General features: G+C 38.8%; 3 protein-coding genes and 1 long non-coding RNA gene across 7 annotated transcripts; 2 read left to right on the forward strand and 2 right to left on the reverse strand.

The window, feature by feature from the left end:
• Positions 1–5,011: 5,011 nt before the first annotated feature.
• LOC105039221 (long chain acyl-CoA synthetase 4) lies at positions 5,012–28,259 on the reverse strand. 4 transcript variants are annotated; one of them, XM_019853776.3, is made up of 19 exons: positions 27,261–28,259; positions 26,635–26,698; positions 26,450–26,539; positions 25,613–25,669; positions 25,300–25,348; positions 24,954–25,030; positions 24,014–24,053; positions 23,832–23,926; positions 18,212–18,379; positions 17,892–18,002; positions 17,729–17,816; positions 16,052–16,118; positions 15,628–15,703; positions 15,406–15,523; positions 11,819–12,064; positions 11,259–11,398; positions 7,902–8,084; positions 7,647–7,766; positions 5,012–6,321 (listed from the first exon to the last, which is right to left on the reverse strand). In XM_019853776.3, the coding sequence occupies exons 1-19, from the start codon at positions 27,401–27,403 to the stop codon at positions 6,289–6,291; spliced, it is 1,965 nt and encodes a 654-aa protein (XP_019709335.1). In that variant the 5' UTR covers positions 27,404–28,259; the 3' UTR covers positions 5,012–6,288. The 4 variants fall into 4 exon arrangements, with proteins under 4 accessions (XP_019709335.1, XP_073109151.1, XP_010913603.1 ...); XM_073253050.1 differs by lacking the exon at positions 5,012–6,321 and adding an exon at positions 6,419–6,554; XM_010915301.4 differs by lacking the exon at positions 5,012–6,321 and adding an exon at positions 6,681–7,010 and having other exon boundaries at positions 27,261–27,896.
• Positions 28,260–41,429: 13,170 nt separating this feature from the next.
• Positions 41,430–46,668, reverse strand: LOC140855862 (uncharacterized). Its single transcript, XR_012139265.1, has 3 exons — positions 46,364–46,668; positions 45,729–45,846; positions 41,430–43,005 (listed from the first exon to the last, which is right to left on the reverse strand). It is a non-coding gene; the product is annotated as an uncharacterized lncRNA (long non-coding RNA).
• A 2,712-nt stretch (positions 46,669–49,380) lies between these two features.
• Positions 49,381–54,667, forward strand: LOC105039199 (uncharacterized). Its single transcript, XM_010915278.4, has 3 exons — positions 49,381–50,141; positions 50,242–50,782; positions 54,192–54,667. Exons 1-3 carry the CDS (start codon positions 49,519–49,521, stop codon positions 54,351–54,353), a joined length of 1,326 nt encoding a protein of 441 aa, XP_010913580.1. The 5' UTR covers positions 49,381–49,518; the 3' UTR covers positions 54,354–54,667.
• A 1,394-nt stretch (positions 54,668–56,061) lies between these two features.
• On the forward strand, positions 56,062–63,772 carry LOC105039192 (uncharacterized). Its single transcript, XM_010915266.4, has 5 exons — positions 56,062–56,384; positions 56,522–56,680; positions 61,381–61,641; positions 62,101–62,658; positions 63,392–63,772. The coding sequence occupies exons 1-5, from the start codon at positions 56,304–56,306 to the stop codon at positions 63,482–63,484; spliced, it is 1,152 nt and encodes a 383-aa protein (XP_010913568.1). The 5' UTR covers positions 56,062–56,303; the 3' UTR covers positions 63,485–63,772.
• The last annotated feature ends 8,317 nt before the right edge of the window (positions 63,773–72,089 follow it).

Genomic DNA, 72,089 nt, shown 5'->3' on the forward strand with positions numbered 1-72,089 from the left:
AATAATTTTTATTAAATTATATATATATAATTTATACAGGCCAGCCTACAGGCTTTCAGGCCAGGCTTTGGAATTTTAGGCCTGACCTATTTATTTAAATAGGCCTTTTTAAAAGCCTATACCTGACTTATTTAGATAAATAGATCAGGCCAGGCCAGGCCGACAGCAGGCCAGGCCATAGGCCCCTGACAGGCCGCCTGGCCTATTTCCATCCCTATCAGCAATAAAGTAGTTCAATCCATAACACTATTTGCCTTCCAAAAAATATGTCGAACAGTTATCATGGTGAAGAAACGAATGAACCTCCAGATGTCGTGGAGAAGCGGATGAACATCGAGATGCTTCGCCTCATTCTGGATTTAGTCAGTGATTGTGGTGGAGTCATTCTCAATGAAGATCCTATCTGCCCATAGCTCCTACATTGTGCCGATGATGCCTGCCCAGGCGGATGAAGCTCTGCTCCGAGGACAGACGGCTAAAAAATGTGAGCTCCTCGCCGCCAACAGCTTAGTATTTAGGATCCGAGTGATATAGCCCAAACAATCTCTGTCATCTCTAATACTGTCATCGAAATTGATCTTGACAAACCCCAAAGGAAGGAGCTCTCAAGAAATCAACAGAACTCTTCGAATTGCTACAAGTGCAACAAAGGAGTCTTAGGAACTCGGGACGACAAGGCTCGGACCAGCAATGTCGAAGCAACAGTACTCCATAGCTAAGCAACAAGCTTTTTCAAGTAGTCAAAGCACAGGTACAATCTCGATGACATATGCCATCCTACTACCCTAGGGTGAACCCTCGATCGTGCTCTAATAGATCGCATCGAGGAAGGGAGGAAGCTAGGAGCCACTGATCACTCCCCACAGCTGACCATCGGCCATCTTCCAAATCAAACTCGCTCTCGGACAGCGAAAGAGTGCATGCTCTATCGACTCATACTCCAGCCCGGACTGCAGGCAGGTAGTTGGAAGCGCCATACCTCTATCCCTGAGAAGTGTTCGAGTTGGGAGCCGATTCCAAACAACCTTCGAAAAGAAGAGTCTCACCATAAGATGGACAGCCACTCTCCAGATCCAAGCCGCCTTAATCTTCCTATATGGCACTAGCCTACTCATCTCAACGAGGTCCCTGGTAGGAACCTTAAGGCAGTAAGACCGGCCCCACACCCTCAAGTCCTAGCTCTGATGGATAAAAATCGGGATAACAAGAATCCTGTTAGCAAGCTACCCACTAAAGAGACAAATGATATCCTGAGCCCTCCAACCTTAGCCGTCGGTAGTGATCAAATTATAGACTCGCAGATGGTCATCCACCTCTATGTAGACGTAGGTCAACCAATGAGAGAGAGGCAAACTGAAGATCCAAGCATCTTGGCTCACTTCAACAAAAATCCCATCACTAATCAGCTGCCTGATCTAGGCCACCATTGCTAGGGTGTGAGTACAGATCTTCCTCCAAATGAAAGAGCAGCCATGATCAATTCGGATTTCTCTGATCACCCTACTCCATAAGTAATCAGACTAGATGAGAAATCTAGCTGCATGTCTAAAAATCATTGTCTCCCTCCTGACCAGCAAGGATTGGATCCCAAAGCCTCTACCTCGAAAAAGCAAGTGAAGTCCATGGTCCCCTGTCTAGCATCCTACAAGAAATTTTAAAACTGTTGCTCCAGACCCCTGAGAAAAGAGCACGGCATTATAGTATTTGCCAAGAGATAGACTAAAAAAAAACTCAAGACCGATCTCATGAGAGTGTCCTACCCATCATAAAGAGAGCATTAGTTTGCTAGTCATCAAGGTGCTCCCGTACCAACTGCTCCATGGGTCTGTAGTCAGCCCTCCCCCAAATAGATCAGGGTCCCCATCTACTCAGGGATCCACAATCTGTTCCGAATTGCCTACTTCAACTGGATCCTCATCCTGGAGCTGAAGATGACAGTGGACTTTTGCAAAGTCATGAGCTGGCTAAAAGCTCAGTAATAGGTTTCAATAATAGTCGCAAAGCACCTTATGTTTTAGACTGAGACTCGACAATAAGCAAGCAATCATCTACAAAAAGAGCGAGAACGACTGTCTCCCAGAGGCAGACTAATAGGGCTCAAGCTCCTCCTTTTGAACCATTGCTCGAAGAGTATGAAAAAAAGTATCAGTATATAAAATAAAAAGATGGGTGAGAGAGGGCACTCTTGATGAAGACTGCTCATCGAATAAAAAAGTTCGTTGGGCACCATTGATCAGGATGGCAAAGCTCGAAGTTTCTACATAATTCATGACCCAATCGATTCATCTATCCTGAAAAACGAACTCGTGGAGTATCCGACAAAAAAACTGCAAGCTCATCCGATCATAGGCCCACTCCATGTACAGCTTGATTGTCATCAGGCTCTGATGAATCGGTGCATGCTGCAGATCATGCATAAAATTATGGATGAGTAAGATATTGTCGGTGATTCAATGGCCACTGACAAAGGCATCCTACTCCGAACTAATCAAACTAGGAACAACTGGCTTCAAACATCCAACCAAGATCCTCACACATACTTTATAGAGAGTGGTATAAAAACTGATCGATCTGAAGTGATCTAGGGTAATGCATCATGTCTCTTCGGGATGAGGATGATCAGCATCTTTTTTCACTCCTTCGAAATACTTTTGAACTCAAAAATCAACTGCACCACATCAACCATCTCTCCATCGATAATAAGCTAGTACTGATAGAAAAAGAGAGGGGGAAAGCCATCAAGCCCCGAGACCTTATGTTCTCTGAGAGATTAGAGGGCCCTCCGCACCTCCTCGACAGACACAGGACAAATTAGGACCTCATTCTCCGTATCTGAGATGCAGCACATAGGCTAGAACCCCTGGAGGGGGGCATCCCCTCCCAAGAGGGTGGTCCAACATAATCTAAAAAGCTGCAGAATCTGCCTCATGATCTCATTATTGTCCTCCACCATTTTACCATTGCTCTTCCTTAGCTGTCTAATGTGATTGTTAGACCTCTAGATCATCATCAATTAATGAAAAAATGTAGTGTTCCGATCGTCCTCTCTGATCCACTACACCCTGGATTTCTGTCTTTATAACATCTCTTGCTGTCTCAAAAGAGTGGTGCATGGAGAGCTTATGTCAAAGCTCCATTAGATCAGGTTTTTGGAGGCCCCCCTCCTAATTCTCTCTTCTCTGAAGCTCCGCAATATCCGCCTCCACCCCTTCGATCTGCCTAAAGATATCACCAACCTTCAGATGGTTCCATCAGATGAGCCTATGCCTCGCCATCTCGATCATCCTGATCATCCAGTATCTCACGTTACCATGAACCGGCATCCTTCAAACTTTCCTAATTAGATCTTATGATCTCGAATAGAAGGTCTGAAACTTCTCAAATTTGAACAGAGCCCTCGGCAAGCATAGACCATCGATGACGATGAGCAGTGGATAATGGTCCAAAGCAATCCTCAAAAGATGCTGCATGTGATGTCCCAAAAAGTGCTATAACTAGGTGGCAATGGCCAATGCCTGATCAATTGTCTCCCAAAACCTGGTTGCTTCAAGCCATTTATTGCACTCAGTAAATTTGGATCCAACAGAGCTAAAGTTGATAAGACCTAAATTACTGATAAACTCCCCGGAGTCAATATTATCTATATATTGTCTACTACTCATCTTCTCGTAGAACTTCACTATACAATTGAAATACCCTACAGCAGGAAAAGGCAAGCCCTGTGCCACCATCCTAAAGATCGAAGGGGTTTTTTAGATTTCGATGGGGACTGTCGGAAGGGGGGAAATTTTTTATCGAAAGGAAGAGGATTTTTTGATCGAAAAGAAGAGGTGTCAGGTATACGAGACCTGATCGAATCTTATCTCAAGCTCTATTTTACCTGATCCGATCCAACCCGAGACGGATACGAGGTAGGTATGGCTTTAGGTTTTTTTTTTTCTGATGGAAAGGGTACAGGTTGACCCAATCAATACCCGATCCATTGCCATCCCTAGACATTGAGCCTATAGTCCAGTGCAGGGTCCACCGTCGCTGTTTGGGCTTAGCCCAAATTTAGATTTAGTGCCAAGGCTTCGAGGTCTCTTGAGATGAGCTGAGCTCGAGCTGACTTCAAGCACAAGCAAGTTTGAAGACACTTGGTTCTCCACCCGACCCACCTCCATATTAGCCCAATCCGGCCTTGAGTCAAGTAGCACCACAAACAGTGGCCTAGACTAAGTTGGTGACTCAGCATTCACTAAAAACCTTGAGTGATGGGCTACCTTAAGATGTTGTTTGGTATATCACATATAAATACTGAGATAATGTGTTATCATTATGTTTGATATATTACTAGAACATCACTGAAAATAAAATTTTACTATATTTGATATATCACTAAGTAGTGATAGTGAATGTATAAGATACCATAAATAATACATTAATATGTAATAATTACTCTATAACTTAGATTAAACATTCTTCGTTCATAACCACTCACAAAAATATGTAATAGTAGTAGTAATAATAATATTTATTATTATTATTACCACTAATATCTATTTTAATTAGACTATAAAAATGATATTACGATAATATTATATATAATCGAACTTAGCTAGATTTAATCAATTTTGATAATCAATATTAGAATTGCTCATTAGGAATAATTTAACCTATCAAAATAAAATAAAAAATATATAAAAAATTTATTATGATCCATCCATGCCAATTAACCATACTTACCTATAAAAATAAAATAGATATTCAATAAATAAATAAAAAATATTCATACTATTTAACTAAATCTATTAATAAAAATAAAATAGACACCTAATAGATAAATAAAAAGGGATCTTATTGAAGATAAAAGATCAGAGAAAAGAATACCATCTTGATTTTCTAGGAGATGCTATTGAACATGAAAGGGCGAAGAAAAGAAAGAGATAAGGAGAATTTTTTTCTCTCTAATTTAGTGACTAGAAACATATTTATCTTAAAATAATTTTAACACATCATTAATATTCGATGATGTTCTATCATCTGAGATATGTATCGTGATAATATCATTGTATAATACAGTGATGCTATTATCAAATTTATCATTAAATTTTTTGTCATTAGATGAAATTTTATAATACTAAATAAGATGAAATACTATCAAACAGTATCTAAAGGATTGTTACCGGCCTTCATCACCTGGAGGGATCCAAGTGGACTTGACTGCCTCAGAGGTGAGTCCTCGCCAAGATAGGAGCCGCCAAGTTTGATCGTCACTCGGTCTCCTTCCCATTCACAGTAGCCGGCTTAGCCCTCGGAGGTCGGAGTTTTGAAGTGACCATCGGGCGCCATATCCATGGACGATAGGCTAAACTCCACCGCATTCTCTAGCTGGAGAGGGTTAGCATTTCTGGTCGAGTTTGTGTCAGCAGGGGAGAGGGGGCAGCGATCGTCGGAGTGCCCGATTCGCTTTCAGAGAAAACACACCACTGCCAAATTTTCGTAAACAAACGGTTTGCCAGAAGACCCGGCTCTTCCCCCTTATAGACGCGCGCTCGCAAAGCCGGTTTTTTGCAAGTGGTCGGTGTTGGCAATGGAAATGGTTTCCGGCTTCCCCGTTGATGCTCCACAGTCGCCGTGCAGTCCAAAACTCGATCGGAAGGCTTGGGGGCCGCATCCACACCATTGCTTTTTTCATCATGTTGGTCCCTAGAATGAAGTTCGGCTCCAAAGGTTCAACAGCCAAGAGTTTGCCGGCGACAATCCATGGGCCACCATGGAGAATAGCATTACACTCCTCCGATTTGAATCGGAAAAAGAGATGATCCTCCGCCAGAAAAAAAAAAAAGGGCTTCAACATCGCTCTGTCATTTCCCCTTTTCCTTGAAATCCCTACCAACCCAATCAATCGGGACTCTCCGGCCAAGACTCCGGGCAAACACTGAGCACCTTCTCCCACTTCCCCCCAAGACTCTTCCATCTCATCTTCCGGGATTTCGAGGATCTTCGTGAAATGTTGCTGAAGTTTTTCAACCTCAGCCTCAGATATCTTGTGGGATGTCCACATAGCCTGCCCAGATGGACCCTAGGCCACCTTTGCCCAGGTCCGACCCTCCTCGCCGGTGGCCGAAGAAGTTTGACCACCCTCGCTTCCTGACTTCCCCCTATCCTCCATCAAGCACCAGCCGCACACCAGTCCCACGACCTGTTCGAGAGAAAGCCCAAGAGAAGCGCACAGACCCAGACAACCGTACCTCGAGCGCACAAGTCTTTTAGAAAAATGGATCTTAACACTTGAGTGCTCTTTTTTCAAGTCCTACGCACCAGCCTTTTCACAGCATGCTGCATGCACATATACAAATAGTACATAACAAGTTACAAAACGTTCAAAACGCAGAAAGAAATTGACATTACACAAGCTTGAAGCTTTGAAATCCATCGAATCCTTTGATTTAGAATAAACACAGGTTACATTCATCAAAAAAGGAAGCCAGCAAATACTCTCCCAATGTACCATTTCCCCCCACCTCCTAGAGGACATTTTGAAAGCTTGCAATCTTCTTAGAGGACCCAACCTAGACATGAAAGCATTAATTATGCACACAACCAATTTTCTTTTCAGTTGCATTAGGTGTTGTTCAGGAGGTTAAGGGGTAGAATTTAATTATCTTATAAGATATAGAACTACCATGAGAATGCACTTTAAGTGGAATAAAACCAAATCATGTCCTTTGCGGTAGACCCAAGGTCGGTCATTTTACAAGATCCATATTTTGCCCCATGTATTACACTTATTACAAATGCTCTCAAATGAAAATATTTATTCAGAATATGGTAGTCCAAATTATCTGAATGTATGTACATTGGATGTTAAAGCAGCAGTGCTAAATGATTGTCCAATTACAAGAAACAGAAAAAAGGGGCAAAAGATATCCTAACTGTCGACTCCATAAATTGCAACTCCGCCAGTTCCATGGAGTTAAAAAAGAAAAAAGTTACTTTGAACTTTTGTATAGGTTGTCAATGATGCTCTGGAAAAAACAAACAAACATGATCAGTGTTCGACCCTTCTCCTAGAAAAGTTGGATGCTAAACATAATAGTTACAGAAAAAGTTCGATGCTAAATATGATAATTAAGAGCCTGTCATGTATTGAAAAAAGTGAAATACCACATGGAGATTGATGTTGGAGACAATTTGCATGGAAACTATGTCATTTCTTGCTCTTATTTCCACTTTCTTTTGAAAGCAATAAATCTCTGCCGCCAAAAGTTTTAAAGGTTTTACAAACAATTCAAAACCAAAAATGGCTTCAACATACATATTTGTTCAGTCTAATTCAATCCTCTAGGATTTCTGAAAACAAAAACAGAAAACAAAAGCAATATCAAATGGATCCTAAATGTCTTAGGATAAAAAAATCTCTTTTTATCTTGCAAAACATGTTTCATCAACATGCTATTTACTAGGTGCACAATATGTATAGTTTTGATTACATTACATTTTAGTGATTTATGGTTATCAAGATAAAGCAGAAAGCATGCTCTGGTACATGGTGGGATTTGCGCATATTCAGCACCAACAGCAACCCAAGCAATCCTATCCAATCAGATTTGATATATAAAACCTAATATTTTGCACGATGCAATATATATGCAACGTGGTACCTGGTAATACTTAAGCATCTGTGGCCTCTTCTTTTTGTATGTTGGGGTAAGGAGATCACGCTCCATATCAAATGGTTCAGGATCAAGGTGAATTGCCTTTACGAACTCAAAACCTTTCAGCTGCCAGGACATGATCAAGGACATAACAAGTAATTAAAAAGGAGATAAGGAAATCAAACTAATATTTGAGGATTTTTTTTCACATAAAAAAGCAAAAGTAAGTAAAAGGCAAAAACAACTTAGAAAATAAATCACCTTCTTTTCTTTTGCAGCCTTTGTAAGCTCCCCCAAAATGTATTCTTTTGCCTTGGGGTTCTCACATATTGCAGCGAAATCCCCCCTTACACCTTTTTCTTCAGCCCAATGCTCGAGGGCTTGCTTATTGGGATTGACAATGGCAACAAGGAAAGACTCAAAGCTATTTCCATATATCCATATCTGGAAAGATAATAATTATGAGCAAACATTCTATAAAACATATATCAACAAGTCAAATTAAGCACTTCGTAATAACAAATTTCTTGTGTTACTACAATGTGCTCCCAGCCCTTCTTGGAGAAGTCAGTAAAAAATGTTCCAGGACCATTCTCTCAATAATTATGAGCAAACATTCTATAAAACAGATATCAACAAGTCAAATTAAGCACTTTAACAAATTTCGTGTGTTACTACAATGTGCTCCTAGCCCTTCTTCGAGAAGTCAGTAAAAGATTTTCCAGGACCATTCTCTCATTCCTGTGCCAACTGATTGCATATCAATCTGAAGTGTAACATAAGGAGCATCATTCCTTTGATCTCCTCTTTATTGCTCTAGTTCATATCCTTTAGTAACTACTAATAAAGTTTGAGCCGATTATGAATTAGCTGTTCATTTGTCTGGAACCTTAGGTCATCGAACATTTTCCACATTGCTGAATGAAGAAAACTAAACTTGACTGGTTGATTCATATTTCCATCTTTCTTTAACATATCCACTGCATAAACCATAATCCATAGGCAACAAGCTTAACCGAACTATTTGCTATCCACTTTATGATTCTTCATTCTTAAAAAGGGCCACATCCACCATATGTTTGCCGGCACCACCAGATTCCTTTCACAAGTTCCCATTATAAGTCTTGCCCTCTTCTTCTTAAACTTTTAATACAAAATAGTGCTCCCAACCATTCAATCCTTCTTTGATCTCCACTACATATGCGCTTGGCATCTCAACTGACTGTTGATTACTTTGTACTTAGTGCAAAATCCAAACAAGATCCTTTGCTGTATTTGGTCCCTCCCTAAATTTATAACAGATGCATCTTAGAAACCCCAACTTCTATCCTCATCATATATGGCATATTCTTTATTAAGCAACATTCGATACCATATAACAATGCAAATATCAATATTATTCACAGAGTTTTCACTAAAATCTCAAAAGCACTGATCACATAGCATTCAAGAAACATTTCTCCATATCTTCTTCCATATTCTAATTCCATTAAACATATCTTCATCTTTCTGTTTATTATTTTATATTATAGGTCCTAGAAAACCTATTCTAGGTTAAATGAAGCTAAAATTACAGCCAGACATAATGTGATAATTAGAACAAGAAAAACCAATAGGTTATTTTCAACATTGTCCTAAAATAAAAAAATGGCACCAAGTCGGTCCGTATAACTGAGAAGCTCTATCCTATCTATGGTCTAAATTTTTAAAGAATGTAAGCTACCTACAAATCATTCCTCATATCCATTTGTGCTTCCATAAACTTGCTTATTTTCACACTTACAAACATGTCTAAGCTTGTCTGTGTACTGAAGTCTATTTTGGCCTGTGTTCCTTAAAACTGTCCCAGCTTCACCAGTTCTTGATTGATTAATCTTCTATTTCTTAGCTTCAGTAAAGACAAACTCTATCCAAAACACATTCTTAGCACACTATAAACCTGTTTGAGCATTATGTTTTGCTATACTCATTCTATATTATTGCAACCTTTCTAATGCTCAAATATGCAATCTATGCTCAAGATTTCTAATGCCTGTGGCTCTTTGCTGTCTTATAAAAATTCTATTAAGTTTCACAGAGATGCAAGGATCAACTGATATTCAGGAAAGACATTCACTTCATCTGCTTCTCTCATCCAATGCGGATTATAGTCTAGGGTATTTCTTGGCTGTCCACATGTTTGTGCAAGCATATGTGAGCGTATGGGGCATTCATGCTTCACTTATATTGCTTTCATGCCTTTGATTAACTGCGAGTGGCATTCCTCCCAATGCTAATCTGCATCAATGTTTGATCAGAATTTGCATCAATATTAATCACATAAATTTTGGTCTCCTTAAGTGTCAGAAATGTTATGATGCTTCTCAAAACAATGTCAAGCCATGAAGATTATCTGTCCATTTCAGTGCTCTTAGAGTCTAGCACTAGGTATCAAAAGTCTTTATATTATGTAATATTGTTCCTATCTTGTATATACATTCATACAAACTAACAGACACATTTGCCATTATCCATATCATGAATTTCACCATCATCAGCACTAACTTACCTCCATACAAATGGCTTTTTGCTTGATTGCTCCCTGTAAACTATCAATAGTCTTCTAGCAAAAGTTTTATTCCCAAGACCAAGCATATCAGCACTTAGGGTATTCTATGAATCACGAAATGCTTTCTCTATTGCTTGTGCAAGGAGAAAAAAAGACCAAGATCCTCCTAAAAGTCATTCCATCAATTCTCTAAGAAAATGAAACATGATGCCCTACCTTCTTTGTAGGCTCAGAAGTATCTTCATTACACCTTGATTGCTCAATGCAAGACCATATCATCCATTGGGCTTATTTACCATATCTTGTAACAGGTTTTATCTCCTCTTCAAACCATGTCATAATGGTAAACAAAAGAAGATAATCTCAAATGTTAATTTATGGAAAAACACTGTTTGATACATGGAAATCATCATTTGTTTTCTTAATCTCTCTCACAACCTGACAGTCCTGACCTGCAATGACTTAGAATGGGCAGGTTTCTTATCACGATGATCAAGAAATGCAAAAACATCTGCATCAACCTGCACTGCGAGTATTTCACAATAATTCTGAAAACAGATTGTATGTAGTCCATTTCTCATGTGCCAAAATTTCAACGAAAGACTTTTGTTTTGCTTTCCGGTAAGAAGATGAGTTGAATAGAATGATGCATTTCCTTCATATAAAGATTAAAAAGAGGAGTAACAGAGAAAAACTAAAGAGAGGCAGAACCAGGCAAACTAAACAATATCCAGATTATACTAGACAATGCTTGCTTATGTGAAGGCATTAGGGTTTACATGGATCTTTCCATTTTTATAAGGAGCAAAATATATGAAAAAGGAGACATGATGATATATTTGCATGGAAAGAAATGATGCTGATATGCTGCATCCACATATTCGCTCAAGATCTGAAATTGAGGTAAGATGTGGTCCATAGACAGGAAAAGGAGAGACGATGAGGGAGGGGCAGTTCTGCGGGCATCTGATTTTCGAAAATCTGGGGGAGGTGGCATATCTTTCTTCAGATGAATCATGAAAAAGCAAGATTTTTTCTTCCAGAAGTTGTTTATGGGTTGCAAAACATACCGAATCTATATCGGGAACCAGACCATAGACATTCTCCAGATTTTCAACCGCAACATATTCTCCTTGTGAAAGCTTAAATATGTTTTTCTTCCGATCAATGATTTTCATACTTCCATCAGGCTGCCATTCACCAATGTCCCCTACAAACAAGGACCCAAGGACCATAAAAAAGCATGCCCAATAAGAAGAGCATACATGGAGACATAATTGGTACTTGTTCAACAATGAGTTGAACTCAATTATTTGTTCAAACATATTTTCTTAAAATTAATATTGGTTAAAACAAGAGGCATCCAGTTCGGTAATAAATGCTCATGTGATTAACTTATGTTTGTTATGTATCTTAGCTCAGTCACTGAAAGGGTCAGGCTCAACCGAGTTGACTTGGTATGGCCCCAATCTCCAGCAGAGCAAATATTCACCTTAACATGGAGATAACTCATTCTTGCTTACCAGGAGAGCATTTTCACCTTAACATGGAGATAGTTTTGCCATAATTAACGCATTCTTGCTTTACCATAAACTCATATATAACAGGTTACATGCTGGGAAGAACAAACCTGTGTGAAACCAACCATCAATCATAACCTCCTTTGTAAGATCTTCACGTTTGTAGTATCCTGAGAATAAAGTATTTCCCCTCACACAGATTTCTCCACGAGGAACTTCTGCAAGAGCATCATAGTTCATTTCAGGAACAGACTCCAGGTGCACATCAACATTTGGCACTGGAGGGCCTACTGTTCCAAGCATTGATAGATTATTCGGCAAAGTGACAAATGTTCCAGCACAAGTCTCCGTAAGACCTAACATGACAAAAAAAGAAAAAAACCATCAAAATTATCTGAAACATTTTATGATTTGATCTTCTAATTTAAGACTTTAAACATGCAGTATTTGATTTTTTGGGATTTCTTAGAAATATCATAACTGACACCATATTCATAATAAACGAATGATATTGGTTTACTTACAAGACGTGTCAGCAAGATGCTGAAATAGGACATACAAACAAACATAACCAATTTCAAGCTTCAATATGCCCAGTTTCCTGTGTCAAAGAAAGCTACCTAGCTCTCATGTCCTCCAAGCTCACCACTTATCTATGGAAATCAGCAAAAGAATCAAACACAATTCCAGAAACACAAAATTGCAACTTTCCCTTCTCGCCTATGCTCTCCATAGAGGTAGTCACATTGACAACTAGTTCTAATAGTTTATGAGGTGATAACACATGCAGTTAAGACATAATTAACATACCAATATCAAAATTCTACATGCTTATAAACTGGCAAAATGCACCTCTTGATTTTGACAAGTTAACAGTAACCGTTATATATGCACTCAATGAAAAGATCAAACCTTCTATGAAATCAGTTAAAATAATGAAACTACACAGGCCAGAGTTTGGCACCTGACAAATCCTACATGTAAGGATCTAGATGGATTAAGATGAGTTGACTTTCCCACCTCTCTGAATTTACAAAGTTGAATATGAAAAAATGTTAAATTCTTGCACATGCCCTGTAGTATTCAGCTTGCAAGTCAAAGCACAAAAGCATCAACAAGAAATAAATAATATTAAAGTAGATGACTGATAGATCCTTTTAGTGTTCTACACTGAAAATCATTTGCTCTCTTTTGTTTAATAACCACTAGATACCAAAAGCATAAGCTGATAGGAGGATGGGCCCATATGTATTTAAGGTCACCTAAAACCACTTGCCTATTTGATGGGGAACCATCCCACCCTCAAACACTCCCACAAATGTGGAGAACCTGGAGGAGAAAACCCAAAGAAAGGTGATATGTGGAGAGCAAGAGGGGAGAACAGAGCAAAATGAACTGGTTTTGATATCATGGTAGCAATCCAGCCCAAAATATATCAAGTTTAACACCCCTCTCACACATGGATTGGACAAACATGTGGAGGGATAATAGAGTGAGGAACAGGCAAAAATACTAATAAATAGTGGATAATCAAACAAATAACTAAAGACCCTCACTCCCTTGCCCATCAATGAGAATTGTGGAATGCAATAGCTACCTTACCTGTGTAAAGAGCTTAGAGAACAAGAAAATCACTAGCAAAATTAACAAACTACATAATAGATAAAAAAAAATTAAGGTCTACAAACCAAAACCAGCACCAATGATGGTAGGCCGATGGTACAGTATGGTATGATATTGTGCTATACCGTTCTGGCGTGTACAGACAAAGAGGAAACAACAAGGGAAGGGGAGAGGGAGGAGAGAGAGGAAACGAGAAAGAGAGGAAGGGAAAGAGAAGGAGCCAGGAGAGAGCGGTAGGGAGAGAGAGACAGAGGCAAACAGAGGGGGGAGAGAGCGAAGGAAAGAGAGGAAGAGAGAGAAGTGGAGGGAGGGAGAAGAGAGGGCTTTCAAAGCCCTCTCCTCCACATTTTCGGAATAGGGCAGAATGCCCTATTTCAAAAAGAAACAAGGGCTTCAGTTCCTTTTTTTGAATTTTTGTTTAAGCTGCCTACTTCACTCTAAAATATTCAAAAAAAAAAAAGGTGAAGTCAGCAATGATTAAAGACTTCACTAGAAAAATTTCAAAAATAAAATAAAGGGGCCGAAGTCCCTATTTCGGCACCGCAGAGGAGAGAGGGCTTTCTCCTTTCACCACTATCTCTCTCCCCCCTCTCTCGGCCTCCCTCTCCCTCTTCCCTCTTTCTTTCTCTCTTTCCTTCTCCCCCTCATGTCCCTCCAATTTCTCAATCTGAGAGGCGGAACCATCCTAGTCCGTCCTAAGTATAGCTCAGTATATCACTTCATCGCTCAGTACATCCTGAAGTGGGCGGTTTGGGATAGTACCACTAACCTTGAGTGAAATAATACTAAATGACAGAATAGGCACATTTAGCCATTACAAACTTTGTATATTTTCCCTTTTAAGTATGCATAGCATTTGGGTCCTTGGCAGCTCTAGGGCTCTACATAAATACTTGATCAAAATCAGGGATGACAAATGAAGGCGATGCAATCGCTTGTGCACCCTCTAACCTTCAAATCCACACCTATTAAGAGTCTTTGCGGTAACCCTTACTCATAGCCCTTCTCTTTGGATAGGTGCATCAAATTTGTCACATTCTACCATAATGAGTCATGTTTACATAAAGGTTCTTTGCTTCATAACCATCAAGGCCCAACTCTCCTTGATGAATCCCTATCCCCTTCTCATATGGTTAAAACATTCTTCCATCAATTCACATCCTAGCAACCTATGTAACTATTCCATTTTGTATGAAGAAAAAAAAATCTTTTACCACCATGAAAAGTTCAGCTAAATCAGCTCCAAAATCAGACCAACACTATCAAGAAATAGTGCAAAAGCCTTAACTGATGGCTTCATGACTGCAATACACTGTGCAAGGCAAATAGCAACTATTTTTACTAAAAGAAACAAAAATAGAAGTAATAAATTAAGGTTGGTGACAAGAATAAGCGAGCTGGCCACCAAAAACTTCTTTCATGTTTCACAAGCTTGTCTTGAAGTAAAATTTCGTCAACAATTAATGGGAAGCCGAAGATTATAATTCAACTTTGTAAATTCACAAGTGTCAACAATTAATGGGAAGCCAAAGATTTATAATTCAACTTTGTAAATTCACAAGTTTTTGCCTTGTCATTCAATTGGACAAATACAGAATTTTAGAATATAATAATGAGGTAGACTAACACCAAAATGAAGGTGATTATTTTGATGGAACCACTAAATTGTGCTTGTTTCCCACTTTCTTAATAATAAACTGATCAGGCCCTATAAACAGAAAATGTTTCAGTATGCTTCTACCATCTCATAGCAAGAGAACGATCTGTCCAAGAAAATATGACATCTATTGCAAGATCTAGTTAATCAGCTTTTATGTTTTGCGTCTCATACTATTGTCATCATGTGCGTGCCTACTGATTCTTACAGCTTTTACAGGTTTCTTATGCATGTTTCAATTTGTGGATACTGTACTTTTTCAAAAGATACCTCATATGAAAAGATAAGGAGCAGACATCTATCTTGCCACTTATAATGTCATTTCATTACTATTTAGTGATCAAAATGTTAAAAAAACCATCTTTTTAATTTCCATTATGAATACCGGAAAAGTTTAATTCAGCAAAAGTTGTATACCATAGCCTTGTAGAACATGGGAACACGTCACCACCCGTAAAAATTCTTCCACATGGGTTGATAGAGGAGCTGCTCCAGATAAAATTATCCGTACTCTCCCACCAAGTCCACCTTTTACCTACACGAATTATATATCCAAAATTACATTGAAGGACAAAGAAAAATCACTGTGCAGAACATACAGATTTTGAGATAATATGCTTCTGGTTTTTCTTAAATTACCTTATTAAAAACTACTTTGTCAAAAATTGAAGCTGCATCCTCATGCTTGCTTCCTTTTGACATGTTACGAAATTTGCTACAAAATCCCAAATCATGTATTAATATTGAAGCCAGCAACGAGACAATCATCAAACTTTAGCTGACAAACTTAAAGTGCACAACATTGACTAACAGCTTTATGAGGTGTTACATGTAATAACATCTCAACAAACAAATGCTTCATGAAACATAGCCCTAATGTCCAAAAAGGAAATGGAAAAAATGAAAGACAAGATATGTAATGTAACAAAGTTTGGAGAAACACACCAGGAAGTAGGTACAAGTGTGAAATAACATCATCAAGTGGATACTACACATATGCATATATCTGTAATAATAGTGCAACAACAAATGATTGGAGAACTAGAAATCATACAAGACTTACTATTTGTAAGCAATATTAAACAATGTACTCTTCAGGAGACCTCCTGACGAAATCTTTGCTTGTAGCCCTATGCAGTACAATAAAAGATAAAATAAGTCATACATGGAGAATGACAAATATCTATAGCTAGAAAAGTAAGTAGAAGAGCAGTAACTACACTTGGTTGAACCGCATGTCGGTATAGAAAAAAAATTACTAAAATAAACATGTAGTGTTGCCCTCATATTGCTACAATATGTCAGTTCTGACGTAGGTGGGCATGTCAAATGAGGAAAGCTAAACAAATCTGGTCTACTACATAAGTGAAGACCATTAAGTTAACGTATGGCCCTAAGCTTTAATAAAGCTTCTTACTTTTCTCTTGTTTAGCACACTAACCATGGTAAATCTGATGGTTTGCACAAAAACACCTATCATCGTCAGCTGTCTTAGGGCTGATAAATAGTAGCATCACAAGCCAAAGGGTTTATCCTTTCAAATCTCTCTTGCTTCCTATCCTTGGCTATTGGACCCAGTTTCTGCATGTTGGTACAGAAGAAAACTTACTAAAATAAACATGCAGTGTTGCCCTCATATTGCTACAATACGTCAGTTCTGACGTAGGTGGGCATGTCAAATGAGGAAAGCTAAACAAATCTGGTCTACCACATAAGTGAAGAGCATTAAGTTAATATATGACCCTTAGCTTTAATAAAGCTTCTTACTTTTCTTTTGTTTAGCGCACTAACCATAGTAAATCTGGTGGTTTGCACAAAACACCTATCATCGTCAGCTGTCTTAGGGCTGATAAATAGTAGCATCACACGCCAAAGGGTTTATCATTTCAAATCTCTCTTGCTTCCTATCCTTGGCTATTGGGCCTACATTCATTGGCTGAAACTGCTGAATACATCATCTACATAAGTGAAGACCATTAAGTTAATATATGGCCCTAAGCTTTAATAAAGCTTCTTACTTTTCTTTTGTTTAGTGCACTAACCATAGTAAATCTGGTGGTTTGCACAAAAACACCTATCATCATCAGCTGTCTCAGGGCTGATAAATAGTAGCATCACAAGCCAAAGGGTTTATCCTTTCAAATCTCTCTTGCTTCCTATCCTTGGCTATTGGGCCCACATTCATTGGCTGAAACTGCTGAATACATCATCACACCAATGTCCAAAGGATGGCAGATTGGCCAGCTAATCAGCATTAAAATAGATTTGCTTGCAGGGTTTTTAATCTTTCTGATGTGGGTTAGTCTAAAAATGGTTATCCATGTCTTCTTCTAGCCTGAGGATTTCACTTTTCCAAACACTTAAAAGTACACTACACTTGAACTATGTTTTTACATATGTATCGGTCAAAAAGCCTGTGTTACATGGACTAGCATTGGTGGGTACATGTGGATATGTGTCTAAGCATTGGATCCATTTAAGTAAAAATCTCTTATGGAACAACCATGTCCAAGTGCATGCCAATGTCCATGTTTAAGTGTTCGGTGTGGGTACCTAGGCTAAATCAATGGGTGCAGGTAACATAGCACAAAGCTACAGAACATGCAGGAGAATAATATCATTGTAAGATAAACGTTGAAGCAAATATCACACTATGCATAAGAATTTAAGTAACAATATAATTAGATTGGCACATAAACATGCTGCAATAGGCTTAGAACACTTCCAACTCAAACACTACCTGTATAAATGCGATCCAACACACGTGGAACAGCACAAAAGATAGTTGGCTTTAATTCCCCTATGTCTTCAACTAATAACTTGACATCCTGAAAAAAAAAAAAAACAAACCAGTAACTAAGGTGTTCTAATTAGAAAATGATATCTTATATTAAAAGGCTTACCCCACGCCAAAATCCAATTGAGGCCCCATGAAAAATGAACAACTCTTCAATAACACGGTCAAAGATATGTGCGAGGGGTAGATAAGATAAATAAACATCACCTTCATGCAACTGTAATAATTGCAAAAAAAAAAAAAGCCAAAATTTAGGAGAAAAGAGATGTTAAACCAAAAATTTATTGAGCCTTTCTTATAGCCTAACAGTAATTTATAGGTAGGCTATAAAAACAAGATATGGAAAAGGCTAACAGCTCTGAATTTCCCTCATTAGAGAAATTCCATCAAAAAAAATTAGTAATAAAAAAGGAGAAATGGATGAACCTGCTCATTCACACAATAAAGCAGCCGATCTACACCAGCAACAAGAGTGACAATGCTATCATTCGAAATCATCACACCTTTTGGGTCACCAGTTGTTCCACTGGTGTACATTATAGTACATGTATCAGTTTTCTTCTTCATTGGAAGATCATATTGTTGATTACTTCCCTGTACAAAACAATACCCAAGTATTTAAAAAGAAAAAAAAAAAAAAGACAACTCTAGAGTTTCATGATGTATGTCAGGCAAAATGAAACTGTACAACAAACAAACACATTTCTTGTAAGCAAGGTGGACCCACTTGTTGCCCAACAGATAAAAAAGGATTAGTTGCATATTCCATTTTAAATAGTACTGTCAACAGAACATAACATGATACAGGATTCAACTTGAGTATTCAGAACCAATGGTAGAGATATGTATTACTATTATGCCCCGCATGTTAGAATATGAAATATGATAGAGAAGCAAAAGAGGAATAATCTAGAGAATAAGTCATGAATTAACATGAAGATCATCTCAAATATACATAAAATTGTAATTCACACGATAAACCATTTATTGCCAACCACAGTCATTAATTCCACTCAAAAAGTTAAAAATTGATACAGCAAGAACAAGTTATGGCATATAAATATCAATTGTCATAGTCTGGACTCTAGAGTCTGATATTCATCATGTGCCTTTCTCAGTTCCTATCTTCTTTCAAAATATCATGTTGGGCCTGCTCCATCAATTTTCTCAAATTCTATCCCACTGTTAAAGTAATATCCAGTCTCTCGTGTTCTTAAGTCCCATCACAATGAGGGGTTTGTTGTGCAATTTCCCAAGATGTGGAGACCTTGAGAACACCAGCAAACTTCTCACAAAGGAGACGGCATCAAGGTTTTGCTTGAGAAAGGAGCACCTACCTTCTTTCCTTCCTTAGAGGTGGCGGCTAGGATTTGCTGCCCCTCATATATAGCGTACAACCAGAGAGAAAAGAGAGATGAGGATTTCGGGAGAAAATGATTCGATTCTATTCCTCTTATAACAGGTTACATATATATAGCCTATACAATGGGTCAAAACCCAAATCTAAAAAACTCTCTAGACTAACCCAAATGCACTCATCCAAATCCATATACACCCATGGTCTAATCATTCACTCACCCCTTGAGCTAGTCCCTTTAAGACCCATCAAGTCGGGCCTTAAGACCTTAGAAACAAAACTTAATCCCAGACCCAAACAGAAATCCCGTGCATCTATTCCTGCAGTTCGAGTCGGCTCGATCAAAGCTCGAGTCGACTTGACTGCACTCGAGCCAGCTCGACCAAATCTTGAGTCGGCTCGGATGCCATGCCACCAGCGTGCCACAAAATGTTGCCTCTGCCTGATATCCGAGCTAGCTCTCTCAAAGCTCAAGCCGGCTCGACCTGATCCGAGTCGACTCATCCTAGAACCAAGTCGATTTCTCTGCTGGCAAAAGCCCTTCGCTTGGTTCCTTGCTCCATCTTGTATCCCACATATCCAGAGCCCCAACCAAACTCCTCAAAGTCCTCATCGCTGAACCTCGAGCCCATGAAAACTATGCACCGCCTCCACCCTAGGACCACTCATGTCCTAGCTTATGACTGTGCCCGTCATAATGTACTTGGAGCCTATCGAACCGACTCTACCTGTGGTCACCTCCAAGGCTATGGGGGCACCACAAAATCCCTACAATCTTCGTCTTGGTGCCCCCAAAGCCTTGGCGATCACCACTCTTCACCGAGTTCTGATCCTCTGCACGATCTGACCAATGAGTGAAGCCAACTGTGCAGACCTCCTCACCACCGCAGCATATCTCAGTCCTGGACTATTCGAAAGACTGCCACCACCTTCCTTATGACTGAAGATCTCGTCCTGCGTTCGGACACGTCTTCTGTAGGTTCTGTCCTCAGCGGCTGTGCCAATCGCTGATCCAACAGCTGCTCCCGCTGCTGCCTCTACGACTCCACCTGTCGCACTACTAGCTACTCCACCTATGACTCCTAACAACTGTAGCTTCAACGACTCTGCTCATCGCTGCTCTAGTGGCTCTAGTCACCACTAACCCAACAGCTCTGACCGCCGCTACTCCTGCGATATGCTCCGCCGTAACATAAGAAAATCCTAGAGTGATCGCAGCTCCACTCTCCTATCTCCGACCCATCTATGGTCCATGCTGGTGGAAACCTCCTCATAGGTCTCTGGATCCTCCCTGCATCCTGTCGCCGCTATAGCATCTAACCCCAATGCATATACCTCTAGGTCCTCTCCTGATGCCCGCTGACCGTTGTCCGAGTATTTAGGAGACTCTACCTCCCTCTGCACCTCCTCGTTTGGAGCCCGTGCCATGGCCATGGTCTTCATCATCATCTGTGAAGGAACCTCTCCGATACTCCTCCTGCACGTGTGGATGCACCAATGCTCGGTGGTCCACCTCCCTGTGATCCGACGACCCCACAACAGGCAGATCCGATAAACATACCATCAGCTGTCCAATCTGTACCGACTGAACCTCCGGCTGATCCTCCATAGCTGAAGCAATCACTTCGACCTCTCCGGACACAACAGATCCCACCGTCTGGTACAGACGACTCCTCAACCTCCTTCCTCTCATCACAATCGTATCGTCTTTAGAGATATTCAGCACTTCTGAATCACTTCTGAAAATGAAGCCCTTTTCTTCCAAGTATCCGAGCGATACTACACTCCTGAGATCCGAAACATGATGCACATCTATCAAGGTCCGCACCCTCCCATCATACATCCTTAGTCTGATGGAACCCACTCCTGCACCACAAGAGCTCCCCTCTTCTAGTATTACTTGCTGCCCCTCACCCACTTGTATGTAAGAAGCAAATCACGTCCAGTGAGATGTACAATGATAAGAGCTAGCAGAGTCCAATATCCACCGATCTATCTCCTCTCTGTGTCCAGCCAATAACATCAGAAGATCATCTGATACATTGCTCTCAGCCACCGCACTGGGTGACTCCGATCTGGAACCTTCTTCCTTTCCTTTCTTCCTTTATGGATATTTTCTCTTCATGTGCCCTAGCTGCCTGCACATGTAGCACCTAACCTCCCTGATACTCTTTGAGAAACTCTGCCTCCCTACTATCTCGTGTCTATCCTTCCTCCTAAATCTTTCACTTGCCACCATAGCATCCTGAGGAACCTCCATACTACCTCTCATCATCCGCTCCCTCTGCTCGTTTGTCCGAAGGATTGACATTATCTCCTTATAGACTAGGATCTCTTTTCCGTCCAACAGAGTCGTCACCAACGGATCGTAACTCCCGGATAGCGAGCACAGCAACATCAGGGACTTGTCCTCCTCCTCCATAGTCATACCCAAATTGAGTAAATCCATACTCAACTGGTCGAACTGCTGAACATGTCCCAATACATCTCCACCTTCCATTCGAAGGCTGTAGAGTTGTTTCTTCAGCACAAACTTGTTGCACATATTCCTTCCCATGTATAGAGAATGCAACCTTGACCACAATCCTTTGGGTGTCTACCTTCCAGCACGTCATATAGAACCGAGTCCGCCAAACACCACCTGATCAGTGAACAGGTCCTCTTTTCCAAAGAACTCCAAGCCCGATCTATCATCCCCTCTGGCTTTTCCTCCAAAGGTAGATCCAACTCTTGCTAAACCAACAGATCCTCAATCCTTGTCCTCTACATCGAGAAATTTTTCTTCCCATCAAACTTCTCAAAGTCGATCTTCAACCCATTGCTCATGATGTCTCAAACCACAATCACAAACAACACAAATCTGTTTGAGAAAAAAAAAAAAATCTTTCACAAGGAAAACTTGTTGATATGAAGATCTTCAACTCCGATCTTTAACTCCTGGTGTCTCCTACCTTCTCCACGCTCAATCTGGCTCTGATACCAATTATTGTGCAATTTTTCAGGACGTGAAGACCTTGAGAACACCAGCAAACTTCTCATAAAGGAGATGGCACCAGGATTTTGCTTGAGAAGAGAGCGCCTCCCTTGTTTCCTTTCTTAGAGGTGGCGGCTAGGGTTTGCTGCCCCTCCTATATGGCGTGCAACCAGAGAGAAAAGAGAGAGATGAGGGTTTCGAAAGAAAAAGATTCGATTCTATTCCTCTTGTAACAGGTTACATACATATAACCTATACAATGGGTCAAAATTCAAACCTAAAAAACTTCCTAGACTAATCCAAATGCACTCATCTAAACCCATGTACACCCATGGTCTGATCATGCACTCACCCCTTAAGTTAGTCTACTTAAAACTCATCAAACCAGGCCTTAAGACCCTAGGATCAAGATCTGATCTCAGACCCAAACAGAAATCCCATGCATCTATTCCCGCAGTTCGAGTCAGCTCGATCAGAGCTTGAGTCAGCTTGACTACACTCGAGCCGGCTCAACCAAACCCTAAATCGGCTCGAATGCCATGCCACCAGCGTGCCACAAAACGTTGCTCTCTATCTGCTATCCGAGCCGACTCTCTCAGAGCTCGAGCCGGCTCGATCTGATCCAAGTCGTCGACTCCTCTACTGGCAGAAGTCTTTCGCTTGGTTTCTTGCTCTATCTTGTGTCCCAAATATCCAGAGCCCCAACCAAGCTCTTTGAAGTCCTCATCGCTGAACCTCGAGCCTGTGGAAACTATACACCGCCTCCATCCTAGGACCATTTCTGTCCTAGCCTATGACCGCACCCGTCATAATGTACCTGGAGTCCATCAAACTGACTCCACTTATGGTCATCTCCAAGACTATGGGGGCACAATAAAATCCCTACAGGGTTGAACTTCTTGGCAATGACCAGCTGCTTCTCCCATTCACTTCAAATCCCCAACCAATTATTCATTAAATTCTATATGTTTCTTACAGCATGAGAAGTAAAAAAATGATCATTTGCTAATCGAATCATGGAAAAAAAAATGTTTACATGAATCTAGGATTCTTAACCTGCATTTACAAGCAATAAATTCTACTTACATCTCAATATTCATGGTTCAGCAGTAAGCAACAAATGCTAGGGAACATCATGTTACTTGTGCTCGTGTCTTTCTTTCCTTTCATGGCTTTAATGTGACTAACCCATTACTCCCATTTCAATATAGGTGAAAAAAATAGTTAATGGAAATCATTTAGGATCAGAGAAGGTCATTTAATGATATAACAAGGTTCACTCCAATGTAAGATCATATCATATCATACACACACACACACACACATTATACACACACACACACACATACATATATATATAAAACAACACGTAACAAATATAGAGCAAAAGATATTTTATTCCAAAGTAAAAGGAAGTGATACTAATAACCATTAGATTTTATTCACAGAGAGGTTCTTACACAGTATTTTTTCAAATACTAAATTTGGAATAGTTAAAGCTATTATCAGGCACACATTTGGAAAAAAAAACAAACAAATCAAGCCCCTTGTCTCGAGGATAATATTACATCAACATAACTGAGTGCTAAACAAATGGGATGATGGGCATATCATAATCAGTGCAAATACTAAATATTTCACATAAGAACGTAGTTTTCCAGATCCCAAGCATCATTCACAACATGTAAGGAAACTCGGCAATTAAAACAACCTACCAAGAGCAAAAATTCATCCCATGAATATATTGCCAAACCAGACTTTTCAACCTCATCTCTTTGCTCAGAGGTGACCATGCCAAAACTAACAATTGCTGCATGTGAAATGATTGTATCAACATAACATACAGGAATGCACAAAGCACTAAAGTCAAAATGCTGAAAATTTTCGTTTAACTTACTTTTTAAGAATTTAGATGAGCTAGGAAGGGTTTTCAACACCTGGCAAATTGAAACGCCCACCCAAAATTGGTTTAGGAAAGAAAAAAACAATATTCACTATATAAACAGAACTGTGAGCTACAATAAACAAAATTAAGTGCTGTGCTTAGAAACTTCCTGAAAACCTGTATGAGATGAACATCCCTTGATAGAGTCAAATTTCAGAAAAAATGAATTCTTTGTTTCTATACAAATTCAACATGAACTGCATAAGTGAATAGCGACTGTAAACATGCATGCATAAAAATAGTCATTGTTATGATTAAACCTCTTCAACTTAAATGAGGTTAACTGTGAAGCAGAAGTCAATGCTGAAGTTCCATGGAAAAATTGAGTCAATCTTTACAACACAGGCCTGTAAAATTGGGCCAGATTCCTGGCAAAGAAGTTTAGATAAGGGGGGGTCTGTCATAAAACCTGAGGCACAGGTAGGACTACCTTATAAGTTGAATTTGAGTTCATTCAACTAGGGAGCAACTCTTTTGAAACATCCCAAACATGAAAGAGTCTAAATGAATAAGGAAGATGACAAGGCTAAATTTTGGAAGTTGTGTTAATGTTCAGACAGAGAAAATGCTAAGTGTCAGACTGAAAACCAGGCCCAAATACAGCACTTAGATACAACTGTATGGTCCATTTAGATGTTAATTATGAGATTAGAACTATTTCTATGGATCCAAAGTCTAGCACTGAAAATTTAAACCAGAGTTAAGATGCCTAAGGCAAATATGTTTCAAAGCATATGGAGTTCATTGAACTATCCCGACTTTTGGGATGCATATTTTGTGTTGCTGAAGTAGTTATAATCCAGTATTCCTGAGTCAAAAAAATACTATTATTTAACCAATGTATGCAAAGTAAGCTAAAATATTTCATAACCAAACACTAAACACAGGATACCTCTCCAATCTTTTTCTCTTCTGCAAAAGCAATCTGAACGTCTGAATGACATAAAATGAATTCTACTGCACCAGCACCTACAGCCAAGATAAGGAACAAGAGTTGGTTTACAGCATTAATCACAAAATCTATAATTAGTTGCTGCCCACTGTCGCCATCCAAGGATAAAAGGCACTTAAACTACTGTGACTAAGGAGCATGTGTCCTATCACAAGAATATTAGTACATGTGACGACATCATAAATAGGTGAATCATGTTGGTGGCTGTAGTTATGTACTTATGTTGTCAAAATAATTGTTATAGCATATTAATGGAAGTCAACAAAAGAAAGAGAAGAGAACATACCAAGAGTATCATACAAGGGAACACAGTAAATCCCATGAGCATTGCAAGCCTGCATAGGCCATGTGAATACATAAGAAAAAAAGTAATAACCGCAGAACATGTAAGGAAGATTTCATTTAGAACAAAAACCATAAAGAGAGACAAAAATAAAGCCATATGTTCCAAAATGGCAATTAAAGTACTAAAAATTTAATAAAAATGCTACTATTTCAAAACAATAGTTAATTAAAATGAAGTTTAATGTTCAGCATTGGTGTTCCAGGCTTGATAAAAGTGTTTAAAATAAAAAGAATGGATGCAAAGTACATTGTACCTCCAAACTAATGACCCATTCAGGACAGTTAGAACCATAGATGCCACAACGTCCACCCTGTCAAGGAGCAATAAGATCAACTCACTCCAGAAGTTTATCAATGCACACATGTTTTTGCTGCTCTATCTGAGTACAGTTGAAACAAAATTAAAAAAATATATACTCAGTGCGAATCAAATTAATAATCCGCCCCTGCAATTTACAAAGGCTCAGAATTTCAATATGGACTAAACTAGAGAACTTTAAACATATGAAGAGGTCAACAACAAAAAAACTGTATAACTCACAGCAAAATCACAATGCTGGCAGTGTGAATGTGAAGATTTGATGACCATGAAAGAGTAGATAACTTTTGCTGAATCATGCTATTTAGATAGATAAGTCTCAATATCTTAGATGCATGGAGAGGGAATTTTAACAAAGGACCAGTTACCAATTTATGGCTACAATCTCACATGAGGAGACACACAATAATCCCAATTTTTCATGGCAGGGTGAAGGAAGAGGTAGGGGGTGACTTGTATTTTGCTGAGCTACAGGACAAGCAGCAATCAATGTAGATACCCTTCCATTTCTATTTCATTTTTCACTACATTCCCTCCATAAATAGGCCCACCTTTCCCAGATAAACTAAGCTTGAAATATCAAGTAACATCATGTTCTTTTTACTGAAAAGGCAACAACATTAAAAAAAAAAAAAACGTAAATTGACGACATTCTCGGGGATGTTAGGTAGGTAGAAGTTATCAAGAAAAAAACAATCATCTTCAAACCGTTTATGTTTCTTTAAAAGATGATAGTATCTACATCCGGATAACTAACCAACCACCCACATACCTGCTCGACCCCAAGACTCCGAATCGAAGCCCCAATCTTCATCACAATGTCATATACTTCTTTGTAGGTCATCCAAACATATTTACCCGGCTGCAAAAAGTAGACGGCCCAGCATTCGGAAATCGATCCAACAAAAAGTCAAAAGATATACAAGGCATCAATGATAGCATTGGAGGAGGACTCACCTTTCCATCAACAATTTCACGACGGCCCAGCATTCGGTTGTTGGGGCATCTCTCTACACTCAAACTGAATCACAGATGCAACATATTGTCCAGAGCAGGAGGAAAACAAACAACGATAAGGTTCGATCCAAGAAAATCCTAAATTTGGTTGCAGCATTATTAATTTAAAGAATTTTATTCGTAAAAACTGTCTCCAGGAAGGATCTGACAAGCTACTCAAGATGGATCCGCTCAAGAAAAAGCGAAACAAGAAAGAAACACAATCCGTCCTCCACCCTCCCCGCCCCCCCCCCGGCCACCGGCCAACCAAAAAAAAAAAAAAAATGATCAAAAAAATCCTAAATTTGACAGCAGCATTATCGATTTCAAGAATTTTATTCATATAAATTGTCTCCAAGAAGGATCTGACAAGCTGCTCAAGATGGATCCGTTCAAGTAAAAGAGAAAAACAAGAACGAAAAACAATCCGACAAAAAAAAAAATCAAGAATAAACGGAAGAGACCAAAAGAATCGGGGTTCTTGATCGGCAAGATCATAACCATCGGCGATGAAATTGACGCAAAGACTGCTTCGAATGATTAAAAACAAAAAAGAAGAATAGAAACTGCGATCGTTGCTAACATACCGGAAGACATCCCAGCAACTGTCGACACCGGGGACGGGCGGGGGGGAGCCATCCTTGGCGAAGGCACTCCGATAGGTCGGTCCGACGGAGGGCCGGCCGTCGGTGGCCTCCCTCCCCTTCTCCACCTCTATAACATGCATCATCTCCACCGATCCGCGCCCTTCTTCTACAATATAAATAGAAAACAAGAACCCGATCCCGACTTCTGTCGGTATCCTAATGGAGGCAGATGGGAGTGGTGGGGTGTTCTGCTTCGATTTCTTGATTTCGTTTCTGTCGTCCTTTTAAATCTTAACTACGTTCCGCCCCTTCCGGGGCCCCACCCTCGCTTTCTCCCGCTCACGTTTCTGTGCCGGAATCAGTGGCTCGTTTCGGCCTTTGGATGGCAATCCGGTGGCTCACGAGGAAATCTGCACTCTTAGATCCTGCAAAATAGGGTGTGAGACGGCATCCTATTCCTATAAGACGTGCTATAAGACGTGAGGAAGATGATCTCCGCATTGCAGACCTTTTCCTAGGGCTGGAATTGAGTCAGACCGGGCCGGGCTTTACCGGGCTATACCTCTATCTAAGTCTGATCCAAAAAAATCTTTCGAACTTCGAGTCGGGCTTAGAACCGATTATTTTGAAAAAAAAAAAAAACCCGAGCCCGACTGCACCGACCCTCCTCCGGCCCTCTTCCATATCTCCTCCATCTCCCAGCTATGCCTGCACAGCCAAAATCTTAAAAGAAAGAAAAGAATAGGTGACAGACTGGCATACCTTGATGCGGGAGGGATCGATGATGATGTCTTGATTGGTCTCTATGGCGAGGAGACGGGCTTCGTGATCAATGATGGTACAGAGAGCGGAGACGACCTCGATGGCAGTCTGGAGGCAGCACAGAGAGAAGGGGGTTCTTAGGGGGCTTGCCGAAGGGTGAGGGGAGGGAGGCTAGGAGGACTGGACGAGAGACGCGAAAGAGGAGGAAGGCAAAGGGGAGACTAGGGCTTGGGGATGGTCACCGAGAAGGGCGAATTCGGAAGAATATGCATAATGGTCAGAGAGTGTACCGTGGGTGAGGGAGACGGTAGAGAGGTTAAAGGTGGAGTTGAGGCAGGTGGAGTCGAGGAGGAGGGAGTCGACGTCTGACGAGGACGGTAAGGTGGAGGTCACCGCAGTGGTGGAGGAGGTGGTGGAGGAGGTGGTCTTGCTGCTGTCGAGGAAGCCGATGATGAGGGTACACCCTGTCCACCCACCATCCAGCCCCGATCATCGGTTGAACATCGGTTCTCGAACACCACGCTAATCTCGTTCCCCTCCATTCTCTGACGAATGAGCAAATCGGACTCAAACTCCCCCTCAAGAACTCCAGGAGTAGGGGCCGGTTGGTTCTAATTAATAGAATGATGGCTTGAGTCAGGGCCGGGCCAAATTTTAGGCTAATATTCAAGCACGGACTCGCGCTCGGACTGGGCCAAAAGTCTACCCGAGCTCGGCCTGAATAGTTTTGAGCCAAGCCCGAAATTCGACCCAAATCCAGTCCGATCCGATGGGCTTCGAGCTGGCTCGAGCCCACTTCTAACCTTATCTTTTTCGTGCCACATGGCAAAACTCGAAGGGCAGCCCGAAGCCCACTTCTAACCCTATCTTTTTCGTGCCACACGGCAAAACTCGAAGGGTAGGCCTCTGTCCTTTAGTAATTAAGGAGAACTAGCTTAGAACCCCGTGCAATGCACGACATGTATTTATTTTTTTAAATAATATTTTTATAAATTAAAAATTTAATATAATATAAAAAAGATAATAGATGATATCAAATAGCTTAGAGGTTATAACCCCATATGATGCATGAGATGTAATTTTAGTAAAATAATATAATTATTTTAAATTTATTATTTTTTATTATTTTTATTTTTAATTATTTTTAAATTCTTCCGTCTCTTCTTTTCTTTCTTTCTCGATCCTCTTCTTTAAAGAAAGATATATTTTAATTTTTTTATTTTTTTATTTAAAATAAAAATGAATAGAATAAAAATCTGATCAATTATTGTATTTGAATCTATCTGAATATAAATAAAATAAATAAATATATATATATATATATATATTAGATTTCTGAGATGTTAATGCGTGACAATGTGCTTACCATGTACTCATTCCCACTCTTATGTCCCTGGCTCCCCACAAAGATACATATATCAAGGAATCCAACAATCCTCTGCGCTTACCACGACGGAGAGGTGGGATGTCGACGACGATGATGACGATGCGCGATGGCCGCCAACGACGACGTGGGGGTTACAATGGAGAAGAAGAAATAAGAAACAGCAAAACCCTCTCTCTTTACTACCGACCCTATTGGGTGTACAAGGGTTGAGGGTGAGGTCTCCTCTTGTAAAATTTTCTTTTCATAGTGAAGTTTGCATGCCCCGTGGAGGCGAACCCTTTTGTGGCTGATCCACATATTTTGATTATTTTTCCTTTTGTTTTGTTTCTTCTTTCTTCCTGCTGCATCGCGTGGTACTGAAAGGATCTTAGGAGGTGGTGTCCTGGCCAGACATCCACCCAACAAGTGGTATCAGAGCAAGGCGGTACAAGGATGCAGATTGCAGTGGTGGTGAGCAAGACTGAAGATGGAGAAAATAGGAACAATTAAGATGGAGATCAACAAGTTCGATGGTAAGAGCAATTTCTCCTTGTGGCAGGCAAGGGTGAAGGACGTGCTCATCCAACAGGGGTTGATCGATGCTCTCTTGTGCGATGAGAAGCCGACCACCATGGAGGTGCGGGATTGGAAACAGATACAGATGCAGGCGGTGAGTACCATCCGCATGTACCTGACGGATGAGGTGGTGATCCATGTGCTGAGCGAGACTTCCCCGACGGTGCTGTGGTCGAAGCTCGAGGAGTTGTACATGGCGAAATCTCTCACCAACACTCTTTTCCTCTGGAGGTAGTTTTACCAACTGCGGATGACTGAGGGACAGAGCGTGCAGGAGTATTTGAGCCACTTCCAGAAGATCCTCACCGACCTTCTCAGTGTTGGCGAGAACGTTGAGGAGAAGACCAGGGCGCTGGTTTTGCTGACGTCGCTTCCTTCTTCGTACGAGTCCTTGGTGACTGCTCTTCTAGTGGGAAAGAGCACTATCAAGATGGACGAGGTCACCGCAGTGATACTCCAGAATGAGGTTCTCAGGAGGGAGAACCCAGCTTCGAGCTCAGGTGTCGATAGCTCAGCTTTGGTGACTTCTGGAGGTGCAAGAGGCGGTAGACAGAGCGACAGGAGATCGCATCGAGGGCAGTCTAAGTCCAGGAGGGACTTGAGCAAAATCAGGTGTTACCGGTGTGAGGAGTTGGGGCATCTAGCCAGAGATTGCCCTCAACTGAAAAATCGGACGGTGGCTGCTGTAGCGACGACCGGCAGTGATTCAGATGGAGATGTCCTAGAGATATCTGACGAGGTATCTACTTCTTTCCAGCAGTGGATATTAGATTCTGCATGCCCCTATCATGTGTGTTGCAGAGAAGAGCAGTTTGACTCCCTGGAGAATAGTGAGGGCACTGTATATCTGCCGGATGGATCGAGCTGTGCGATCAGAGGCATTGGGACGATCAGCTGGAGGATACATGACGGTGCAGTGAGGAGATTGGGGGAGGTCCGATACATACCCAATTTCAGGCGGAATCTTATCTCACTTAGCAGATTGGATTCGAGAGGCTACAGGACGGTAGCTGGTGGAGGAATCCTGAGGGTGCTACGCGACGATAGGATTGTGCTGGAGGGAAAGAAGAGGAGCAGAGGACATTATTACCTGGCAGGGAGCCCAATGCGAGGTGGAGCATCGGGAGCCAGGTGGAGCCCAGAGTGAGGTGGAGCTCCAAGAGGCGGATCGGGCACGAGACAGGAGACTCAGGAGGACGAGAGGCGACGTCGCAAGGTAAGATTCCTATTGCCGCAGGATGATGCCCTGAGCAGGTCTCAGGTCAAGAGGAGCACAGCATACGACGGAGATGGGATCGAGCAGCCTGGCTCGACTCCCATGTTTGTCCATCCATGATCAGCAGGCGATTGCCCCAGAGCATGGGGGCGAGGAGATCCAGAAGCTCTCGGAGTTTGGAGGAGGCCGAATATCGAGTCAAGGTGAAGATTGTTAGGATTTGACGCCTCGAGATTCAGCCCATATTGAGCCCACAGCGAGGTTCGCGGCGAAAAACAGAGTCCAACGAGATCAAGATCACCTGAATCGGAGCTCGGATGGAGGAGATACGAGCTTTTGAAGTCGGAACGAGAATCGAGGCGGTGGAGGACCGCCGGCGACCGGCGGCAGCGGCGCGGCCGCAGGCGGCGACGCGCGGGACGCGCAACCCAGGCCCGCGCGGTGGGGGCCCGCGTCCCAGGCGGGCGCGCGGCTCGCGGCCCAGGCGCGCGCAAGCCCGCGTGCAGGCGCGGCCCAGGCGGGCACGCGGCCCAGCGGGGCGCGCGGCCTAGCCGGGAGCGCGCAGGCGCGGGCCAGCCCAGGCCAGCGGCCTGCTGGCCCCTTGCCCCGGTCCACCGTGGATCGGGTGGTCCACGGCACGCCCTGTGGACCGCGTGGGCATTTCCCACGCGTTTCTCGCGGTCCACGACACTATTCCGTGGATCGGAGCGTGATCTAAGAGCCGAGGAGGCTCCCGGTCTTGATCCGACGGTCCAGGAGATTTTTTGGCTTTGTTTAGGACTCCTAATCCCTCTCTAATCAAGTTTTAAACTAAGTTTAAGCCTTTAAAAAGGCCCTGTGAGGTAACAGAGAGGTGGTGGGTTCGGTTTCTCGCCGCCGTACGAACCAGAGGAGAGAGAGAGGCTAGGGCGCTGAGAGAGAAGGAGCAGGAGGCTCCTGGACAGCGGTCGCCAGGCTCTTCAGGGGTTCAGGGGGGTCTCCAAGAGAGAGAGAGCTTTTGTGAGGGAAACTTTATGTGAGAGAGAATTGGGTGTACAAGGGTTGAGGGTGAGGTCTCCTCTTGTAAAATTTTCTTTTCATAGTGAAGTTTGCATACCCCGTGGAGGCAAGCCCTTTTGTGGCTGATCCACGTATTTTGATTGTTTTTCCTTTTGTTTTGTTTCTTCTTTCTTTCTGCTGCATCGCGTGGTACTGAAAGGATCTTGGGAGGTGGTGTCCTGGCCAGACATCCACCCAACAGACCCCGGATGCTTTCCTTCCCATAGATCTCTCCTCCAACCGGAGACGGTGATGGAGAGGGAGCTTCTGAAGCTTCCGTGCTTTCCTTCCCATAGATCTTTCTTTCAGCCAGAGACGGAGATGGTGACGACCTTCCTCCTCCAATCTCTCCTCAGGCGCTGTTCTTTCCATAGATCTCTCCTCACTGCCACCTCCCATCAATCTCCACCGTCGCCTTCCTCCTGATCATCATCGACATTGGCCTTCCCATCATCCGTAGTAGCCCATTCTCCAACAGCAAAACTCTCCCCTCTCCTCCCCTCCTCTGCCACTGACCTCGGTTGCTTTCCTTCCCATAGATCTCTCCTCCAGTCGGAGATGGTGACGGCGAAGAAACTTCTGAAGCTTCCATCAGTGAGCGTTGCGATATCAACCGTTATTGACAAAATCTCGACCTCTCTTTACCTCTGCACATACTCTCGAACAGAGAAGCTTAGGTATGCCACGTATCTCTTTCCGTCTCTCCCTAACAAATCACATGTCAACCGGAAGGAGGGCCTCCATTTATATATATATATATATATATATATATATATTAGATGTTCGGCCACGTGCGTCCACTTTCTGGTGGCAGTCGTTGCTTCTTTAGGTCTAGTTTGCGTCCGTCTTGATATCTACCCACTCAACCTTCTAAGCCTCGCTTAGTTGTCATCTACACTACAAGATTAATTGCAATAGCTGTAGCCGATGGGACTAGAACTGCTTGGTTGCATATGTTATTGACTTGTGTTGCTCATTTCACAACGTTTGATCAAGTGTAATTGACTTTGAAATCTCTGCAACTTGTCTTTCCACTAACTTGACTGCAGAAACTACTATAACTGGAAGGCTTTGGGCATCTCCGGCTCCAAATTTTGTTATGAAAAAAAATTCAGAGACTGATGACGCTGCGAGGCTTTTATCCCTTCAGTTACGTCATACCTACCAAACTGCAACAAGAGAAGCTTCCATAATTAATACAACCTACAAGCCGAGTCCTTTTCCTAAGTAATATATAAAAAAAAATTTAATTATAAAAATAATTTAATCTTTAACTTATTTACTGATTTGATACAAAAATGATAAAATACCATTCAAAATGACGTTTTATCTTCCACGTCACCCACCCCCCATTTTTCACGTAGACCACGTGAAAAAAAAAAAATAAAAACATCATTTGATATGGCATTTTTAAAAATGCCATTCCAAATGGCGTTTTTAACCAAACGACGTTTTTAAAAACGCCATATCATTTGATGCTTTTAAATATTTTCAAAAAATAAAAAAATAAAAAAATGATCAAAAAATAAAAATTTTAATTTTAATTTTTTTTAAAAATAAAAATTATAATTTTAATAAAAATAAAAATTATCTCTTTATTTCAAATTATCTTTTTATTTCAAATTATCTTTTCAAATTATAATTTTAGAAAAATATATAAAAAAAATTAATGTAAAAAAAATAAAAATATCATAAAAAAAGAATTGAAAAGAAATAGAAATTATAATTCAAAATTTTAAGAAAATAAAAATTTTAAATTTAATTCAAATAAAAATCATCATTTCATATTACAATCTCCTTTTCGAATTAATTTTTTTAAAAAAACATCATAAAAAAAGAAAAAAAATTGAAAAAAAAATAAGAAAAAATTAAAAATTATAATTTGAAATGAATTTTTTAAAATTAAACTTCAAATTTTAATTAAAATAAAAAATTAATTTTAAATTATTTTCTTCATTCAAATTTAATTTTTTTAAAAAAAATATGTAAACTAAAAAAAATATCTAAAAAAAATCTTTCTTAAAAAATTTTAAAAATAAAAAATACCCAAAAACGTGAGAAACAAATGAGAAAAAAATTATAATTATAATTTTGAATAAAAATAAATAAAATTTTAATTTTAATTCAAATAAAAACCATCATTTAAAATTACTTTCCCCATTTCAAATTAATTTTTTTAAAAAAATATGTAAAAAAATAAAAAATAAAAAAATAGCATAAGAAAGTAAAATATTTTAAAAAATAAAAAAAATTATAATTATAATTTTAAATTTTAAAAAATTAATTTTTTAATTTTAATTAAAATAAAAAATACCATTTCAAATTACTTTCTCCATTTCAAATTATTTTTTTTTAAAAACATTCCAAACAAATGAAAAAAATATCCTAAAAAAATTTCATAAAAACAGAAATAAATGGTAAAAATGAAAAAAAAATTATAATTATAAATTTAAATTATAGAAAAAATTAAATTTTTAATTTGAATTAAATTTTGATAAAAGAAAAAAATGCCATAAAAAGTGAAAAAAGGAAGAAAATGTGAGAAAAAATTAAAATTAAAAATTAAAAATAAAAAAAATAAAAATTTTAAATTTAATTCAATTTTTTTTAATTATTTTTTAATTAAAAAAAATATAAATTTTAGCAATTTCAAATTATTTTTTTAAAAAAATATCTGAAGGAAAGAAAAAAATTGATGTAAAAAAAATAAAAAACACCATAAAAAAAGAAAAAAGGGGTAAAGAATAGAATTGAAAAAAAATAGAAATTATAATTCTAATTCAAAAATAAAATTTATAATTTTAAATTTTAAGAAATAAAAATTCTAATTATAATTCAAATTAAAAATATCATTTCAAATAACTAAATTAATTTAAATTTAATTTTTTAAAAAATATTCCAAACAAAGGAAAAAAATACTTAAAAAAATGCCAAAAAGATAAAAATGGAAGAAAATTAAAATTAAAATTATAAATTATAAAAATTTTAATTTAAATTCTAAAAAATTAAAAAAAATACCATAAAAGAAGTGAATAAAAGGAAAAAAATGATAAAAAAATATAATTGTAAATGTAAATAAAAAAATATTAATTTTAGTTCAAATAAAAAATTATCATTCAAATTACTATTCTCATTTAAAATTATTTTTATTTATTAAAAGATCACATAAAAATAACTAAAGAAATTGAAAAAATTTAAAAAAATTATTAAAAAAATAAAAATAAAATGAAAATGAAAAAATGCCAAAGGGGATGGCGTTTTTGGAAACGCCATCCCCTTGGCATTTTTCAAAGATATAATCCAAAAAAAAAAACCCTTCTCCCTCTTCTCCGATGATCTCCGACGTTTTCTCCTCTCCGGCGGCACGACGACGAGCTCCCGACGGCAGTGAGCTCCCTCCTCTCTCTCCCTCTTCCTCTCTCTCTCCCTCTTCTCTCCCTCTTCCTCTCTCTCTCTCTCCCTCTTTTTCTTTGGCTGCCGGCGTCAAAGGGCCGGCGGCTGCCCCGGCGGTGGCCCCCCGCGACGGTGGCCCTCCCTTTCCCTTGGCCGGCCCTCTCCTCTCCCTCTTCCTCTCTCTCTCTCTTTTTCCTTGACTGCCGACGACAGACGTTGGCACATGATGATGGCCTGCGCTATGATATCTTAACTATAAATTTGTCAGAGATTTTTAACAGTATTTTACGAGGAGCTAGAAATGTGCCAATTATAGCTTGTATTCAAATGACATTTTATCGTCTTGTGAAATACTTCAATATGAGGCATGCTCAAGCCTTGAGATATGTAGAGGAGAATCCAAATAATTTTTTTACTCCTCATGTTGCAATTAAGATTGCTGAAGATCAAGTTAAAGCTAACCAGTACCGAATAACAGCATTCAACCTTCAAAGAGGTATATATGAAGTGCTTACGAGGAGAGCAGGCACAGGATTACGAGGTGGAGAAAATTTTCATACTGTTACTTTAGCTAAAAAAAATATTCTTGTGGAAAGTAGAGCATGTACAAATATCCATGTTCGCACGTTTTAGCTGTGTCAAGAAATTGCTATACATTTTAGTGGTTTTGTGGATGATGCATATACATTTACAGCATATATGAATGCTTGGAGCGATGACTTTAATCCATTACCATATGAAGATTATTGGATGCATACACGTATGTTCAAATGTATTCCTGATCATCATCGTTTGAGACCCAAATAGAAAGGTAGACCAAAATCAACAAGACTACGAAATAAGATAGATGATAGGCAAATAAGAAGTAAGAACCACTGTGGCATTTGTAGAGAACAGGGTCATGACCGCCGTCATTGTCCTAGGATACTTCAACACACTTCAACTTCAAGCAGTGGAAGAAATTAAAGACTCTGAAGATGTATTTTCATCATTGTTTTATGTATTTTTGTGAGATTGTATTTGAATATACGTGTTTAATATCTTGAATTTTGTGTTTAAGTTATATTGTGTGACAATATTGTGTTAAAAATATATTTCTCATAAAATGAATGGCTATCATATTTTTTATTTTTTTAATACACTTGTGATAATATCATTATTTTAGATTCATTAGCATATTATGACTTACGATCCGCGGTATCCCGATTCTCGAGACAGCAGTATTCTTATATTGCAGGAGCACCATCGATCATAGACTATTTTAGATGACGACATAAGTATTCCAATCTTATTTACTATTTAATTTTTTTTTGAAAAATCATATACATTATCTAATTATTATATTTTATTGCAGGAGCTCAGACACCTTCGTGTACGACGATCCGATGCTGACTTCTGGAGGACAGAGGACATCCCACATAGAATGCTAGATTATTTATGATATCTTGGATTTTATGGAGTATATCGGATTGATCGTATACAGATGGACGTTGGTCTTATTACTGCTTTGCTTGAGAGATGGCATCCAGAGACACACATTTCATCTTCCATTTGATGAAGCGACCATCACTTTACAGGATGTCAGCATCCTTACTGGACTACCAGTTGATGGCGATCCAGTTATCGGAGTTGATCCCACGCTTACCATTCCGGAGTGGCAGGCTTTGTGCTTGCAATTGCTAGGGTTTGAGCCCGACGCACACTTTTTCGATCATTCACGACTCAGGATTGAGTGTTTGGATGATTGTTATCGACATTTTCATATTGCGGATGATGCACCAGAGAAGATGGTGCAGCAGTATGTTAGGGGTCAAGTGCTGCAGTTGTTAGGTGGTGTCCTGTTACCCGATACTTCATCGAATAAGATGAAGTTGATGTTTTTGCCATTATTAGAGGATTTAGACTTCGCTCGTAGACTCAGTTGGGATAGTGCAGTACTAGCTTGCCTATACAGAGCTATGTGTCGGGATTCTTATGCTGATTAGAGCGAGATTGGTGGTTATCTTGTATTATTACAGGTATGTAAATTATAAATTTTTATTTTTAATATTCAATTATATTTCACATTGAGTATATCATGTATGATTTTTTTGAAATTTGCAGATTTGGGTATGGGAGTGTATGCCGACTATCAGTCCATTACGACGACAGTTGCTCGAGATGCCATCAGAACAGCATGATCCTGATGTTCCATTCAGACCAGACGGACCATTGAAATATAGGTATAAAAATATTATTTTTTATTTGAAACTTACTATTTTAAATTCGATAAAATTTATTTAACATGAGTAGATTGTGAAACAGATAGAATGTTGCATTCAACATTCATCACGTATCGACGAGAGTGGCACAGGTTTATAGGTACCAGTTGGATACATTAGTTGATACATATAGACGGATAAATTTTAAATTTTTTACAAATATCATTTTACAGTTTTCATAATCTATTAAAATTTTAGTTTACTGTGGGAGCCATATACAGATGAGATATTGGCTATATTGCCGCAAATATGTACAGTTGGACATGACATATGAACTGCTAGGGTGCCACTTATTTGTTTTGATGTAGTAGAGTGGCATCTTTCCGATCGTGTCCTGCGGTAGTTTGATCAGATTCAGGACATCCTAGAGCAGTTTGATACCAGCCAGGCACTTCATCGTATTGATCGACGAGGGAGAGCTCATATTGACTGGCATATCAGACATGCAGAGTATATCGATATTTGGGATGCACGTCGAGATCACATTGTTCATGGTGATCCTATTTTGAGAGGCCGTTCATATACCGATGACTACATGGCTTGATTTTTTAGCATTACAGTGCGAGTCATTGGACAGTCTCGGTATGCAGTTCCCGGATACGAGGACGAGAGTTCTGCTGTGCGTCTTTTAGTAAGATTATGAAAATTAGTTTATGTTGTTTATGTTATATTTTTATTTTATATTTTACAGTATATTGACTGTTTTATTTTTATTTTGTAGATTGATTCTATGTCGGATGTTGTGTTGGACACTCGTCATGCTTTATCTACGACTGATGAGGACGAATGGATTCGGATACTGCATGAGATAGAGAGAGCAAGTTTCAGAACATTGGTGGCGATTGGTGTTGATCCATATAGCTGTGCGCCTTGATATAGAGCAGCCGATGCACCAGATATGAGATATACGCCGTCACTATATGTTCCACATATGCCATCTCCACATATTTCGCAGATGTCATCACTAGATGCTGCACAGATGCCACCGCCTTTTGATCCACAGATGGCAGCGCCTTCTTCTTCCTATATCCCCCAGATAACATCACCGGATACCAGTTGGCCACATGAGTATGATACTTTCTTTTCAGATCCATCTGTGTATCCAGATGAAAGGATTGAGCGGATCGTTTAGTCCGTAGATGATCCGACAGCATCAGTTATTCCTAAGCAGCATGACCAGCAGACCTCCTCCACTGATATAGGGGAGGAGCCGTCACAGCAGGAGCAGGAGCAGGAGCAGCCGGCGAGGACCTTTCTGAGAAGGTCCAAGCAACCACGGACACCACGACGTCCTTGTGGGACATAGTCTTTTTTAGATTTGTACTTAATATTTTTGTAACATTTATTGTACTATTTTTTGTACGCTTGATATTTTTTTTTATTTAATATTATTAAATATTAATTTTATTTTATATTATTTAATTTCAAATGATCGGATATTATATTTTATGGATATGGATACACATACTCGAATGTGTCTCAGAACATTAGGAGAGAAAAAGTTATGCTAAAAGGACTATAAAAATTATAACGTAAATATTTATCATATATCGAATAATTTAATTATGAGATGAATCGGACCGTACTAGTACATCTCGATTTGGTACGAACACGGATAGTTACATACGGTACGGTATGAAAAAAAATTAATTAATTTAAAATAAAAAAAATAATTTGAAATAATATTTCTTATTTAAATTATATTTTTTCTCATTTCTTTCTTATCTTTTCTTTTTTTATGATATATTTTATTTTTTTTAATTTTTTAAGATTTTCTTTGGGATATTTCTTAAAAATAATTATCTTTTTTAATTTTTTAATTTAATGATATATTTTAATTTTAAATGAAAAAATATTTTGAAATTATCTTTTTTATTTAAATTAAAAGTAGAATTTTTATTTTTTAAAATTTAAATTTGTACTTTTTATTTTTTCTCATTATTTTCTTCTTTGTTTGGAATATTTTTTAAAAAAATAATTTGAAATGAAAAAAATAATTTGAAATGATATTTTTTATTTTAATTAAAATTAAAATTTTAATTTTTTTAAATTTAAATTTATAATTTTTGTTTTTTTCTATTTTTTTAAATTTTTTGCTTCTTTATGGTACTTTTTATTTTTTATTTTTTTTTTATTTTTTTAATCTTTTTAATTTAATTTTAAATGGAGAAAATAATTTGAAATGATATTTTTTATTTGAATTAAAATTTAATTTTTTTTTTAAATTTAAAATTATAACTTATATTTTTTTCTCATTTCTTTCTCATCTTATCTTTTTTATGGTATATTTTATTTTTTTAATTTTTTAAATTTTTTTGGAATAGTTTTTAAAAAAATTTAATTTTAAATGAAGAAAATAATTTAAAATTATTTTTTTATTTGCATTAAAATTAAAATTTTTATTTTTTAAATTTTAAATTTTAAATTTATATTTTTTTCTCATTTTTTACTTCTTTGTTTGGAATATTTTTTAAAAAAAATAATTTGAAATGGAGAAAGTAATTTGAAATAATATTTTTTATTTTAATTAAAATTTAAAATTATTTTTTAAAATTTAAAATTATAATTTTTATTTTTTTCTATTTTTTAAAATATTTTACTTTTTTATGTTATTTTTTTAATTTTTAATTTTTTTACATATTTTTTTAAAAATTCATTTCAAATTATAATTTTTATTTTTTTTAATTTTTAATTTTTTTCTTCTTTTATGATATTTTTTTAAAAAAAATAATTCGAAAAGGAGATTGTAATATGAAATGATGATTTTTATTTGAATTAAATTTAAAATTTATATTTTCTTAAAATTTTGAATTATAATTTCTATTTCTTTTCAATTCTTTTTTTATGATATTTTTAATTTTTTTATATTAATTTTTTTTATATATTTTTCTAAAAAGATAATTTGAAAAGATAATTTGAAATAAAAAGATAATTTGAAATAAAAAGGTAATTTTTTTTATCAAAATTATAATTTTTATTTTTTTAAAAAATTAAAATTAAAATTTTTATTTTTTGATCATTTTTTTTATTTTTTTTTGAAAATATTTAAAAGTGCCAAATGATATGACGTTTTTAAAAATGCCGTTTGGAATGGCATTTTTAATTTTTTTTTTTTTTTTGCGTGATCTACGTGGAAAATGGGGGTGGGTGACGTGGAAGATAAAACGTCATTTTGAATGACATTTTATTATTTTTATATCAAATCGATAAATAAATTAAAAATTGAATTATTTTTATAATTATTTTTTTTATATTACTTAGGAAAAGGACTCCCACAAGCCTGTGACTTTATAATGGAGTAAGCATTCATGAAATGCTTCTTCACGTGTCAATTAATAGTAGAAGTCTGTCAGAAGCTTGATAAAAGTTATGGTACCAGTTCATCATCCTAATACGTCTGCGAAGCAATGGAAAGAGCACAAAACAAATGAGGAAATTATCTCATCATAAATGCAATTTGAATGCAAGGGTTTGGAAATTTTGGCCGAAAACATGATGCCATTGAGTGCAGAAGAAGACATGCCTGCCCCAAGCAGCATTTATCTCTCACCTAAATGATACAGCATGATCAACAACAAATCATGGAGCAGCAAAGAAAAGGATGAAACAGCAAAATACATATTGCATAGCATATCATGCAGAACTCCTGCAACTATTTCTCATTTACCAAACCAAGAAAAACTGCTCATGTACAATCTCTATTAAATATGGGCTAGCTACAGGGCAGAACTCTAAATTGAGAAAGCTCCATTGAAGGACTGCACAGATTTTACAGCCATCTGTCAACTTGATGACAACGTTTTTGAAATTGTACCAAATTATTGGCCAAGGCAAATCTAAGCAAGTGCAAGGTCATTTAAGAGACCTATATGACCGGTAGCCAGCAAGCAGGTAGATATTTGCTAGTCGAGACTCCAGGAACCAAGAAGCAATCCTCCAAAGTTCATGTAGACTTGAAAAGAATCTTGATAAAGGAGAAAAATTTTCTAAAAGAAGGTACAAGGAAAATGCAAGGAGAAACTAAATCCAGATCAAGTTATAGCATGAAGCCAAAAAACAAAACAGGAGAAATAAATATATCTGAAAAGAAAAAAAAAATTATCGATACAACAGAAAAATAGTAATTGAAAAAAAGGCATATATCAAGATCGGTAATATGAATATAGTTTTCGCATCCAATAGCAGTATCTTAGGAAGATGCCCAAGTCAAGAATTGTTAATGATTCCAAACTCTCCACCATGCCTCATAAGAAAGGCATCATTCAAGAAATTGGTGCACTTCAGCAATTTGAGATGTGCTTGAGAAACTTCTATCTTAGCTAAAATTGCATCTCTCTCTTCTTGTTGTATTGATTGGGGAAAAATAAAAATAATAAGTTTATTGGATGGAGATAGTAATGTACAATGACATAAGTTTAACTGCCACCAATATGCCAACAGATCTTGGGAACATTGCAAGTTCTAAGGCCAACATGCAAAGTGGAGTGTGGTTGAAAAAATAATGATCAAGTGTGGTTTAAGCTTTCAAAAGGCCGAATCTCTCTCTCTCTCTCATGACACTTTTGAAGGGCAGACATAAGGTCCCACCAACTTTACTATGACGAAGGCAGGAACCGAAGCCACTAGGACCAACCCCCAGTAAGCGTCATTGGCACCTCAGCATTTATGGCATTCTCAGGCCTCAAACTCGTGGCTTTGATGCAAAATAATAAATCAATGCATATAAGGAATGAGTAAATTTGAGTGATTGCAGTTAGAGTTCTTGGAACATGTATTAGAACTGCAATATTCTAAAAATTTGTATTCTGCAAAGTTGGGTTGCATGGATGTTAATTTCATAATTAGTGAGGATCAGTCATGTAAGCAACTGTAAAATAATCAGCAACCAACACTTTTTTTCTGACCTAGATTTCAGTGGCTAACATTGACAATTAAAAAAAATTGGTTATCATAAGTCATAAATAAAATTCTAGAGGACTAATGAATGGCTTTGAGAATGAACGAATTAAAAACATTACATCCAGAAAAGGGGGAAAAAAAACATGTGAAAAAGGGCAGAAAAACACGGACCATTTCAACACTTCCTGATGAGAGATTAGCTGGAACTGGAAATTTTTGAACTCGTGCCAAAACCTGCACATGAGAATAAAAGTAGCTCCATACATAAGCTTTCTCAGTAATTAAAGTCAAAATCTAAGATTTATAAGAAGCATAAGTCTCCAACCCAACCAGCAGACAACACCCGCAGGTTAGAAAAGATATTTGATTCTTTACAAAAAAATATGAAGAAGTAAAACCTGACTAATCAACTAGGGGGAAATTAAAATCTTCCACCATATCATTTAGTGACATATAACATATGGATCAAATTCACCCAAGCTTGCAACATGAGATCAGGTATCTAAACTTCTTTAAAACGTCATTGAAAAATCCATCAAAATCAATCATAATGAAGATGAGCAATGCATGTAAGCTAAGTATATATCCACTTCTTGTTAACTATTTCTCCTTACATATGTCTGCTAGCAAGAACAAGGTTGGATGTGCTATGAGGAACAGGAATGAAGAGTTGACAAATTAGTAAAACCAGAGAAAGGTTATTTTACTGAAAGTCCAGTAAGAAAGCAAGTGAAGAATCGGAAAAAATGGTAGCAGAAAAATTGCTCACATGAGTATCTTTAATGGAGCAGATCTAGTATGTGAAAGGACAAGAGACAGATCAAGATATATCAATGTAAGTAGAAAAAATTGAAGCTTACAGATGCATCTAAGGTCTAGTACATATGACAATGACATGCCACTTAATCTACCAAGAACTTGATAAGATGGCATGCTTGGCTCTATTATGTGATAAATTTCTAAAATTATATCATTGACAAAAATAAAAATAATAAGTGGGTCCATTACGTGGGATAACAAATAAATAAGAATTTTATATTCTTTTATGCCTAGAAGGTTCTTTGCAAAATTCTTAATTTGACCTTAAGAGATCCAAAATTCAAACTAGTATAACCTTTGATATGAATACATCACAACGAGTTATTTATGAAGATAACCACATACAACATATATATGGCAAAGGCCTATAGTATATGATGTAATCCTAGCATTTAACTTCACGAGCACAAGATGGACAGATACTTTAGATATCCAGAATGAAACCTGTTTCAACTGTACAAATAAAAAAGCCTAATTCAAGAATGCATCTGACCTCACTCCATCAAACCATACTATAAGTATTCACTGGAGCGTTCTAAGCTCCTTGTAAGGAAGAGTTTTGTACTTAAGCGTCTCCATCAAATACAATTACTAATGAACCATTTTGCGTAGCATTAGCAAGAACATCAAGTTGAGATAATTATATATGATATCCCTCCCATTTAGCTATGTTAACTCATCTACAGATCTATGGGCATGCTTAATTTGATCATTATTAATCAACAACTTGGAATGGTTATTACTTAAATGTGACCACAATAAACCATAGAATATTCCATATCAACCTTGTAAATTCCAACAACACAGGAACCAGAGTGAGTAAAGCCACCAAGTCAGTTGAAAACTTCAAGATATATCCAATAAAGACCGATAAATGATGGTTTGAAAGTGTTGTTTGCTACACATTGAAATTGTTTATACCACTTTATTTTCAGTTTCCAAATATTATAAAGGCACAGGGAACAGGTCATATTTAGAAAGAACCAAAGTATGGTTTCACAAATCACATGCCAGAACCTAACTTAGAAGGATATTATGCAAGCATTTGTGTTTACCATAATATCAACATCATATCATCCTAGCAAGTATTGCATTCTTATGTAGAAGGATCACAATGCATTAAGTCTAAATCAAGAATTCAAAGATCAAAGAAATGTCTACATGGTGAAGATTTGAAATATACAATGTTCCTCCAAGTCTTTGAAGATATTGGACTTTGATTCTAATTCCTTCTTTTCTACCTTTACTTCTGAAAACTGCTTCTCAGTTTCTTCAATTGCAACTTGAAGTCTTCTCTATTCTACCTCCATCGTAAAAAGTTTTTTTTAAGAAAAGTTGTAAATTTGTTTTCACTGATGACCCAACAAAGACATCTTTTTCAGAAATTGCAACCATCTTTGTAGATCCCTAATGTTTTAATCCTCTCTCTTCTATTATGCTTCATGGTTTCTCTTGGTTAGATTGAGAGATGATAAATACATGTTTCTTTAGATTAAGAGATGCATGGTATAATGAGGCTACTACAATAAATTTTCTCATGGGTCAGGCAAGCACTTCTATTATGGTCCATGGTTGCAATATCTGCTTTTTAAGCGCCTCATCAATCTGAGAGAAAAGGAGGAAATGATGTTCGTTTAGATACCCTGCTAGATCATATTGATATTCAAGGATCTAAGATGAATGTAATTTGGCCTGTACATTATTCAGATAAGACAGATGAAATTATAACAGGCTTTCCATCTAATCCAACTCCCTCTTATACAGTAGTATTGATTGATTTAGTTAATCTGTACTGCTGTGAAGCTTCTTAACAATATGTTAGCGCTTCATATTAGATTTGGACCTATATGTGAGACAAAATACAACAAGGCAGTAAATACTGGAACACCAGAAGAGCCTCATCACATAACATACGGAAAGTGATGCTAGAATGATAATGAACTCAAGACTTATATGGAAGAAGTATTTGTGATGTACCATTCAATGAACTCTAAGCTTGTATAAAAGAAGTATTTGTGCAGATAGATATCACTTGTGCTTTTCATCCAATATGACATTAGTGTTTATATCTGCAAGACTATGTCACAAATTTTAATATTTTGCATCATCATTGAGAAAATATTTTGACAGGAGCCCACCTCAAGGGCGTCGCAGGACCCCGTGACCCTGAGTCTTTTGTTTGCATTACACTGACAAAAGAATGATCCGTTCGGCTGGATCCCATCGCATTCCCCTGGATTGAAGAGGTCTCCATTCCTGCATGTGTTCACAGTAGTCTCCAAAATCTTAGTTTATGGAATGCACTTTCAGTTAGCAACTTATAGATCATGAAAGTATATTTATAGCGTTACTACTTAGACATCAAAACCTCCTGTGTCCTGAGAAAAAGGAAAATACATTGATCTTGTTAAGGTATGATCAGAAGAAAAGGTTATGGCAAATTCAGCATCTTATGTATATTCGAGAGTTGTCATCTTGGGTGTTAAGAATAAAAGAGAGACAGAAAGATGGTTTCTTGAACCATGACCCAGAAAATCCAGTCACGCAATGAAACATTCTTGAAAATAAATATTATAACTGAAAAGATCATTGATTCAGCTAAATTGATAAGCAAATCGCAGAGTTTGCGCTTTGCGATCTGATTCGATATCTCGTCGAAGAACGAAAAATACAAAACAGATATTGAAAAATGAAAAAACACTGGATAAAAAAAAATAACAGAATTTCTTGAAAATAATAGATTTACTAAAAAAAATAATTACAAGAACCGTACCAAATCGAAGATGAAAAATCAAGAACTACGCAGCTGAGTCCAGAAATATCAGAATCGAAGAAAACATGATATCAGAAGGGAGGTGTAGATAGGAATCCCGAACGGAGCCCGTCAGCATAAGATTCGTGCCAGAAGGCGTGGCGCGCGCGCGCACATCTAAGCAGATTGGGATCCAGTGGGAAGCTCCTCCCTATCTCCTCCTCCATCTGCTCACGTTTAGGGTCAAGGTTAGTGTTTCGCTCCTCCTTTCTTCTGTCTTCTTCGCCGTTGGTTCGCTCGCGCTACGCCGATTTTCCTAATATAAAAGCCTGAAAGCCCCACTTTTGTAAATTAACTTCGATTTTATAAGCGCGTACTGCGGTGCATCGCGCTGGCCGTCCATCCTGCGATGGACGGGCAGCAAACAATTCCCGCACGGCGCAATCCTGATGAATGCAAGTGCGCGGCTGGGTGGGCGGGTGGTTATCTTTTTCTTTTTTTTTTTTTCTTTTTTTTGTGTGACACTGGTGTAAAATTCAATGGGTGGTTTTTACTGTCCCCTTACTTTTTTTTTTTTTTGGTAGAAACCGTCCCCTTACTTAAAAAAAAAAAAAAAAAATGAAACCCCTCACGTGCGGCGTTGTCCGGGCCGCCGGAAGTATGGAAATGTGCACTTGCAATTGCACGCAAAATCCAGTCGTTAGTGCATAAAATATTTTTCTATTTTTTTATAATATATAAAATCAAAATTCAATTTGATATGAATTTTGTATTAAAAGTATACATGATATTTGATTTTGCATAACAGTGTTGGAGACCCTTTTTACAGCATAATACATACTTTGGGATTCCACGACTTTCAAAGATATATGAGGTTTTTGAATATTATTATATATATATATATATATATATATATATATATATATATATATATATATATATATATATATATTATTTTTTATTTATTTTTTTTTTTGCATATACTATTGTCTATCTTGTACTTGGACTCATTGCTTATGGATAAAATTGTCCAAGGATCCTATACATATTGTGAAAAATGTTTTAAGTGGAGATATGAACTGCTTGGTTCACCTCCAATTCTATTGATATTTACCTCTAACAACATGCTTCAATATAAAAAATCATAGTTCATGGATTATTAGAATCTACAATGTTTGAGAATCTACATTGATCCTTAAACCTTGAGGACCATTTTTTTTTTTAAGTGCTGGAACGATGTTGGAGAGTAAAACATTTTTTTCCTTCTCCATGCATGTGTTGGCTCTTTGAATATCAAAAAGAGCCCTCACTATTGTATTGTAAAGGAAACTACTCTATATTTTTTTTTGCTGGATGCTAATTTAGTCCATAAAAACTATTAGATCCAAATGTATCTTGGCAGTCCATACCTATATAAACTAATGCATATTTTGATTATCTTGATGGCCCCTTGACACAAACTAATTTTTAGATATCCTCACATCACCTCTCTCGATTCTATCTATGATTGGGAATCGATGTAATTTTTAGTCCAATTATTCTAATTCAACAAAGGTTGACATACTGAATAACTAATGAGTATTGAATCCATTAGTGTTAGGCATCAATGGCTCCAATACTTTTAAGTTATCTATAGTATAAAAGGTTGGACGGCTTAGATTAAATTTAAAGTTTAATTTTCTAAAAAAAAACTCTATCTTTTATTATGAAATGACATTGAAGTGGATTTTCTAAATATGCAATTTGCCAACGCTCATAATTCCTATCTTTATCCTTTCAACATTTATTTTTTCCTAAAAGAATCTGGCCATTATGCCTGTTGAAGTTTAAGGGTATAAAATGGCTAGGTTTAATTCCATTCCACTATTTTTTTCTTCCAATATTTATGCTTCCATCACAAAAAGATTATGATTAATGGGTTATGGATACTATCATGTTCAAAAACCCACATCAATCCTTAGAGAGAATTATAGTTTTCTAACCTGGATGTTGTCTGCAAAATTATTAAATTTGATATATATTGGTAGCCAATGCCCATATAAACCAATAAAAATTGTAACTATCTTGATGGCTCCCTATTAAAAATCAATATAGTTATCAATATCACATTAATATATATATATATATATATATATATATATATATATATATATATATATATATATATATATATATATATATATATATATATATATATATGATACCCCCACGCCACATCTTTCTTTTATCCATCATTCAAAATAAACATAATTTTTATTTCAATCATTTTTAGCCAATACAAATGAACAAATTGAGTATCTAATGACAGTATGAAGATAGTGTCAGGCATTAATGGTTGCAAAAATTATTTTAGAACTCGAAAAGGTTGGGCAAATTAGAGTAAATCTAAAATTTTAATGTTTACTTTTAAATATGACTATATCGAGAAAAAAATATTTTGAGAAGATGAAAGTTTTTGTATGGGATGTCGGTGCATTAATACATTTTTAGAAAGATAAAATAAAAATATTTTAAGAATATTAAAAACTATTTAATAGAGATATTATAAAAATAGTTAAGAATTTTAGATATTATAAATAGATCATGGGATAGAAATAATTTGGCATAGTTCCAAATTATGATTCTTTTATACTTAACAAATAAGCATTTTATATTAATTTTAGAAGCCATCAATAGAATTTTTACATAAAATTCTTCATAAAAATAATTTTTTATCCAAAGCTATCAATGGAATTGGACTGAATTTTCTATAGAAATTGGACCTGTTAACCTACCCAGTATATTTTTTCTAAAGGTCCATTATAGTTTTGCGTAAAATTCCATCTATGTTTTTGTTGAACTGCAGGATGAACCAAATTTTTATTTTCTCTTATCGAATTTGGGTTTGAGAAGGATTAATCCAAAAGAAAATCCAGCCAGGCCTAAAAAAGCCAGAATATCAAGTTTGAAGTCTAAACTGACATTGATTCGGACTTACCACTGGCATGTTTACGTATAACTCTATATAAGACGTAATATCCCTAACCAGAAACGGGTTAAGTTACCGACATTGCGTTCCCGTTCGAAAGGCGCTCGTGCCCTTCTCTCCTCCTCTCGTCTCGTAGAAAAAATTAGGGTTTCGTGGTCCAAACTCTTGAGTCCCCGAGAGGAGAGAATAATTCTTCATCGGAATTCCAATGGCGATCTACCAGATCTTCGTCAAGCTCCTCGACGGCAGGACCCAATGTCTCCAAATCTCGTCCCCGATCGTGTCCGGTGAAACCCTAAAACGCGATCTCTTCGCCAGAACAAAGATTCCTCACCGATTCCAGCGCCTCGTCGCCGGATCCAGAGAAGTATCAGACGAAACCCTAATCTCGGCCTCGCCGGACGGCGTCTTTCCTTCTTGCAGCCTCCTCCTTCGTCTTCGCGGCGGGAAGGGAGGGTTCGGGTCGCTCCTCCGTGGGGCGGCAACGAAGGCCGGACAGAAGAAGACGAACAACTTCGACGCTTGTAGGGATATGAGCGGCCGCCGGCTCCGCCACGTGAACGCAGAGAAGAAGCTGGAGGAGTGGAAAGCAGAGGCCGAGGAGAGGAAGTTGGAGAAGCTTGCGGAGGATTTCTTGAAGAAGAAGGCGAAGGAGGTCAAGAAGAATTCGACCGTGGCGGTGGAGAAGTACTTGGAGAAGTATAGAGAGGACACAGAGAAGTGCATGGAGGAGGTGGAGGAGTCGGTCCGGCAATCCTTCGGCTTGTACAAGGAATCAAAGCGCAAGATTTTGCCGACATCTGATCCATCGAACAAGCGCCTCAAGATTTGGTGAGTTTTAGGGTTCCTTTCAATAGCACAGACTTTTTTTTAAAAATATTTATAATAAAGTTAGGATTTGTTTTTTTAATGGTTGGTTTTGGTCGTGCAGGTTGGGGAAGCAGACGGTGGATGAAAGTGATAGTGATGATGATGAGGAAGATGATGAAGATGGAGGCAGTGACTTCGGGGATGAGAAATCTGTAGTGCTGGATGATGGAAATGCAAATTGCTCGAGACCTAATAAAGTAGAGGAGGGAACGTTGGCTTCCGGTTCTAATTCGGATGGAGAATCATCAGGAGGAGGTTCTGCCCAGAGCAACTTGGAGGAAGTGAATGGAAACTCCGATCTGGAATCTCCAGTGGTGGAACCTGGCTCTGGAAGTGGAAATAGTAATTCAGAATCTGAAGATACTGTGGATAATGAAATGGGAGTTCCAGAAGAAACTGCTGCTCAGAATAATAGTGTGGGATCTACTTTACACGAGGTTCAGAATGGTGTGATTTCTAGTTCAGAAGGGGTTCCTGAGTCGGTTGAGTTTAAAGTAGAAGCGGAGAAGCCTGTGGAAGCTAAAACTGTTGATCAGAGCACTGGTGTTAATTTGGAAGAGCCATTGAATTTTGACAGGTACAATTCAGCTGCAGAATTGGAGGTACGTTTGTGATGATCTTTCTGTTTTAGTTGCTTCCTTTTTACCCCTATGTTTAATCTGTCTCATTTAATTGATTAAACGATTAAACCGGCTTCTAAGTTTTTTATGTCAGAATCTCCTGGAAAGATAACATAAACAGCAGTCTCGCAGGTCATTAGATTTATTTTCAGCAGTTAAAGGAATATTAAATTGAGAACCTTTACCCGTTGTTTCATTTTTTTTTTTTTCAACACCAATTTGCAATTAAGATTGGAAAAGCACTTTGGATTGTGTTGTTGGAGTTAATGCAAGTCTTCTCTGTGAATTATACTTTGCCTATAGTTCTCTGCCAACGAACTAATATAATGAACTGCTATCACCACCACGAGCACTAATATAATGACTGCTGTCCCCAAACTCACTCACACAAGCACTAATATAATGAACTGCTGTCACAGCCAAAGAAAGGATAGACCTATTCAAGATATGGTTTTGGACCTTTATCAATAGAAGATGTCTTATCGCTCTTATTTGCTAAGTAGATGTGATTACTTCGAACCAGTGCATTGTTTACGATTTAGAATATGTTGACGAAGTGGAAGTGGAGATTTCACTTCCACCATTGACATCTTACTGTGCCTGTCAAATAGGTTTATCAGCCTTGAAGTAAGGACACTGTAGTTTAGTCTCAGTATATCAAATTTCCAAAATGCTCTCCACACTCACAAACAAAAGAAAGAAAAGAAAAGTGTAACAAAACCCTATTGAGCTTTTTTTTTTTTGGCAACTTGGAGAGCTTCAAAGAAGTAGGGTCTGATCAATTCTCTATCATACTCATATGTCAAACATCACTAATTGATTAAATGATGATATGCAATGGTCTTTCCAAAAATGGCCTTGAGCTTGCTAGTTGGGCCTTGTGAACATCATTATGGTTGTAAGAATTGAAGCCTCATGTTTTATGTGCATGCCGTTGTGGGTCAGTATGATATGCGTATCTCTGCATTTACTGGTATAAAAAGAGATGCCTTGGTACTAACAGATGCAAATCTTTGAAGTGCCTGACACTTTCTATTCATTGACACAATATGACATGCTAAATTATTGACATGTTCATTTATATATACGAAATTGGTTCATCCTTTCTAGTGGGATAGAAAACAATTTGAAACACTTTGATGTGACCGTTGACATGTCTAAATAAGTCTAGCAACCTTATTAATGTAAAGATGATTGTTAGTTTTTTCCCAAGAAATACCCTTAAACATGTCCACTTCATTACATGAAAATGTAACATATAAGCTTGCGGGAACTAGCATCATGTTAGATCAACTGAACAATAGGCAATTTAATGTTAAAGTCCCATGCATTTTTTTTTTTAATTTTAAAAAAAGCAGATAGTTGGTTGCTAAGACATGGCTTGAGGGGGTGCCCTACTCTATGTGTGCACTGATTTTTAGGTTATAAGCAAATAATACAAAGCAATATATGCCTTAGGAAAATAAAAAGTGGAAATGATATGAAGCTAGCTGATCATATGCGTGTTATCAAAAGATATTGAGAAAATCTCATATCACCTTAGTTTATGTTGTTCGTTGAATCACTTCTGGGTGCACAAGAAATATGGTGCCGAAGGTTGACTTTCAAATCATGAAGCAAGTACTCTGACAAATGCAATTGTGATTTATTTTCATACTGAATTTTAGAGTGTAAGTTCTGAAAACTTTTCCCGCATTAATTGATTCAGCTTTGTACACCACCCATTTCTATAAGTTAAGGCAATGCCCTAATACCTCTCAACAACAAGCTTTGCACATTCTTTTCTTTTGAGACAGTATTTAGTAATAAGGATGCTGGTTATTGCAGCATTATTTGCATTACTACATAATCATAATCATAATCATCAAGCCTTACCCATGGCAGTGTTATTTGCACTACTACATCTGACTAAAATTGCCAAATCATATCTAATGGGTCCCAATAGAGAGGGCTTATTACTTTTCATTGCCTTTGTTCTTAGTCATTAGTTTGATTTAAGCAAATAAATGCTATTTTTCTTAAAGTTTGAGTGGTTTGTATGTTGGTCACAACATACAAGCCATTTCCCATCTTCAAGATGCTAATGATATTCCTTTTAATCTCATCGAGAGATTGAAAGATCTACACTTTTGTCTTTATGCTTTTTAGTGTGCTTTGAAATCTATCAACCACGCAGATTAAGTTTTCCAAAAGTTCCTGGTAATGCATAATGCTGAAGGCATGACTTGTTCTAGGGGTTCTATGCTGGTGAAATTCTCTATGATGTTTGGTACTTCTAGTTTTGTATGATGTGCAAAACATTGGATTATGTCATATCCCGATTAATGAAGTTGGGCTGAGATAGAGTATTTCCCTGAGGAGGTTTGCACTCCCAAAAGTTGTCATCTCCCTTTAAGTGGTGTTTTTTTGCCCTCCTGTTTTAACTATATCTCGCTGAACTGTTAGCATGATTTGAGTCATCCGGTCCATAACAAAGCACCATTGCTGGATGACAAATAAGATGTGGTGGCAGAAAATTTTGCATGATCAGTTGTGGCAGAATTTGCATGAGACTTGAGGAGGTACGATTTTGCTTGTCACTAGAGAGATTACGACATTGCACAAAAATGTTTTGAAGATTTGATAATGGCAAAAAGTTGCTTGTTATATTATAGTCACTCCTAGATGTCAAGAAGGCAGGAGGGTATTAAACTGGTACCATTGTCATATCGGAGTTCTGCGTATGAGGAGGTTTATCGGTATTGGAATAGGCCATTTGATTGAGAGAAAGGGTTGGTTGAAGTTTTTTAGGGTGATAGCATGCTATGGTATTTATTTAGTCATGATGTCAGAAACTTGTTATGCTATTTATTTGTGTTTTGTGTTGGGGCTGTTTCACAATAGAAAGTCCAATGTGTAATCATGTCTCTGATTTTATGTGTTTATTTGGAACTTAGTGGGATAAGCTACAAATTTTTCCTTATTTGATCTTGTTGGATTATGTGGCTTAAAAAAACCCTTCGAAGATAAAACTCCTAATGCAAAGATAATTACGGTTTGAGCCGGTATTAATAGCAGCATCTTGGCAGGTTTTTTCATCCGAAGTTGATTGGACACATGCATTGCCTGGTTAGGGTCAAGGATACCCCACAACCCTAACCTTCGCGCAACAACGCCATCCTGCTCTAACTTCCATTCCCCCAAAACCCAGAAAAAAATATAAAAAACAACCTCCACCGCTCTGGTATTCGTTCAAATATTCTTGTTCCAATGCCTGCTTAATAAAGTTTATAGTTTGCATCTTTAGGTGTACTATGATGCATTCTTTGAAGAGTTATTTCCGTTTGCAGTCTTATTACATGCATTGCTCTGTTGTTTTTGCTATGGCTTACGTGGTGGTGTTTGTTTGTAGGTTCTTGGCATGGAAAGGCTTAAATCAGAGCTGCTGGCACATGGATTGAAATGCGGTGGTACATTGCAGGAGCGTGCTTCAAGGCTTTTCCTGCTAAAAACAACTCCCCTGGATAAGTTGCCCAAGAAGGTGCTTGCGAAGCCTGTGGGTGGAGGAAAATAAATGTCAAGCTTTTACTGCTATGCTGTATGGTTTGATAGACAAACTTAATGCCTTCTGGACAAGCAAGGTTCTAATGGAATCAGTACTGTGTACTTAAAAATAACTGACTAGGCTAAATGATGTTTGTAAGATGCTTGAGGACAAGCTTGTATTATTTTTGCAGTCATGTTGGACCTTAGGCATTGCAGTTTTAGTTTCTGCAACGTACTATGTAATGCCCCATTGATGTTCCCTTGGTGCTTGCGTTCTCGAATCTTAAGATTGTATGAGATCTCAAGTCTATTCATATTGGTAATTAACTGTCATATTAATAATTCTCCTCTTTCGGTGGTAGTGATTGCATGTTGCTCCAATGCTTACTGATTAAATGTTAATATTTCTATGAGCACACCCATCGTTGAGCCTCTTCTGGTCCCAAAATCAATCAACGCATGAACTGAGCTTAGTTTTGGTTCGATTAATTAAAACTTGAATTGAGCTCAATGTAATCGAGTGCCAGATTTTGGGATGCATCGGTAATCTGGAAAGTTACAAAAATATAAGAGGCTTAATCCTGGGCATCCTCATAGATGTTTCTATGCACTTGTTGGATGTGTGTTGTATGACATAAGGAAAATAATACTGGATTACAATGTTCTGCTTTTCCCAGACAACAAAGATGTATGTAGGGTCATCATGGGTTTTATTATCACATAAAAATTTTAAAGCTTTGTAATTTATTTAAGAGCGAGTATAATGAGTTAAATATTAATTAGAGCATTGTTTGTTTTGCATTAACTGTTTGTTATTTTGATGAGTTATGATGATTTTATGGGTGATGATTGACTAAGAAGATAGCGTTGATGGGCAATGCTTTTTGTATAAAACTATCTTTTATTTGATCAAACTCCAATAATTGTTGGTTTCTTATTTGAGTATGTACAAATTGTACAAACAATGCATTTCTTTCATTGAACAGCTTTAGAGCAAAATATGATGCCATTAATCACCAAATTATCATCAAATTATATAATTCCTATAATTGTAGGCCAATCAATCCGATCAAGCAAGTATTCTAAAGAGAATATTATTGTCGGTGACTTATATATGTGATATTAGTAGAGGAGTTCAGATTGTGCCTTTCATATAAAAAAACGGTTTTTTTTTTCATAACACCAACTATTGGATCCTACAATAGCTATTTTGGGATATATATGCATGTGGATGGTAAAAAGAAATTAGAATATGTTGAGATTTATATAATGCATTATCTCTAATAGTTGACATCGTAAAAAAAGATCAATCACTCTTTTGTCTTTAAAAAAAATCCAAATCTTTAAGGGAGTTTTGGAGGAGTGGGAAAATGTTTGTCAAAGAAGAAGATATATACAGCTGCATTCTGATTGCGTATCTTCCACTAGTGTGGATGGTTAACCTATTTGTCGGTCATGTTGCTTGCATGTCTATGCATTGAGGACATCCACTACATGATCTCGTTGCTCTGTATGTGATCAATAAATAACATACTTAACAAAAGTGGAGCCCGTATATTTGTCCAAAGGCATGAATAACATCCAGGATTCAGCCTGCATACATAACCTGGATTAGGTCTGACACCAGGATCCCGTGGCACGTGCCAACCAATGCCTGAAAACCAAAAACAGGCGTGGCGGGAAAAGATCACTGAGCCCATGATATATCCCGTCTCACTCTCCCAAGACCCGACTCACAGTCTCTCGCGACGCATCGTCCCCCATCTCCAACCCCCACCCCCCTCTGTCCACTGCCACTTCCTTCGATCTTTTGCATGCCCCGAACCTCTGTACCGTGCTCCTCCACTCTCAAATCCCAATCGAGATCGAGGGTTCGGCTTTTCCTTCCATTTTCTCCAAAACTAGTGCACATCGGTTAGGGTTTTCTCGTTTCTTTCTCTGAATCCATCGAGCCGAAGCCTTTGATCGGTATCACAACATGGCGGATGCGTTTGAGGACGAGGCGGAGCAGACGGTGACGATCGGCGAGTACATCGAGGGCATAGAGGCAGAGGAGCTGGTATAGATCGTCCATGGAAAAGAAAAGGACTTTTTTTTCCTCTCTCCTGATACATGCCCCTTATGTTCAATTGAATCTGTTATTACGGTGATGAAGCTTCATTGTTTTATTTTTTTGTTGTTGATTGGAAAACCTAGAAAGCCGATTTGGTGCTGGGAGGGGATGAGGGAAAGGAATGCACTTATTCCAAAGGATACATGAAGAGGCAAGCCATCTTCTCTTGCCTGACATGCGTACCTAACGGCAACGCGGGGATTTGCACAGCTTGCAGTCTTTCATGTCATGATGGTCACGAGGTGTTTCTCTAAGAAAAAAATTTACCATTCTTAATCCTTTTATTAGTGTCGTCATTATGTCGCTCGTTTGATTCCTTCTCTGCATTTCAGCAACTTGTCCGTTTTAGAATAGGACTCACTTCACTGTTTACAGATTGAAGTGATTAACATATTCGTTGATTTTCTATTTTGTTCCATTGTTGCCATGTTGTCATTTGTTATGATTGATCACGTTAGGTTTATCTGACTTAGGCATGGGTTCTATGTTATATCTAAAGATGTATCAACATGAACATTGTCGATCAAATTTGAATGTTTTTTTTTTTGTACGTATTTTTGACTGCCTTTTGAAGTCCATCTTGATAGCACTAGTGTATATGAGTGGAACTTTGGGCAAAAGATCATGTATTTGAGATTGTTTAACCCTTGAGTGAAAATCAAGTAATATAGTCATTACTATTGGTGGGAGATTTGACAGTCCAAGGTGAGTCTTGAAAGGAATATTTTTGAATACCATGTAATAATATTGAAATGAGATCAGAGTTTGATGGCATCAGATATGGTCCAAATTGAAATGAGCTTTAATCCTTCCTGGGCATGCCATTTTGTCCCAAGAACAGGCTGACTTGTTGGATTTTAGCATTGTCATTTGAGAATACGACTGATTGAGGTCATCCACATAAACCTCATCATTTTGCAGTTGTTGCTTCAAGTCGAATTTTTTCCTTAATACGGGACAACCTTGTAAGCTTTGGGGAGGAATTGTATTTGATAAATATAAGGATGCCAGGACAACCTTGTAACCTTAGGGGAGGATTGTATTTGATAAATATAAGGATGCCTTTTGATTGCATATGTAAACTTGCCAATCTTGTAGGGTTCACTTTAGATAAAATGTAGTCATTTAGTTTTATAGTGTCTGATCTGGATAACCTCATGTTTTCACCTCTTTTTTTGCATTCAATAGAATCATTTTCTAGAGCGACCCAAATAATATTCATCAGATTGGAATTCCATGGGGGCATATGAAATATCCTGCTTCATTCTATTATCTTGCTATTAAAATTTGGAATATCTAAGTTTTGCTTTTTGCAAGTTTTGCTTGAAAATTCTACCACTAGATTAAACCATCTCATGTCAGCATGGTCACAAGCTCTTGTTTTTCTTTATAAATCATTCCACAAGGCTGCCAACATTATAAAATTCATGGACCAACCCCATCATCTCCTCCCCCTAGGAACTATAAGATCACCACAAAGATGCCTTTGGCATCCATGTGTTGCAGAGCAATCATAGATCATGATTAATAAGTGGAATGCATTAGCTGTCTGCTCTCCAGTTGGATAGTAAGGGTTGGAGAAGGCAATCACTTATTCTTAAAACTAGCATTCCTAGGACCAAAGAGTCAGGTGGGAAAAAGGTGAAAGTTCTTCGTTCGTGGTTCTCCTATAGCCAGATTTTCTGAAACCGCAAGAATCCTTAGACTGGGATTCCAATTCAGCACTTTTTGAGATTTTGAGAAGAGTTGCGCTTTTGAGAGCACAATACAGTGAATGTTGTAAGTTGTGTTCGGGGGGTGGGAGGTGGGTTCGATCTCATCTTCAAGTGCCTAGAGAGAATAGATGATAGAGAATTAACACAAAAAGGCAAAGTAAGACATGATGTGGAGGGTAAAAGACAGGAAAGAAGACCTCATGTGAAATTTAATTTGTTGAAGTTTATTTTCGACATTAACATGCTTGGACTAGCCAAAATGTTTTATGATCTTTCTATTTATTTGGTAGCTCCGTGGATATCCTACCTTGCATGATCAAGTCTTCTTGATAATCAAAAAAAAAAAGCATCAAATTCCTTTGCCCTCTGAGCAATTGCCTCATTTAAATGCCTAAGCTCTAATCATGTATTGCTCTGGCATAGCTAATTGATGAACTGTATGATCATACAATTGCTATAATAAGTGGCATATCAAGAACTACAACATTACTATTATGACCTATAATTCTCACTTTGTACTTTCCAAAACAGAAAATAAGACAATGATGAGCTCCTACTGTGTTAATACAACTAAATTTGATGTTTGCAATCCATTTAAACATCTAGCCAAACATTGTAGACCAAGATTCACCACTTTGGTGCATACTGTCTTGTACCGAGTGTACTGTACTGGTATCGGTACCGAACCAGCACTCAAGAAGGGGAGGCCTATCGAGTCTCGGTATGCCGAACTGACCTTCGGTACTAGGTATACTACCCTTGTTCCAGCATGGTACCGAAATCTGGTACTAAGATGGCGAACCTTGTTATAGAAACAGTATTGGTATGATTTGAAGATAAGACTTGTATTAAATAGTCATTCTAGGTATCTGTTAAATGTCATTGCAAAGATGATATGTTCCCTAGGGATTGCATATCTTTCTAACCTTTTTTGGCATAATCTATCATAAACTCTAATAATCAAATGGTTTCATTGCTCTAGTTTAGCATGCCCTTCTTGTATTTTGATTAGCAAAAGCTACAAAACATGGATACTTCCTTGGACCAATTGTGTCCATATCTGATTTTTACTAAATTTGATGCACCTTAGCTATAGCCTCATACATGTCTGGTACTTCCAGCAACTATCTATTAATTTGAAAGAGCGTAACAATGTGACGTTCTGTAGATATTTTGGTCATATCCTGGATCCATTTGTGGTTTGTTTGTTATGGCTTGAGTCAGGTTGAGCAAGAAACATCCATATCCACAGATATTGAAGGTAAATAAAACCCCTTGTATGCTGTACCACTATATCTGCCTTAAATACATACACACATACAGGGAAAGAGAGAGAACTTATTGAAAGAGAGTGCAGAGGTCTAAACTATGGAATTTAATAAACCACATCAAAATAATACTTATTATATATGGCTGTACATGTAAAAAAAAAAAAAAGAAGGTATGTACTTATTGTCATATCACCTCCATATCCATATCATATATTTTTAAGATCTTTGACATTTTGTCTGTGGTTAGCAATATCCATAAGTTGTATTTGTGTTTGCTATTCATTTTTTTGATGGTTGTATTCATGGGCTTAAGGTTACTGCATTTAACTTATATCTAGTCATCTTGATGGCCACAAAAGTTCATGCAGAAATAAATTTGCTGGTTATATGCATAGGATGAAAAGTGAAAATCTGATGACATAGAAGGCCAGGACCAGCACAGCAGGATGATTCCTTATTTATTTATTCATTCATTTAGTTTTGGTAGTGAGGTGCCTATTCCTTCTAGGTTTTAGTGCGCGACACTTATTTCTTCAGGGACCAAGCTGCAGCCTGCAACACTTTGGCCTGTATTTAAAAAGATTTGGCTTCTTTTATGTAATTCTTCTAACTATTTAATTCTAGAGTTGCTTATTTCTTTATTTAAAACTATAGCACACGTCTTTGATGTATAGCTAGATTAAAGTGTTAGTGGACCGGAGTCCTAAATCCTAATAAGCATAAGAAGATGTTAGTTACAGGATTTTGTGGCCCATCCATTATAAAAGGTCTATATCATTGTCAATTAGTTTGCTTTTAGACCATCACACATTCAAACATTATCTTGTTTTTAGAATTTCTTTTCTTCTTCTTCCTTTTTTTTTTAGGGTGGTTTGTTGCGGGCGGGGGGTGGTGTTGTTGGTGAAATTCTATTGGTGACTTGTATTGGGCATTTTTATGAAGCTACTTTCTAATTTCAAATATTTCAGTGAGATGCTTATGTTTTCAGCTGTCTTCCTATTGCCCTTATTTCTTTTTTGATAATCATATAGTACTTGAAACCACTTTTAAGTGTAGAAAAAGATGAAATTTCAGTAATGTGAATCTTTGCTTACATGCTTTGAGATGAACTAAAGCATGTGAAACTGAATGGTATTAATATAGCTATTGCAACAATGATTAGTTAGCGAATTTCCAGGTTTCATGTTTGGAGAGCAGCATGGGGGTTAAACTATGTCAAAATGTTGGGATGATGAGTCAACTAAATCCTTTCATATTTGGTATTTACAAGGCTACAATATGTGTAAACTGATTTTGATTGATTTTCATGTTATTATATATCAAAATCCTCTTTCTTTTCAGTAATACGTTATGACAATACTTTGGTCTAGGGGAAATCAAAATCTATGTATGTGTAGATAAATATCATCTTGCTGCTTTGTCCGCAATACATGCCCATGATTTCTGAGTGGCTCCAAAGCAAGTTTTAGTTGGGCCTACGTGCAAATTGTGCATAGCTGGTTTCTGTTTGAAGTTGTTGTAGGTATGACTCTGACTTTGACCTCTGACTTTTTTTTCCCAATTTCCCAACAGGTTCTCTTAAATGAAACAAGTACAGCTGCTATAGTATATTGGGAAAGCAAAGCAGTTTTAGATACCTTTTCACATTTTGCTCCTCCATTTTTTCATGAAATATTAGCATACTTTTTTTGTTTGGTTACTGTTCAAGCAAGGATTTAGTCCATGGATGATGTCTACAAAGCATGACCTCTCCTGTATGTTTGGCACATTTAAGCCCATGAGTTCTGTTATCGGGTCCTCATGCATGTCACACTTGCAATTACTCTTCTGCTAACTTTTGATTTGTATGCGTTGACATTGTCAAGATTATTGTCATATTTCTATGCATGATGCAACTCTTTGTATGATACTTCACCTAAATTTAAGTGAGACATTGTGCACTTTTACTTGGATAAGGTGGTGGAGCTTTGGACCAAGAGAAAGTTCAAGTGTGATTGTGGCAATTCAAAGTTTGGGGTGTTTGTCTGCAAGCTGTGGCCTAATAAAGACCCTGAGAATGGTGAAAACTCATACAACCAGAATTTCAAAGGTTCTTACTGCACCTGTGGCCGTCCTTATCCTGATCCAAATTCTGAGGAACAAACAGAAATGATCCAGTGTTGCATTTGTGAAGACTGGTTTCATGAGAACCACCTTGGTCTGGGCTCCCTTGAACAGGTAGCCTCCAATAGTTATTCCTTTTATATTGGGTAACTCAATTTATACCAAGGTTGCTTGGTAATAAAAGTTTCTTCAGAATGCCTTTTAGGGGCCATGCTATGTTTTTTCCCTTCACATTATTCACAATTAAGCACCACTATCCCATTTTGGAAGCATAGGTATTGTCTGACACCATTCTGTGGTTCCTAAAGTTGTAACAGCAGCATGGCATAAAAAAAAAAAAAAGAAGAAATGGCTGCAAGTTTGAAGTTCTCTTTCGTTCTTCCCTTATCTTTTTTTTTTTTTTTTGGTGTATGTGTTTGTGTTTTTTTCCCTGCAAACATGTTTGTGTCTGCTTTTGAGTTGAAAAACTTTCATATAGCAATTCTTTGAATGGTGTATTTGTCCTTTATTTTTTATTCAATTATCCATTGTGTTCTGTCTGTGGCCGAGACAACACTTTTCTGTTTATTACAGATCCCAAGAGATGAAGAAGGGGAACCTTTATATGATGAGTTTATCTGCCAAGAATGCACAGTGTCTTGTTGCTTCTTGAAGCTTTATCCTATATCTATACTGGCTTCATCAAATCAAAAGGCTGCGCCAGTCCATGCTGAATCTGGAACTGTGTCCGGTGAGAAGGATATTGAAAATGCAAAAAAGGAACCAAATATAGAGAAGGACAATGCTTGCAACCAGTCTTCAAGTTCCACATGCATCCTTGGGATTGATATAAACTCAAAGCCAGTCGTTTTTGGGAAAAAAGAACCCATGTTTCTTTCTAAAAGCTGGAGAAATCATCTTTGTAGATGTAGCACTTGTTGCGACTACTACACTCAGAGGGGCATTGGCTATCTCATCGACAAGGAAGACTCACTTGAAGAATATGAGAAGATGGCAAAGCAGAAGAGAGAGGAGAAGTTGCAACAACAAGAAGGAGCTGAGCTTAATTTTCTCAACACACTGAATCATGTCCAAAAGATGGAAATACTGAATGGCATTGCTGACATGAAGAATGAGTTCCGGTCCTTCCTGGTATGCCTCAGCTGCTAGTTTTTCATGGTTTTCTTGAAGCATTCCTTTTCTGTTAAATGTTTATTCCAATAGGAAAGCTTAGAGCTTCTTAACAAAAAGCATTCAAGTCTTTATCAATGTGCATAGAAACATCATGTTTTATGGTTCAATACCTACTTTCTTTCTGCCCACTTTTTTTGGATATAGAGTTGATATTGCTGAAAGCTTCTACATCTTTATAGATGCATTATGTTATGTTATGCCAAACACTCATACAAAATCTTAAAAAGGATGGTGATCTTGTTATTTAACTAAATAAGAGAAGATTTAGGGGTTCAATAAACCAATATTGGCCCTTATTATAACGCGCCAGAAATTGTCAAGGGTGAAGCTTGAATCAAGCATGTCTTAAGCATATAGAAGTAAAATAGATGATTACAAATAATGAAATATGGTTTTTTGCCCATTGTGGACATGCAAAAAATGCTGGCAAGTAATAATTGCACAGTAATTACATAAAATTGCATAGAAATGCTCGGCAAGTTGGAGCCAAACTCATATAGCCTTTCTGTTGTACCTAACATCACTTTGTCCTGCACTTTCCCGTGCAGATAACATGACCGTGGTACAGTTGGTCATTTACAGCTGTAGCTATATGTTTAACTGTAGCCTTTTAATTTTATATTTTCAGAAATAGTGTTGGAGAAACTAATTGGACTGATTTCAGGCTTAAAAATCTAACTCATCATCTCAGGAATCGGTTGATACATCAAAACCAGTCACACCTGAAGATGTACAAGGAATCTTTGAGAACCTTGTGAAGAAGAAAAAGCAAAGGTTGCTGTAAGGGTCCCCTGATGCACCAAATTCCCTCTCCAAGCGTACTCAATGCGGCGTTATTTGGTTTTGATCTGCCTGTTTGGGCTTTAGAATCAATCAATATGATTGTGTAATCCAGTTATAAATTATCGTACATGCTTGATAACTTGTGCAACCTTTTATGTATATTTCTGCTGTCATATATTACTGATGGATGTTGGTGTCCTTTTATTTCTTCCCTTTGGTTGACAGCACTGCTGTCAGACCGTTTTAGGAGCCAATAACATTTGGTCTTATCAAAATCGAGTTGAATGTATCTGGTAGTTTACTTGTAGACCAGTTTATAGACAAAGTTTTGAAGTGTTTCCTCAATTTTTGTTGTGTATGTGCATGCAGGTGCATTTAAGGATGACCATTTATAACTTGTGTCTTTGCCTGTGTGATGTATCTGAAATTGTCTTCTGAGTAGAATAAGGACCTGCCACTGACAAGGTCTTCGTTTTTTCCTTTATTCCTTCTCCAAAATAATATGAACGCCTGTTGTCCGGTAGTTTGGTTTTTGTGGGGCAGTTCAAGCTGCTATTTTGGTCCATAGCTTCTTCGCTGCTTGAGGATGAATGATATGATATATATAGATTATATTTTTTAATTTTTAAAAAAATATTTTTTATTTTTTATTGTTGCTATTGAGTAAAAGTAAAAATGTAAAAAATATATTTAATAATTATGTTGTTATAATGTAAAAAAACAACGTTTGAAGATGGCAGGTGAAGAACTCGACGTGAGAGAAGAGTTCAGGAAGAGAGGAAGAATGAGGTTGGGAGGTGAAGAGCTCGACGAGGGAGAAGGATTCAGGCTCTTGATTTTTTGATTTGGCATTTTAGATGTGCGGAAGCAAAAAAGTAAATTTTGAAAAGTAAAAAATTTTTGTTTTATATTTAAAGTAATTATTTTGATTTTGATTTTTTACTTTTCATGATATTATCAAATATTGATTTTTAATTTTTATTTTTTAAAAATTAAAAAATAAAAAAAAAAATTAATGGCTAACCAAACACACCCTTTCTGAATGATCCGTAGAAGATTTCTAAGAATTCTGAGACAGTTTTTGATTTTGGTATCTTCTTTCCATTCCCCTTAGCAATTGATTTTGGTTATAGAAGGAACCCTCCAGAGCAAATTCGTGCTTTGACGTAACAAAGTGCCAAGTGGGGCTGTAATCCTATATCAAATGACTCCACTGGCTTGTGGTGTATGTAGCTAGGGCTGCATACGTGAGTGGCTTTCATTAAGGGTTTGTTTGGTTCTCAGGAAGTGGAAGGAAGAAGAGACATTGAAAAATAAAAAAAAAAATTTTGGTTTGGTTGGAGTTTCAAGAGAAAAAATCTCTTCTCATAAAAAGATACTGTCCACATTTTATGAGAAGTGAAAATTTATGGAAAGAATAAGTTTGAAAACATCTCATGGGATAAAAATTGATAGTGCTTTTTTCTTTCCAAAAATTTCATTTTAAGATATACGATTAAGATTTTATAAAATATCAATGCATAATTAAGATAAAATATTGAATAGTGATATATACCAGAATCTTCATTAACATTATTCTAATATTTATATAAATATAATATAATATTTATTATATTTTAATGTTAGTTAATATTTATACTAATATAATTTTTTATTAATATTAATATAGTATTTATATTAATATTAATATTATATTATATCTATATAAATAAATTTATTATATTAAAATATTAATATTATATTATTAAAATATTAATATATATTAGTATTATATTAATATAATAAAAAATACTGAATAGTGATATATGCTAAGATTTTCATTAATATTATCCTAATATTTATATGAATATAATATAATACTTATATTAATATTAGAATACTTATTATATCTAATATTAATATAAATATAATATTTTTAATATTAATATAGTATTTATATAATTATATTAATATTAATATTATACTTATATCTATATTAATAAATTTATTATATTAAAATATTAACATTATATTAATATAATAAATTATTATGATATAATATTATATTATAATATATTAATATTATATTTATATTTATATAAATATAATATTATTATTTATATAAAGTTTAGAAGTCAAAAGATATGGTCTTATATCTATTAAGGGTATAGTAGGTATTCTATGCAGTTTTTTTCAAAAAAATAAATACTTAACTAAATATAAATTATTTTATAATAAATTATTCTTTCATGAACGATCAAACATGTCAAAATTTTATTCTCATAAAATAATTTTTTAAAAATTATTTTTTGAAAATAAAAATTTTACAAAACAAATGAGTCCTAAAGGTAGACTAACGTAAGTTAGAATTGAAGACATCCGTGTCTTTGTAAGGTGCTCTAATGGGGATGTGTCATCTGCCACTTCATTAAGTGTGCTTGGGTTATCTAGTAAAGTAAAATAGTTGCTGTTGGGATATACCGACTGAACCTCCTCACGCCGACTTACCGTCGGGCCTACTTGACCAGCGCCCGACTCTACCGATCGATCGAGGATACGTCGGTCGGGCAGACCTTCTTCTCTCTCTTGATCGACTGAACTATGGAGTCCGACGCCCGACTCTTGCAACGTGCCCGACTGACTGTCGGAGGGGCCCCGAGTTTCCACCCGACGCCCCTCAACTAGTCACCGACCTATAGTCGGTCAGCTCCTTCAAACCCCGTACGACTGTTGGAAACTGTCAATCCTGACAACGGCATGCGGCACTGCCGCCTAGGGACATTATCCCACCTAAGACATGGGTCGACCCTAGCGATTTGACAGTCCCACGATGATTTGACAGCCTCACGGTGACTCTGGCGGTCCTCAGTGGGTTGACAATCCTTCGATTGTCAGCCCCATTAATGACGGCGCCATACCGCGCTCCACTATATATATCGGGGAAGGCAACAGTGCTAGGAGATTTTTTCGAGCCCCTTGAATCTCTCCTCCTCTCTCTCTCTCTCACCCTCTCTCGTTGAGTTTCTTAATTCTTGTCTACTGTTGCCTAGTCTCCTCTCTGACTTGACCGTCGGAGGGTCTCCGCCGGAGCCACCTTCGGTCAGTGCAGACTTCTTTTGCAGGCGCTCATTCCCGACGACCAAGCGACGAGGAGATTGGCCGCTGGAGATCGGGTTGCCATCGACCAGAGTCGAGTAGTATCGCGAGCCAGACAACTCCGAGTGTCGGAGAGCCGACTTGGACCTCTTGTCCGAAATCCGACGCGAAGCACAACTTCGTATGGCTTCCTACCGACAAAAGGTGGCCCGATATTACAACGTCAAGGTCAAACCAAAGCTTTTCAGGCTTGGAGACTTAGTCCTGAGAAAGGCAGAAGTCTCGAAGCCTCTTGACCAAGAGAAGTTAGCTCCGAACTGAGAAGGACCCTACAAAGTGGCGGACACCTACGGGCCGAGGGCTTACCGACTGGAGACTCTAGAAGGGAACCCCATTCCCTGGACCTGGAATGCCGACAACCTGAAGTTGTACTACCAGTGAACTTTGTATCCACTCACTCGAAATACAAATTCAGCTTCAAAACTTTGGAGTCTGGAATCTCGACTCTTCGACGGTTGGTCGGCGCTCGCCAAGAAGTACGGATCCTGCCATCCCGACTTGAGCCTAACGTTCCACTGAGGACCAACGGCCTGATCACCGACGATGCATCGGGCGCTTAAAAGGACCGATATATCCACGACGATGGGAGTCGCACTCCTTCTACAGTTGAAACTCTCGGGCAAAACGATCGGGCAGAACGATCGACCGACTTGCCAACTCGGCCCCGGTCGAGAAAGGCAAAGCGCCAATGCGACCAACGTCGCGTTCGTAACTTACCGACCAGATCACGATCGGTCGAAGGATATTCGGCTTACCACCGTTTATCACACGGCGCGACGTGATTACCCGACCTAGGTCCAGGTAATGGGGACCCGACTTGTCATCGCTTCCCCGACTAAACGCGTCGGACGCCATTCGACTGAACGCATCGAACGACATTCGACTATCAGACCCTGTTAAATGATCCGACCACCGAGTTTTGCCTGGTAGTCGGTCAACTTTTGACTCGACGAACACGTCCGACTTACGACCGGGCGATAGATGTTTGACTTAAGCCCCCGATTGTCGGGTTATACGACCATCGGGAGGCTGATCGAAAGTCGGGATTTGCTCTGCCTTCGCAGCGGTGCGCGTTACCGGCTACCTTGAATCACTATCGAGGATCCTACCGAACATCCTTGGGTCTACGACCTATGCGTTCTAAAGGTGCTTCGGCAAATTACACAAAATACATCCCACAACACATCACAAAGGAGAAGAGTTCAAGTCTAAAAGATTAACTTCGATTTCATTAGAAGTTCGGGCCAAGTTTACAAAACTGGGCAGAAGCCCGAATATAGGTATGATAAACAGAAGTAAAGAAAAGTAAAGGACTGACTAGTCCTAAGAATCGGCCTCTTCCATCGGGCGGAGATTGGGGACGGTCGGCGAATTTACTCGGGCTGCGGGAGTCGGAGCCGCTTGACCTTCGATGGCCTGCTCCGCGTCTGCTTCGGCTTCCGCTGTGGTGGTGCGGCCTCCCGACGATGGGTCGACCATCTCCTCCGCAGCTGGGGCCTCCGACTCTGGCAGGACAATGCTGCCGAGGTCGAGCTCCGGGTACAAGCTCCGAACGGCCTCCCGAGCATCCTCGTACCCCACTCGGTACGAGAGGAAGCCGCTCTCCAGAAGTTCCTCCCGGTACTCTTTCGAGTTAAGGAAGTCTTCTATAGCCCGACCCATGGCTTCCTTCGCCGACTCCGCTTCCACCCTCGCGATGTCTGCGTCGGCTTGAGCGTTGGACAGACTTTCTTCGATCTTAGTGAGGTTCCCGAGGCTTACTCGGAGTTGCTCGCGTTCGGCCTTGAGCTCCTTGGCGAAGCTGTCCCTTTCGTGACGCAGCCGACGAACGGTTCGGGACTTCTTTTTGGCATCATCGCGGGCCGACTGCAGCTCGGACTCCGAAGTCGCCAAAGCGCCTGTGAGTCGGGAGACCTCATCAGTAAGGCGAGAGATCTCCCCCTCAAGCCGAGCCTCCCGGTCGACCGACTGCTGCAGCTGGTCGACCAGTATAGCCTTATCGGCTTCGGCGACCGCAACCTTGTCCTTCCAAGCTGCGTGCAGATCGCCAAATCTTCGGTACCCAGCCTCCAACTCGGATATATTGTAAACCAGCTGCACAAAACAAAGCCGACTGTCAGAAGACCGAACTTACAGCAAACGACAGTGAGAATGGAGAGAAAGAAGACTTACCCGGATCATAGTCGGGTAGAATGAAGACAACATGTCGGAGACACGCTGATTCTTCATCGCCTCGACGTCGACTGGGAGAAGGAGCGCCTGGCATAGCCTCCTGGCCAAGTCATGGTTGGCCAGAGCCGACGCTCCGTCGGGCAGTGGAGAGTCGGTCGACGCCCCACCACCGGCCGACCTTCCTTCGTCGTCGGGCACCATCGGGGCCTTCCCTCGGGCGGACATCCAGGCCCTGATGTCAGAGAAGGATGGCATGCTTGAGCCCGACCGGGTATCCCCCGAAGGCGCGGCAGAAGCAGACGCGGGTTGCTCGGGCTCGCACGCCTCCTCCTCCCGATCCTCCTCTGCCGGCTGAGCAGCCGGCACGCCCTCGACCGATTCCTCGACCGCCCTTCCTTCAGGCGAGGCTGCTCCCTCGACCGATGGTCCCTCGGACGGGACTTCGACAAGCACCGTCGGCGCCGACAGTGCGATGACGGGCTCCGCCTCCGACCCAGTCGGCTCGCTCGGTGGAGCTACTTGGGGCCTCTTGGGAGGCCGCGATGGCCCGGCCCCTTGTGTCGGCCTCTTTCGCACGGCGTACTGCCGAACGTCGGTCGCTGTCAGTCTCCCCCTCGGTGGCATATCTGCAGAGGACGACAGATAGTCAGCACCACAAAAGAAAGGAAAGAAGAAAGGAGAAGAAAGATGAAAAACGGACCTAAGCGAGGGACCGGGCTGAGACCGGCGTCGTACAAGGCCTGCTCGGTGACGAGCTCCCTCTGCTTCGACACCGAAATATCTTTCAGGCGGTGGAAGTCTTCCCGGTCCCCGGCTTCCACCCGACTATTCTTGTTCGGTTGGGTTCGGGGGTCCCCCCAACGGACAGGGAATCCCCAAGGAATAGAAGAAGAAACAAAAAAGAATTGGTTCTTCCATCCATGAATGGATGACGGAAGATCGGTGATGAAAGAAAGCTCCTTCCGAGGATTAAAGTACCACCACCCTCGGGCTTTAGGGTGGGATCGGAGGATAAAGAAGACTCGGAAGAGTGAGATCCGAGGAACAGTCGGCAAAAGCCGACACAACAAAGCAAAACTGACTATTAGTCGAATCGAGTTCGGCGCGAGTTGAGCCGGACACAGTCCGTAATAATCAAATACATTCCGAACGAACTCCGAAACTGGGAAGCGAAGATCGGCCCGGAGGTCCTCAACGTAGAAGGCCACCTGGCCCTCGGGCGGGCTGTTGACCCGACCGTTGGCACCAGAGGCAAACAGCCGAAATTGCTCTGGGATGCAATACTGCTCCCGGAGCCGATCGACGTTCGACCCCGAAAGTGAAGAGACCTCCACCTCCGGGGTCGATCGAGGATCGTCAGTCGGCTCTCCCGACCGACCTCCTCTTGTGAATGTTCTAGCCATGAACCAGAACAGAAGGCAAAAAATAAGAAAAAGAAGGAAGAGAACCGTGAGAAAGCGAGGAAGAAGACAAGCGACGATGAAGGCCCCCAAAAGAAAAGGAGGACTCCTAAGAAGAAGAAAAACGGAGACGGTTACCTGAAACGGGGGACTACGCGGGCAGAGTTCCGATAGCAGAATGGGGAGAGTAGAAATCTGGATGCAGGCGACCTTGTATATATAGTGCCCCCCGACGGTCGAGATGGAGGCACGACCAACGAGAAACTCCCAGATCACGCCATGTGGCGACATCCGGGCCATCCTTCTGCCCGACGGTTCGACGCACCCGTCCTCAGATCGAGCCACGTCACCTCCATCCGCTCGAACAGACCCGGCCCAATGGCCACCTGCCACGTGGCGAAAAGGCCATGACGTTTCGCATCCCCGAAGGGGCGACGGAAACGACGGTTTCCATTCCCAACGAGACAGAGCGTCTGACGCCGATGGGACAGGGCGTCTGACACCGACAGGACGTCTGACACCGATAGGACATCTGACACCGACGGAACACCGATGGGACGTCTGACGCCGGCGAATCGCCTGGCATTCATGAGGCGCCTGACACCAGATCAGCCCACGGTATGGTCGTCAGAATCAGGACTTAATACGATGGGAATCCACTCCTTTCGCCCGACGCTGCCGCCCATACAAAGACAGTGGCCGACGCACCATCCGACTCAGGAGTGGAGGGGGGCAACTGTTGGGATATACCGACCGAACCCCCTCACGCCGACTTACCGTCGGGCCTACTTGATCAGCGCCCGACTCTACCGACCGACCGAGGATATGTCGGTCGGGCATACCTTCTTCTCTCTCTTGGTCGGCTGAACTATGGAGTCCGACGCCCGACTCTTGCAACGCGCCCGACTGACTGTCGGAGGGGCCCCGAGTTTCCACCCGATGCCCCTCAACTAGCCGCTGACCTATAGTCGGTCGGCTCCTTCAAACCCCGTACGACTGTTGGAAACTGTCAGTCCTGACAACGGCATGCGGCACTGCCGCCTAGGGGCATTATCCCACCTAAGGCATGGGTCGACCCTAGCGATTTGACAGCCCCACGATGATTTGACAGCCTCACGGCGACTCTGACGGTCCTCAGTGGGTTGACAATCCTTCGATTGTCAGCCCCATTAATGACGGCGCCATACCGCGCTCCACTATATATATCGGGGAAGGCAACAGTGCTAGGAGGTTTTTTCGAGCCTCTTGAATCCCTCCTCCTCTCTCTCTCTCACCCTCTCTCGTTGAGTTCTTTAATTCTTGTCTACTGTTGCCTAGTCTCCTCTCTGACTTGACCGTCGGAGGGTCTCCGCCGGAGCCACCTCCGATCAGTGCGGATTTCTTTTGCAGGCACTCGTTCTCGGCGACCAGGCGACGAGGGGATTGGCCGCAACAGTTGCTGCTGGTTTACATTAGAGCCCTTTTATCTCGTCATTACTATCAAATTTGCCACCAACAGCAAGGCATGGCCAAAGCCCCGTGAGGGGAAGTTCTCTTACCATTCTTATGATGTACCGGTGGTATGTCCATGCTAACATTTTACGATGATGCATATGTTTCTAATAGGGACAACAAGGTTTTCCTGTGAAATAACTTTGATGGCTGTCGTCGGAGGATTTGAAGTATTCGTTGGGAGGAGGTGATCCTAAGATTGTGGATAGAAGCCCTTGTGGGTGGGGCATTTCAGATCCTTCTCATTCCTGGGTCTTGAGGAAGAGATTACCTGCTGCAATTTAGCATAAAAATAACAAAAATCGCATAGCACATGGATTTGTTGTTGCTAGCTATTCGTTCCACGAGGGCCCCTTTGTTTTGTTATCTTAGGTTGTATCAATTAAGAAAATAATGGTCAATTTCCTT

Source organism: Elaeis guineensis, chromosome 2 (assembly GCF_000442705.2).
Source record: "Elaeis guineensis isolate ETL-2024a chromosome 2, EG11, whole genome shotgun sequence".
NCBI lineage: Eukaryota > Viridiplantae > Streptophyta > Magnoliopsida > Arecales > Arecaceae > Elaeis > Elaeis guineensis.

Bases quoted from the DNA above. Each gene is read 5' to 3' on its own strand.
- LOC105039221 (XM_073253050.1), bottom strand. From the start codon at position 27,403: ATGATGCATGTTATAGAGGTGGAGAAGGGGAGGGAGGCCACCGACGGC. The intron at 25,031-25,299 runs GTATGTTCTCTT...TCTTGGCTGTAG, and splicing joins TCCCTTGTATGATACTCTTG to GTGCTGGTGCAGTAGAATTC. The intron at 15,524-15,627 runs GTAATTTAAGAA...TAATTCGTGTAG, and splicing joins ACAAAGTAGTTTTTAATAAG to GTAAAAGGTGGACTTGGTGG.
- LOC105039199 (XM_010915278.4), top strand. From the start codon at position 49,519: ATGGCGATCTACCAGATCTTCGTCAAGCTCCTCGACGGCAGGACCCAA. The intron at 50,142-50,241 runs GTGAGTTTTAGG...TTGGTCGTGCAG, and splicing joins AACAAGCGCCTCAAGATTTG to GTTGGGGAAGCAGACGGTGG. The intron at 50,783-54,191 runs GTACGTTTGTGA...GTTTGTTTGTAG, and splicing joins ATTCAGCTGCAGAATTGGAG to GTTCTTGGCATGGAAAGGCT.
- LOC105039192 (XM_010915266.4), top strand. From the start codon at position 56,304: ATGGCGGATGCGTTTGAGGACGAGGCGGAGCAGACGGTGACGATCGGC. The intron at 56,385-56,521 runs GTATAGATCGTC...TGGAAAACCTAG, and splicing joins GCATAGAGGCAGAGGAGCTG to AAAGCCGATTTGGTGCTGGG. The intron at 62,659-63,391 runs GTATGCCTCAGC...TCATCATCTCAG, and splicing joins ATGAGTTCCGGTCCTTCCTG to GAATCGGTTGATACATCAAA.